General features: G+C 45.5%; 3 protein-coding genes across 5 annotated transcripts in view; 1 reads left to right on the forward strand and 2 right to left on the reverse strand.

The window, feature by feature from the left end:
- Window positions 1–1,024: 1,024 nt before the first annotated feature.
- LOC142578951 (uncharacterized) lies at window positions 1,025–44,342 on the reverse strand. Of its 3 annotated transcripts, none has more exons than XM_075688690.1 (9): window positions 44,199–44,342; window positions 23,101–23,504; window positions 22,216–22,507; window positions 20,652–21,049; window positions 16,717–16,851; window positions 14,546–15,004; window positions 8,420–8,755; window positions 6,339–6,587; window positions 1,025–1,391 (listed from the first exon to the last, which is right to left on the reverse strand). In XM_075688690.1, the coding sequence occupies exons 2-9, from the start codon at window positions 23,488–23,490 to the stop codon at window positions 1,248–1,250; spliced, it is 2,403 nt and encodes an 800-aa protein (XP_075544805.1). In that variant the 5' UTR covers window positions 23,491–23,504; window positions 44,199–44,342; the 3' UTR covers window positions 1,025–1,247. The 3 variants fall into 3 exon arrangements, with proteins under 3 accessions (XP_075544805.1, XP_075544804.1, XP_075544803.1); XM_075688689.1 differs by lacking the exon at window positions 44,199–44,342 and adding an exon at window positions 31,500–31,660 and having other exon boundaries at window positions 22,216–22,504; XM_075688688.1 differs by lacking the exon at window positions 44,199–44,342 and adding an exon at window positions 31,500–31,659.
- A 4,651-nt stretch (window positions 44,343–48,993) lies between these two features.
- Window positions 48,994–55,164, reverse strand: LOC142578185 (methionine adenosyltransferase 2 subunit beta-like). Its single transcript, XM_075687587.1, has 7 exons — window positions 55,114–55,164; window positions 54,321–54,508; window positions 53,917–54,094; window positions 53,719–53,833; window positions 53,487–53,639; window positions 53,211–53,404; window positions 48,994–50,542 (listed from the first exon to the last, which is right to left on the reverse strand). Exons 1-7 carry the CDS (start codon window positions 55,162–55,164, stop codon window positions 50,261–50,263), a joined length of 1,161 nt encoding a protein of 386 aa, XP_075543702.1. The 3' UTR covers window positions 48,994–50,260.
- Window positions 54,385–71,141, forward strand: part of LOC142578952 (tyrosine-protein kinase Btk-like) — a 30,296-nt gene continuing 13,539 nt past the window's right edge. Inside the window, exons 1-14 of the mRNA XM_075688691.1 lie at window positions 54,385–54,649; window positions 55,673–55,848; window positions 56,128–56,217; window positions 56,324–56,405; window positions 57,311–57,466; window positions 59,804–59,849; window positions 60,014–60,104; window positions 60,329–60,393; window positions 62,185–62,244; window positions 62,443–62,571; window positions 63,519–63,721; window positions 66,713–66,777; window positions 67,278–67,384; window positions 68,280–68,368. Of these exons, the coding sequence (XP_075544806.1) occupies window positions 55,693–55,848; window positions 56,128–56,217; window positions 56,324–56,405; window positions 57,311–57,466; window positions 59,804–59,849; window positions 60,014–60,104; window positions 60,329–60,393; window positions 62,185–62,244; window positions 62,443–62,571; window positions 63,519–63,721; window positions 66,713–66,777; window positions 67,278–67,384; window positions 68,280–68,368 (1,339 nt within the window). The 5' untranslated portion in view covers window positions 54,385–54,649; window positions 55,673–55,692. The remainder of the gene's footprint in view (window positions 54,650–55,672; window positions 55,849–56,127; window positions 56,218–56,323; window positions 56,406–57,310; window positions 57,467–59,803; window positions 59,850–60,013; window positions 60,105–60,328; window positions 60,394–62,184; window positions 62,245–62,442; window positions 62,572–63,518; window positions 63,722–66,712; window positions 66,778–67,277; window positions 67,385–68,279; window positions 68,369–71,141) is intronic.

Genomic DNA, 71,141 nt, shown 5'->3' on the forward strand with positions numbered 1-71,141 from the left:
GGTATCTGTACTGAATCAAATGCCTTTTCGTAATCTCTGAAAGCCATATAGAGGTGCCGATTGTACTCTGCGGATTTCTCCATTACCTGATTGATGACATGGATGTGATCCATCCTTCCTGAAACCTACCTGCCTTTTTCCTTGGTTGACTAAAGTTCAGTCTTGCCCTTACTCTATTGGAGATTATTTTGGTGAATATTTTATATTATATTGGAAGTAAGCTAACAGGCCTATAATTTTTCATTTTTTTAATATCTCCCTTTTATGTGGATTAGTATGATGTTGGCATGCTTCAAGTTCTCTGGGAACCTTGAAATCAATAGACAGTTCGTATAAGGGGTCGCTAGTTTTTCAAGCATTATGTCTCCGCCATCTTTGATTAAATCGACTTGTAGTCCATCTTCTCCTGCCACTTTCCCCCTTTCATGTCTGGCAAGGCCCTTCTAACTTCACTGCTAGTTATAGGAGGAGTGTCTATAACCTTCTCATTACTGTTTCTTATGGTGGTATCCCGACTCCTCTGGGTACAGGTCAGTATATGTATAATACTTTCACTGCTTTTACTGTATCTGACATTGCTTATGATGTTACCCTGCCTATCTTTCAGTGCATAAATCTTGATTTGTCCAATGCCTAGTTTCCTTCTGACTGTTTTCAGGCTGCATCCATATTTTACATTATAATTTTGAATATCCCTTATTTTCTCCTTGTTGATTAGTTTTGACAATTCTGTGAATTCTATCTGATTTCTTGAGTTGGACACTTGCATTCTTTGCCATTTCTTTATTAGGTCCCATGTTACTTGGAAGAGCTTACCCACTGGTTGCCTTGGTACCTTACCTCCCACTTCAATTTCTGCTTCTGAAGCCAGCCTAGTTACGGTTTCCTTCATTGCCTCTATGTCATTTTCATCTTTCTGTTCTAATGCTGTGTAATTGTTTGCAAGTGCCAACCTGAATTGGTCATGATATATATACTTGTTCTAATGCTTTCTGACAATGAATACACAATCTGCGACAAAGCATCAAACAATAAGTGATCTCGTTGCTTTTATTGCACAAGACTCTGGCTGTTGAGTCGTAAGTTCCAATTTTCATGGCAGCAATTAGGCAATAGTTTGCCTAGGTTAGAAGCTCTATAACGTGCACACCAGTGTGCCCCTCATTGGCGAACAATCTGCCCACACTGTTGCACCGGGATGTTTCGATATTCTCAAGTTTCTCTTAAAGGAAGTGTGCATGATGGGGCTAGCTGGGATCCAGGAACTTGCACACAGATGTAATCATCGTGCCCGTACGGATATTGGCGAACGGTTGGCGGCCACAGTACTCAAAACCAGCGACTGGGGCTTCGTCGAACACGTCGAACTGGAACCAGCACTGCGTGATTACCTGCACAGAGCCCTATGATTATGGTAGCAGCCTGGCTTGTATTGTCGGGATTTATTATTTTTTTCATTCAAGGACGTTTAGGCACGTGAGCTTTAGCTGCAATGGCACAGTAATCAAAAGCATGTCATACATACAAGCACATGAACCGTAACTTTCCTGCCACTGCAGATTCAAATCATGGCCTGTGCCTGTAATGGAGAACAGTGTAAACTGTAACATGATTGAGCATATATATATAAACACTACTGAATTAGCAAACGCCGTGTTTGTATGTAAGGCGATCAGTTGGTAGATTGTGAAATCAATAGTAATAAACATATCAGAGTATCAAAGCAGATGAAGTGGTGTTTTCTCTCGTGTTAAATAACTATGGCCGTCATGCCAACTGCACTCACTCTGCGTTTCACGGTGCAGGGTTTTCTTCCTTTCTTTAAAAAATCTGGATAATTTCCACAAAAGAACTGCTTCACATATTACAACTATACCTTGAAGACACAACTTTATATCAGATTACACATTTTTTCTGCATCTTTGTGCTTCGAGTGTGTGGCGTACTAATGTTTTGGTTGCGAATTAGAAATGATGAGCTATGACATCTGGTCACAGAAACTTTGGTCACTTTGCTTGTTTGGTAGCAAACAGGCATTTGACTCCATGTGATGAATACGTCATGTTTCACAATGTCGAAATATGAAACTTAATTTTACATAGAATTAGAACACGTGTGTCTATTATCTTTCTTTTATGTGACGCACTAGTTTTTGGTTGCAGGTGCGAACAATGACAGAAATATCTTTAGCCTTCGCAATGTTGCCTGCTACATACGAAACTAAATGAAATAAAACTATTATTTCAGAGTATGCATGTAAGAAATGAAGACGAAAGTGACCGGAGCACGGGCAGCAGCCACAGGCCCTGGCTCACTCTGTTGCTGCCACAGATAAGTAACGGTCAGACATCAATTAACATATATGGCTCTGATCTCAGTCACTTCACTAAAGAGGATTGCAGGGGAAATGGCGTCTGAAAAGCCAGCCCTGGCACAAATTTGCGTTGCCACCTGCCGTCATCTGCAGATAGCAATGTTTCAGGGAGGGCTGCCGTGTGTTGCCCGCTCCTGGATCCACAGAGTTTCTATTGCCTGGAACAGGTGAGTGCCCTCCTTGAAACGCTGCTTTCTGCAGATGACGACAGGTGGCGACACAAGTTTATGGTTGCGCCGTCACGGCAGCAGTTTGCGTCCCCATTGGTGCCGGCAAATTAGCACTTTTTTCTTGGAAGTCAACGCCAAAATGAGATTTTTCTGCAAAATTTGAGCAAGAACAGTACAGCGGTGAGCGCAAAATCTTTTTTTTTTTTTTTTTTAATGCGCGCAGCCAAATATTCTGGATCCTGTACAGCGATGTCTGTGACGTCACACTCACCTCATCGGCACCGCGTTTTGTGCGCGAAATTAAAAACGTGAGTGTTGACAATTTTTTTCGTTAATAGCGCTTTTGCTCTAATTGTAGTGCTGCATTTCTGTAAATGGAAAAGCACAGTTTGCACTACACATCACTATTGCCGTACGTCCGTACGCACGGCCGCTCGTTGGAAAAGCAAGGTCTGTGCCTTTGCATCCAGCGGCCGTGCCGTGCATTTCGTCAGCAGATGCTCACGGCTGCACTACAGAAGTCTTAAGGATTGACCAAGTTGATAGCACTTATTAGAAGACGAACCAGCAACAACAACGCAGAAGAAGATAAATACATCACAGCACGGTACTAATAAAAATGTATACAAGAGGGCAGCACAAGGACGCAGTGAATGAGAAATCCAAGACGTAGCCACATGCACAACGCAATCAAACGTGCACCTACGTTAACCAATTTCGCGCTCCTGTAACAGGGCTACTTTAATTTTTTTTTTTTAGCTACACTGGCTACATGAGTGTAGCTAGTGCAGGAAGTCGCCATTTCTTTTACTTGGTGTAGAAAAGTATAATTCCGCCCACCTACACGAAGCCATTTTTTATAGCTGTAGTGTAGCATGAAAACTACAGCTTCTACACTGGTTTCGGTGAATGCAAGCAGCCGACGACAAGCAGGCTGGCGTTGCAAGCGCGTGGCGCCATTTTGTCGCAGGTGTTAAGAGGAAGTTAGCTCGTGCCCAATTAACTCCGATGCAACCTATTCAAGTACGCAAAAACGTTTTTCTGAGGTAACCCATGAACCTATTTTGATTAAATTTGTTGCATTTGAGAGAGAAAGTTAAGTTCTAGTGACTGTTGGAAGCGGAATTTCGATTCAGCACCTTAATGAAGTTAAAAATATTTTCAAAAATTCGATAGTTGGAAAAAAATAGAAGCACGAAGTTTACAAATTAGTAACTCTGCATCAAGAACAGATATCGCAGTTCTGTAAACGGCATCCACTAGATCATTGAAAGCATACAGATCTGATAGTCATTTTATGTCTTATGCGAGTTTGTTACATTGTGTACAAGGGTTCTGTAAAATTTGTATTTCTATATTACTGAACTTTTTTGAGATTCATGTGTGACGTCAATATTGTGCGCTTTAGATGTAATATTAGATGCAATTCACATAACTTTGATATCATTTTTCATTGCTGAGTTAGAGTTGTAAACTTCATAGTTTCGATTTCTAAAAAATTCGATCTTTGTCATTTAACAAAAAATTGACGACCTAAATCGAAAATTCGAAACCAACAGTCACTAGATCTTAAGTGTTTCTTTTAAATGCAATAAACCTCGCCAAATTTGTTGCAGTGGTTGCCAAGAATTACGAACTCTCCTTTTACATGTATTTAGATAGGAGCACCCGAGCTAAAGCTTCCTCTTAAAGGGGTCCTGAACCACTTTTTATCGAAGTGGAGAAATACATTTAAAGTGAAGATAGGCTATTTCAGCACCACTTTGCCGCAAAAAGTACTTCAATGCGTTCAGCAGCATCGGAGTTATCCGCAATCAAACACGGCCTCAGCTGTGCTCCCCTTCTTCCTCCAATGCCTTGCACTGCGAAGGCTACGGCGGAGACGTCACCGTGGCGCGCAGTTCAAATTTCCGCTTTGGTGCCTATGCCGCGCTAAACGTAAGCCAAACGCGGCTGTCCTCAGAGAGCCGCAGTGTGCTTAGCCATATAGTGTAGGAAACTATGCGCTTGGCCACTGGACTCGTGGCGGCACCTCGCGGCGGCCGCGATGTAGCCGAGCGCAGCGACCGTGGCAGCGACCAATAGCAGTCGCGTATTGGAGTGTGCTTTATGACGAAATAAAGCACACAGAAGAGAGCGAGGATCATGGGGTTTTTGAAACGAGAGCGTGAGAGAAAAAGGTGACTTCGCGCTCCGCTTGCGAGCTCCACGGACCGCGTACGACAGCAGAACTTGGCTGAGATGTTCACAACAGCGTATGCTACCCGCGGATTTCCCCAAGCCCAAGGGGTGGTTCAGGGCCCTTTTAAGCGCTCCCCATACGTAGGCCGATCCTGAAGATAGTACAATACCGGGCCGACACGCGGCGGAAGTGAAGCAAGCGTTAAACACTGTGATTGTCGGCGCTGATACAGTGACGATAGTGAATATTCGCTGCAAGGACGGTAGCGAAGTGCTGGCATGACCATGTATCACACAAGGTGAGCTGTTTTTCCGAAGAGATCAAATTATCTTACTCATGGATCGTGCGGGCTGTTTCAGACTCCGCGCTGTACGTTGTGTACAGCGCGGAGCACTGAGAAGTTGTCTTGGTGCACTGCGCATTCGCGATGTATTTCGCTGCTGTTTGTCTAGATATGTTGATGAAAGGAAACTCTCACATCGACGTGTAGTTTCAGGCAAGGGCATATACGCGGCCAGCGAAGTCAGGCGCTTTTCGTCTACTGATGCAGAGTACGACGTGCTGTCTGCTCTGATTGGCTACGGCCCAGCAATCCAAGTGCATCACACGATGTCATAGCCTTTGTCCGGCACTGAGCTATACTACACTCGGCTACACGAGCCTGCATAAAGTGTAGGTAAAAAAAAAAAAACCAGTGCCCTTCCTCTATGTGAAGAAGGATGACCAGCGAAGCTGTGTATGTGGGCCCCTTAATGGCGAACTGCACCTCCGCCGTGGGTCGGCCCGGCATTTCACTATCTTCGGGATCGGCCCACGTATGGGGAGTGCTTAATTCACGCCTGCTTTACCTCCGCCGCGGGTCGGCCCGATATTGCACTATTTTCGGGATCGGCGCACGTATTAGTGCTTAACATCTGCTTCACCTCCGCCGCGGGTAGGGCCGGTATTGCACTATCTTCGGGATTGGCCCACATATGCGGAGTGCTTAACGCCTGCTTCACCTCCGCCGCGGGTAGGGCCGGTATTGCACTATCTTCGGGATTGGCCCACGTATGCGGAGTGCTTAACGCCTGCTTCACCTCCGCCGCGCGTCAGACCGGCATTGCACTATCTTCGGGTTCGGCCCTCGTATGGGGAGTGCTTAACGCCTACTTCACCTCCGCCACGCGTCGGGCCGGTATTGTACAGTTTTCGGGATCGGCGCATGTATGGGTAGTGCCACGGCCGCTTTCTTTTTTTATCCAGCGGCCCTGGGAGTGCCTAACGCCTGCTTCACCTACGCCGTGCGTCAGGCTGTCATTGCACTATCTTCGGGATCGGCCCTCGTATGGGGAGTGCTTAACGCCTGCTTCACCTCCGCCGCGAGTCGGTCCGGCATTGCACTATCTCCGGGATATCGGCCCACATATGGCGAGTTTTTTGCTTACGACAAGAAAACTTCCTTGGGCGGTAGAGGTATACAACTTAGCTGTTAAAAAAAAAGAATGAAAAAATCCCTAATGCATACTTGCAAAAGTCGAATATAGACTTGCGCTGCAGTGTCTCACCCTCCTCCTCGTCTGACTTTGCCGGTTCGTGTCTCGGTACATGCACAGTCCTGTATTGTACTCACGTTGGTGACCAGGTGGGAGTTGATGCTGCAGACGCCGTGGTAGCGCAGCGCTTTAGCGTCGCGCAGTGTGTTCGCCAATATCAGCAGGACGAGCGCGATGTTGTCAGCGTGGTGGTCGGTGCCGGTGCCCACCATGAACCACAGTAGCAAGCGTCGGCCCAGCGCGTTGACAGCCGCGCGCAGGGGTTGCTCCATCGACTCGTTTAACTCGGCGATGGCCAGGAACGATTCCGCCATGTTGTCGGGCGTCTGTTGGCGGTGGTGTAATATAAGCACCATGTTAGCACCGAACAAGGGCTGCGTGGGCAAGGACAAGCTCCAGAACGTGAAGTCACACAGCAGATGCGGTATCTGCGTCGGGGCAGTAGCTACACATCCCTTTTCCTCTTTAAGACAGGTCAAAAACAAAGCAAGGCCTTGTCCTTCGTACGTGTTGCAGCTTTCCACGCTTTTTGTACAACGTTATATATAATTGAAAATTTTAGTTTTACATCTACCTACAGCGGTTGACATGCGAACAATCACCGATCCTCGGCATACAGCGCCTACGGGATGTCTACCTTGGATCTCGGGTCACAGACTTTGACACTGCTTGAGCAGCTAAAAGAGCTCGCTTATGGCAAGACATCAGTTCCAGTGCAACATACTGTCTGTCTCTTTCAGACTGCGCTTTAGCGCTATGAATATTCCAGACAGTAAAAATATATATAAACCAGCTTGGTGCATTTATGTGATAGCTCAAGGTAATGCTGCAGAACGGGAGCAGCCACGTTATCGTACGTGCTATATACATCTTGTGACTCGTCGTTGAACCAGAATGAGTAACATTGTTGTCTTGCACAATTACACCACCCAACGCCTCCCCACGCAAGGAAAAAAAGGGCACCATTGAATAATTATAGAAATACCGCCGCATGATAATCATGCCGTTTTCGACACGCTCACGCCATTCTTTGCAATGAAATGGCCATTCTTTGCAATGAAGGTGCACTCTTTGGCTCAACACAGTGCCACATGATATAGGCAACTTCGCATGCCTACAGCTCTTTCTGTATTTAGGTATCCATTTACACTAGTACGTCTATGCTATGCTAAAGCATAGTGTTTTCTGAATCTGTCTAGTACCAAGGAGCGCAAAATTCTTATTGCAGTTAGGGTCACATCAGGGCAGTTCATCCCACTTGAAAACCAGTTGTACCACTTGAAAACCAGTAGCAATATTTTCACTTGGGATGGATATACTCCACTTATCTGCCAGCGCAAATGCGTGAGCGAAGCGACATAATCTTCATAATCAAAGGTGCATCTTTATGTCTTCTTGGGCGTCAGTGTCTCTCTCTCTCTCTTATAGGACGCGTGCAGCACAGGAACGTTTCTAATGCACTCAGGTTCAACACTACTGCGCCAAAAGACGTCGCCACCAGCGCGGCTGTTTTCGTCCGTGTCTTCCACGTTATCCTCGTAGCTGCCAGCTGCAATAGTAGATGAATCGTACATTTCGTCGATGCAACGGGAGCGTATGGCTGTTAAAGGGACACTAAAGCGAAACAATAAATCAGTGTAGGTTAATGAAGCATTGTTTGAGAACCCTGCAGGCAGTCATTTCAAAAATATAGTATGATTATTAGATGAGAAAATGAAAGTACAAGTATCAGTATTTGAATTTCGCGTCGAAACCCCAGCGCTGGTACGTCAGCGTGACGTCAGGGATTCCAAATTATGTTTTCGTATTTGGGTCGCGTTGGCTGAATAAAGGTTCCCGAAACTTGCCATGTTTAATATTTGGTTTCTTTAGAACACAAAGTAGTCCATCTGTACCGCTATATATAATTAGTAGGCCCTAGAAGATGCCATCAAAATCCAAGACGTCACAGCCCCCAGGTGCACGAACTTAAGTAGGCGTCGCCACCCGTACTTCATTCTTGCGCTTTTTCTGGCTCAGCAAACGTCTCATCGTTGTATGAGCAGTGTTTACGGTGTTGTTGAACGGTACTTTACTTATGCAGAGGAAATCATTTTTCACTTTAGTGTCCCTTTAAAGAAAGGCTAGCTGTGTCGTTCAAGTGTTTATTACCACCGACCGTTTGCGGGGTGCTGAAGTCGCAGCAGACGCCCACGGCGAGTAGTTTTCCCGTATCTGCGTCGCGCACGAGCCTCGTGGCGGCGTCGGCGATCAGCTGCGGCCACAGGTGTCTCAGGCTTCGCCGGTGCTGCTCCTCGGTGTTGTGCACCGTCAGGTCGAGCCGGTTCTTGGACGTGAAGCTGCGCGCCACCAGGTCGGCCACCTCGTCGAACGACGTGTTCGCGTTCAGGAGCGAGACTCGCAGTCGGCGCGCTCCGGGCAGCACCATCGTGCAAGCCGCGCGCTCCACCAGATGGCGCAGGGGCACCTCTTCGCCCAGCTCGGCCGCGCTCACCTGCGGGTTCGGTCGAGACGCTAGCTGTGCAAGTACAGCGAAGAATCCGCGGGCTTCCCGCGCTCAAGGATTTATTTTGACGATTTACGCAAAGGTTAATTGTGCCCTAGAGATCACAGAGCGACAGAGAGTCATGTGGACTTACACCTCTATTGAAAGATTATGTACGCCCCAAATGACCAGCATCCGTAATCCTACATAATCCAATAGGACCTGCAGGAAAACGTGCGTGTTCCCATGTAAACCCATGTGACCATATACAGGAGTATGGTATATACGGGACTTTTTCCGTATGGGACGGCCTAATATATATGTACTTCCTGCCGACTAATGTCTATAAACTGTCTGTAAACGGCCCATACATGCGTGGGGGATTATGGATCACATGCCAGGTTAAAGGAAATTTAACAGATTTATTAAGGGGCACGTTTGGGCGATGCAGACTAGGGAGAGTATTCTGTGAGTGTCCACTTAGTGGACTGTCCATTTCAATCGCCGCTGATTGGTGCTCTAACAGCGAGAATGAGAATGAATGGGAAGGGATGAGGAGCGAGGAGAATGTTGATATCAAGTGACTGAGGGAGGGGTGCCCTTTATCCCTGCTGCTGCTTATGATGTACATGGTAAGGATGGAAAGGGCGCTTGAGGAAATTAATATCGGGTTTAATTTCTCATGCAAACAGGCGGGTACAGTAGTAGAGCAGCAGGTTCCAGGTTTGTTTTATGCGGGCGACATTGTGTTGCTAGCTCGACCTGCAACGTCTGGCTAATATCTGTGGACAGGAAGGCGAGAATTTAGGTATGAAATTTAGCGTTAAACAATCAGGTGTTATGGTATTCAATGGGAACAGTGAACATAACTGTCAATACAGGGCCAGCAAATACCTCGGGTAAAAGAATATAAATACCTTGGTATATGGATAAACGAAGGCAATGGACATATGGAAGCACAGGAAAAAACCGTAACAGTCAAGGGGAAGAGAAATGCAGCCATAATGGGAAGCACAGAGCGCTATGGGGATACAATAGGTACGAGGTCCTCCGAGGTATGTGGAAAGCTGTAATGGTTCCAGGACTTACTTTTGGAAATGCGGTTGTTGCTTTAAATCAGGGGTACAATCAGGACTCGACGGGAACCAAAGGTCAGTGGGTCGCCTCGCATTGGGCGCTCACGGGAAGACTACAAATGGAGCTGTGCAGGGTGATATGGGCTGGACTAGTTTTGAAGTGATGGAAGCTCACAGTAACATTAATTATGGAGAACGACTGGAATATGGAAGAAAGTAAATGGGCTGGGGTAGTTCAGGTATTTGTACAGGAATAACATTAATTCATAGTGGAGGAAAAGAACTAGGAAACTTACCAGCGAGTATGCGGCCTGTATGGTGAGCAACACGGCAACAAAGATCGTCAAACGGTGAGTCAGAGAGGCTAAGCTGACCTCATGGGTGGCGGCAATGAAAATAAACCTGCCATGAGTAACTACTTAAGAGGAAAAAACGAAATCAGGAAAGAAACAATTTACGATAACTCAAAGGGAAGCTCATTACTTTTTGAAGAGAGATAAGAACCCACCTATAAATGGAGATATAAGAAGGAAAACGAGGCATGGTGCTTGCTGCGATAAAGCTAGAAAAACGATGGAGCATGTTTAGTTAGAATGTGAAGATATCTGCTCAGCGGTCGATTTAGGCACCTCTGGCCTCCTGAAGCCCTTGGGTTCAGCGAGAGCAGGAGGAAAGTAAGCATATGATAGAAATTAGTAAGAGGCGTTCGGAAGATTGGTGGAAGTAGGCAAACGACAAACAACGGAGGCGTAAAAAACAAAGTTCCCAATAGTGGTTGAGAAAGTTTGGTGACTGGAATTCCTCATGGGCTCTTCCCCCCTCCCTATTTTTCTTTCTTTTTAACATCGGTAGGAAATTAGGCAACACAATAACAAGAGCTTGGTGGGGCAACCCACCTCCCCTTTCCAATTGGGACACTCATAGCATCCATCCATGAGGCAGGCGCCCTCTCGAACATACGGAAGCAAATATGCGCAACAAGGTGAGGCGTGTGTATGCTGCAGCAAAAATCCGGAGACCACTCAGCACGTCTATTATGGAATACGAAGGGATTAACCCAGCGAGACCCGTAGGTAAAGGCGCATATACACTATAGCGGGAAAACACGCGCCAGTTGCTTTCTTAAATGGACACTAAAGGCAAATACTAAGTCGAAGTGGACTGTTTAAATACTTTTCAGAAACCTCGCAACGCTAGTTTCGTGCCAAGGAAATACTTGGTTTACGAGAAAATTGTATCTGAAGGGTCCGAATACCTTTTTCGAAATTCAAATCTCCCTCCAGTCAACCGGGGGAGTGGTGACGTTCACCATCACCGCCCTTTGCTGTCATCGGTGAGTAATAAGACAGGGCGGCGGATTCGCCGCTGCAGCTGCTTTTTGGTCAAGTGGCGTGGACCGTTCGGGCATCTCGCGACATCACATAGAAGTTTAATTCTCTGCCACTGGCAGTTTGTGCGAGTTTCGCGAGCCAGTAAAACCAGCGCAGCACTACGTGATCAGGAAATTACTGAAACGCGAAAGCGTGGGCGGCGCAGAGTCGAGTGAAAACTAAACCTTTCGACCGCCCGCGTCGTTGTCAACGGTAATTTCGATGGGTTCTTTTTTCTAAACATGAAATGGAACTAGACAAGTACTATTCTGTTTGATTTTACAATACGAGAATGTTTTTTTGCAATGAGTAGTTGAGTACTAGTGACAGAATTTAACTGAGGAGTGCTTTCGTCATCGGGCAAGTGCTTGAATGTCCCGGAGGAGTCTCTAATCATGTCCTGCATTTACCTCGATTTCTCAATTATTAAGGCTCTGTTCGCGATAATACTGCCGCCTTAGAGGTTCTCGAGTTCCAATCTATCACTTTAGCTTGACTTAATATTTGCCTTTAGTGTCCCCTTAACAAGGCGTCGTTTTATGCACTGAAGCACAAAGGTAAATGGAACGCCAATGCATTTCTCTGCAAAGTTCGGCAATTAATATCCCGAAACTGGTGTCATCCAGAAAATTCGTTCCAAGTGTACCCGCCTTGCGAACTCTATACGGCTAGAATTTGTAAATTCCAGTGTGGGTCATAAGGTAACTAGCTACAGACTTAATTAGTGAGTTTTTGTTGATTAGTAAATTATGTTTTTCAATTCCTTGTGCAAGTAATCTCCGCCTCTTCAAGTAGACCACCTCATGAGTTAGAATTGTGCTACCTGCCACAGGCAACCACCAAATTTTTTGAAAGTGTCGTTAAAGCACCCTGTATGTTGCACCTACGTACGCCGCCAGAACAGTTCAACATTCAATCAAAAGCCCGCGCGCGCTTCTAGAGTCACCACTCGCCCTGCTAGCAGAGATGACGTCACAGTTGTCGCCTTCATGTCACAAGCTCCATCGCACCAATAGCAGCAACGAAAACAACCTGAGAAAACCAAGTGCGCGCGCGTAGTAAAGGAACCGCCTCCGCAGATGCTGCACGATGCGAGAGATCACCATCGTGAAACTGGTACGCTTTAACAGCTTTAAGCCGCACCTTATATAGGTAGTAGGTGCCTCGGTGTTCTCATCCTTCCCCGCTGCGGGGGAGGAGAACACCGAGGAACCTGCTACCTATATAAGGTATGGCTAAGCGCGGCCGCGCGGGCCTTGTTTTGAAAGCGCTCTGCGGTGGGTATCGAATCTATATATGCGCATTGAGGTCTGAGGTCCTACATCTACCCTATATCTAGCCGCGTCATATGCAGCCGCAGCCGGAGAACCCCCCTTCTCCACTTCTGCCTTGCGCGCGATGGAAGACAGCGCGCTTCCTACCCCCCTTCCTCCCTTGAGCGCGCGAGGTCGAGCCACTCGGCTCACCCTCGCACGCTTTCTCTCGCACCCACAGCATATATACGGCGCGCGGCCGCGATGTTATCGCCTCGCTCCGTTAAGAACCTCCTTTATCGAACTTGGGCTTTGTACGGAACATCACGGCGACGGCGGAAATGTGCCCGGAATGTCCATACACTCTAAGAAAAAAAGGACTAAAAGGGGTAAGGAGGTTAGTCCTTTTGGGGACTAACTGATTTGCCACAACCATTAGTCCTTTTGGGGACGAACTGACATGGGATGAACTGTTACTCCCCATGCGCTTACTCCTTCGGGGACTAACAGTTGCCCCTGCCCGATGGTCCTCAAGGGAGTAACTGTAATTCGTTCCGATGCTCCGCAAAGGTTTAAATAATTAAATTAGGCATTTATACCCTAATAAAAAAATTAATGAGCCAAAAAAAAAAACGTGCCCGACAGCAGGATTCGAACTCACTTCCTCTCGCTCACAAGTCAGATACTCTAACCACTTCACCACGCCGCTTGCTTGGCCAGACGGGCTATTTCGACAAGGTTAAGCACGGGAACGCAAGTGCGGCAATATAAATGTGACTGTATTTTGTGCAAGCTATGCAGTCAGAGTCTAACGTTGAGTGTACTTGCAACCATAAGCGACTGCGAAAAGAAATCAGCCCGAGTATTTTAGGGTGATTTAAACTGAGGCACTACGCCATGTATACGTGTAGCGAGCTCAAACGGGGCACCGAAGACGACAGAGAAGGGCAATTTCTCTGTCGCTTAGCGCGTGCCGTTTGAGCTACACATCGCTTCAGTTCGCAACCTCCTTGGAACGGAAGGAACTTAGGTACTATAGACCAAGAAAATCTAGCCGTCTATGAGTGACTTGCGCGTTTAATGTGTATCGCTCACTTATGGGGTGCGCACGAAGGGCATGCCTCTTCACATTTCAGTTTTAAGTTTCACGTAATTTTCTCACGAAGAGGCAAGGCTTTGCATGTAGTTCAATAGACAATGCACGAACTTCGAACCATTCACGATGTATAGACAATACCGTTTTCGCCGCATCGCTCCATGACACGGACGAAAACAGCGAAGTGCCTGGGGAGTAACTGTTGCCGTTCGTCCTCCCATTGCTCTCTTTCCGAGCAGGGCCTAAACACTTACTCTCCGAAATTTGCACATGGCCCGCACATTCATGCAGTTAGTCCTTTGAGGGACGAAAGCGCCCTTTTTAGGACTAACGGCGCAGTTACTCCCGTTTTCCCCGGGATTTTTCTTAGAGTGTATAATTGCTCTCGCAACAAAAGTGGAGCAGGTCGTTACGTAAACGCACGTGGGCCCACGGTACCGATATGGGAGAACGCGCAGTACGAACATCGCGAGCGCCGGTCGAAGCAACGGCAGCGAGCCTCTGCTTTGTGTGATCAGCTCAAATATGGCGTCGTCGGGTGAGGAGCCCGCCAGTCACTCCTCAAGTGTTGCAGGCGTGCACGGATGGACGTCAGTTTGGTCATGCTCGCCTGGATGTCGCGGAGTGTAACCGGCCCCCTCTCATAATCGCCTCACAAAATTTCATTTTCATTTATATCCGGTAATAATATAAGCTTCTTTAAAAAATGCTTGTGGCAGAACGCTTACTGCACCGCGCTTTACAACTTTCAGTGCATAACCCAAAGTTCCCGTCGCGACCTGCGTAAGGTCATGTAGATCTTTAGAATCATATATAGGCCTGTAAAAAACGCAACATGCCGTCGTTTAGCCTTCGCTCGAGACGCTTTTGAAGAAGCCATACGAAACTCTCTTGGTTAAATGTGGAACATTTTCTTGGGCCGTCGTTCAAGACACCGTTGTAGATGTCACGGCGGACTAAGCGCAGAAATGGCCAAATAAACCACGCCTCCGCACCGCCTTTACCTCGTATCCGATGTGTTCCAGGAGGGCGGCAGCTTCAGATGCAGAGCTGGCGTCCTGTCCGGCCTCGTGGCTGACGTAGCTCGCGTCCAGCTTCAGCTGGCCAACGGGCACGCCGAGCGATCGGGCCAGAGCCACGAGGACGGGCGCGGCGCGCGTCACGTTCACCTCGCCGCAGCGCTGCAGCTTGACGATGGCGTCGGCGTAGTCCTTGAGCAACTGCCGCTTGTCCGGCCGCTTGCCGGTCGGCGGACCGAGCGGGCAGAGCAGCGGCATCCACTGCCAGCTCGGCAGCTTAGAGCTGAGCGGCCGGAAGAGTTCGCCCGACGTGTCGCCCGGCGTGTTGCTCCAATAGAAGGCGACCAGCGAGACCTTGGGCGAGCTGAGCCGCTGCCAACTCACCTCGCCGTCGCTCACCACCGGTATGTCCGTAAGGCACTTGGTGATCAGGGCAATGTCGGCCTGCGGTATACAAGCAAGCGCCGCGTCGCAGGTGAACACGCTGTTGCGACTGGAGGATCCGAAGATGTGGGATGTACTTTGCTCGTGGAGGAGTAAGGGAACGTGGGGCTGGGCCCGATATCCAGGACGTTTTACAAACACGTTTATACTTACACAACTACAAGAAAATTCAAAGTAGTACAGAAAAAGTTCATGAAGAAATTGTAGCAGCCGATCACTCCCGCCAACCGTCGCTCCTTTTATGCCCTGCGTGGTCATCGATCAGTCACTTCCCACAATCCGGCGTCAGGAGACCGATGCCACCAGGCCCCGCCAATCCGGAGGTCTGTTTCCCTTTCCCTCCGAAGGGGGCTTTATCGGAAACGCCCGCACATCACTGGGCACAAACAGGAGAAGGGGCATCGCACACTGACTCCCATCGTACACCGAGTCCGTCCCCGGCGTGGACGTGCCAATTTGGGCGACTGACAGGTGATGGACCGTATCCTTGCACTATTTGCCCAAACATCTCCTGACCGAGGTAATTCCGCGTTGGCCATAAAATCATCCCTTTTGAGGACCATTTTGACGAGGCCGTCGGCCCGTTACCCATAATCGCGCTAGCCGTGACCGGAGGTTGTCGGGGGTGAATGGCCGATCACAACAACGCTTGCTACGTAATCCGAGGCTGACCTGCAGCGTACGTAGGCGCATTAGCTGCGGCGTTTTATACCGACAGTCGAAAACTATCAACTTCGCGGCTTCGATTCCGCCCGATGCATCCCAGATTTTTGAGGATGCGAGAACGCTCGGGAATGCTGGGGTTTCAGAATGCGTCCAATGTGCCTGTGTGTTCTCAAGTTGTATGGAGCTGTGCCCACAAAAGGTGCACTGATATATAAGCTCACGCCTACTAGTTTCGGAAGCGAGAACCCCAGCATTCAATTATTTCGCTGCTTCAAATGAAACGCTCAAAATGAAACAAGTTTCATGAAAGGTAACGTTGGCATCAGCCAAGAAGTGGCACAGCAAGCTAAAAGGGAAAACGATACGGGTTTCTCAGGCAGTAATGTCTGCAGCTTCGCGCCATTTCCTGGTATGAGGTTCCGGTCGCACTATACCCTCCTTGCCAGTACACGTCATGTGCACGTCATGTGAAAGTGAGCTCATATGTGCGCGTGCGCGCGCCTCACATATTGTAAATCGTTTAGATCACAGTTTTTCTTTCTTCTTTTTTTATCACGTCCAGGAATTCTGGACACTGCCTCCTCGGCCATGTCAAATATCTCCTCAATGTACCAACATATTCAAAACTGTATTTCGAAAGTTCGGCCGAATTTCAGAAACTTTCAGTTGGCAACGTCGTGAGGCAACGCCGCCTAACGTAACGTTGCTTCTAACAACGTACGCATTTACGGTGCTTTGTCATAACTCCAAAACACTGCTATTTCATAACGCGTAGCAGGGAAGTTACGACTAAGCGCCGTAAATGCCTATGTCAATGTAAATGTAAATGTCAATGTAAATGCCAATTGAAAGAATTCTGCCGATGTTGTGAAATACCATTTTTTGAAAATGCTACTCACTGAGTTACGCCGGTGCTTTACGGTGAAGTTTGGCATATGGCCGAAGGGGCATTGAGCATTGCCAGAAGAATCCACGGGTTGCTCGTTTCTTTGCAGCTGCCGTCGTTTCGATGGCATACCCTTGGGACCAAACCCTAGCGAACGTACCTTGCGACCTTCGATCCTGGGCGCAGACCGCTCGGTAAGATAAATGTAGCCATCGGAATCCACGAAGCCTTTGTCTCCTGTTGGCAGCAGCTGAGTGTCTTGGGCACCACCGGTACAGATGGTGCCTACCTTGCCCTGAGGAGGAAAGTTGGCGACTTCATGTGAGTGTTTCTCTCTCTTTTTTTTTTACGATGGACTTGTTCAATGTTTCTAGAAATATGTTCCGCGCATTAAAAAGAAGAGAGAGACCTGGTGCGCGCTAAACAGAGAGAGAGAGGATGAGAGGGAGGGTTTTTGATAGCAAAAGAACTAGAAATTGCATTTTGCAGGAATGGCGAGGAACATCGCATATAATTTGCAGGGGAGATAATAAAGTTAAGCAAGGGAATGAAGATTTCCGGTGGACACTGTGCACGAATACGGGAACCATATTCACACAGAAAAGAAACAAATCTATTACGCTAGAACTGTTCGCAAGAGCGAATGGCAGCGAATCCTAATGCTGGACATAATATTAGCGAAAGTGCCGCCAATAGCAAAGAGCACTTACGAACGAAAAGTGTGGCGAATATGCTTACAGTTTATTCATTTATTTATTTATTTTGATTACTCTCAGGGTCAACGACATTATTAAGATGAGTACGTACAGTGTAGAAAAATGAATACTATACAGACATTGTTAGGTTCCTGCAAATACAATGTTAACTAAAGCGCCGCTAGAATGGGCGTGGTCCACACGTGGTGGAATGGGCGTGGTTCACTAGAATGGGCGCCATGAATGGGCGTGGTTCACACTCGAGCCGGTTGGTCTGGAAAGGCGATTACAGTTTTGAGAGGTCCGGTTAATCAATAGAAGATTGTGAATATGTATGCGTCTTGCGTAACAATATTCCGACTTTTTGTGCATGACCAGTGCGGGAAGAAATGCGAGAGGGAGGAAGAATAACGCTGTGCAAATCAGGATTTTAACATATTTGTGAAATGAACAAGACGAGCGAATTTATTATGACGCCAGGCTATGATAGTAAGTTGTTACGAATCATTTATTGCAGTTATGCTGGAAGTACGGCTGTAGTTACGGAAAATACAAAGCGAACGGAATTATTTTGATGAAACCCAAGCACAGTAGTTCGTGTATCAGTGTTATAGGGCCGGAATTGGCGAAATCATTGTTGAAATTTTCTGGCTGCAAATTTCTATAAAAATGTCCTTGCTGCAAAAGCGGCAGGTGGCTAAGTATGACACTTCCTTTCAAAGGAACGTGTAGCGCATAAAAAGAAACACTGAGCTAGTACATGATTTGGGCCGTACACAATCTTTCTGTGCCCTCTTCATATAAAACTCTCTAATGGCTAGCGGCGACGAGCAGCAAGGTCGACTTGCAGCGTTTCTTGGCGCAGTAATGTGGTTAATTTTGCAGTGCTTCGCATATGATGGCAGAATAAGCTTGCATGCTCACTTGTGCTCACTTGTGCTCACTCACCGATATTTTTGTAAGCTATACGTATACTGACTCGCACTCATGTGGACTGCCACTCACCGGAACTAACTACCTATGATACTCATGTCCGCTCAAACCTTTCGATACTTCCTAACGCTCAGTCTCATGCCTCGGAAATACGTGGAAAGAGCATGAGCCAGTGTACTCGGGAATCAGCATGCCGACCTACAACTCCAACTTCTGCTGCTCTACCCCTCCCGGCCCCCCCCCTTTTTTTAATCTTTCTCTCTTCCTCCAACAAACTTAAGCACTCTAACAGGAATATTTAGAAGCACTCTAACAGGAGTATTTAGCTCGTGAACAACTTCAATTTTCCTATTCGAATACATGCGAAACGCAGAAATGCTTTTGTTAGACAACGACTAGCTAGATCGAATTTGAGTGAAATTTGCTGCACTTAGAAAGTGAAGTTCCGGCGACTCTTTAGGAAGCATAATATTGATTTAGAACACCCGCATTTATTTTTGCAATAAATTGCCGAAAATCGGTCGTTTCAATAAAATCGAACGACGAAGTTTGCAAATCCGCAACTCTGCACCAGAAACATATATAGTAGTTCTTTAAGATAACTGTATTTGTTATAGGGCACCTCAAGCGAACGAATTCACACAGTCGAGCGCTTCTACAATGAAATGACCTGTATAACGAATGAATGATTCTGTCCTGGTTCTATTGTGAGCTGTGCGGTGCGCGACCTTTACAACGAAATGACCTGTATAACGAATGACTTAGGACGCCGCAAGCACTACGTTATAAAGGCGTTCGATTGTACATGAATTAGCAAGCTTACGTGAAACTACTACAATATTTACGACGGTTTGGCAACAATCCTACTCACAAAGTAATGGTATATTGCAGAGCGCCCTATACTTTGTCGGCTTTAGATATTTTATAAGGTATAGCATGGAACTGTGATATCGTTTTCAATTGCTGACGTACGAAGCTGTACGAAAATTTTGCAATTTTCAAATTTTTTTCTAAGGTAATTGATGGCATAAATTGAATATTCATTTATTGTAGCTACTAGATTTAAACTATTTCTTTTAAATGCCGCAAACGCTATCAAAATAGGTGCAGTGGTTCTTGAGAAAAAAGTCGCACTTTCGCCCTAAAGGTGAAGCCTCGATTGCGATAGCAAATTAGTAGAGTGCTAATTGTACTAGTTTCCACCACCAGATCCACCACTACCAGACATCCACCCAATCGTAGCAATTGCTACGATTGGGTGGATGTCTCATTTTCTCTTCATTATTAATTTCTGCCCTCCGCCCTGCGGGTTTCCGCAGAACTATTACGTCAAACTCATGCCTTTGCTTCAGAGTTCTTGTTGAGATCGACTTCGCCCTGTACCATCTGCTAGCCGCTCGGCTAGCTCAGATGGTATACCGCGGCTGCCCCTGAAAGGCGGTGGTCTCGGGTTTGAGTCCCGGACCAGGACGAATTTTTCTTCAACTGCGAAGCTTTTCTTTCGAGGAACCCGTATTGTTTTCCTTTGTAGCAATTGCTACGATTGGGGTAGATGTCTTATTTTCTCTTTATTAATGCTATACGAAGTAACGATAGTAGTTTTATCGGCCGTATGAACTTGTAAACGTTCGCTTACTAACCAAATTAACAAGCATGGTACCACGCGCGCAGAGGCAAACATGAACACATTTCACTCGATGACCGCGGAAACCCGCTGTCAACACGTTAGAGTGAGGAGGCGCGGTACCGGCGGCGAGCGAATTGACCTTCGCGCTGCCCCTCGGTTCAACGCGTACTAAGCGGCGAAAACAGCGCACACGAAGCTATCAGCACTCGGCGCACTGTCCCCATCGCTTTCAAGATGTAGGCACGTGCAGCAGCAGCCGGAGTAGAACGTCTCGCCCCCTGCTCTCCCCGGATGCTTTGCGTGCGACGGAAGACGGCGCGCTGGCTCCCCGCTTTCCTCCATTCTGCGCGCGAGATTGAGCCGCCATCGTCTGCTCACCCTCGCACGCTTTCACTCGCACATAGAGCGACGATGTTATCGACCTTGAACTTTATAAGAACATCATGGTGACAGCGACGCCGACGGCAAAAATGTGCCTGGAGTGTCCATATAATTGCTAACGCAATAAAACGATTTCTCAGTTACCATGTATATGTAGAGAGGAGATCTCGGGTCCAGAACTTAAAAAAAAAAATGAATTCCGGGGTGTTACGTGCCAGAAACACATTATGATAATGAGGCACGCCGTAGTGAAGGACACCTGATTAAGTTTGACCGCCCGGGTTTCCTTAACGTGCACCTAAATCTAAGTACACGAGCACTTTTGCATTTCGCTCTCGCCGAAATGCGGCCGCCGGGATCGAACCGCTAACCTCTAGATCAGCAACGCAGTGTCATATACCCACTGGGCGACGGCGGGTCACAGTTTAGTTCTCGGGCGAAGCGAGTGTTCGGACGCACCTGCGGGCACTCGGTCAGGAGGTCGGCCTCGCACACGGCCGCGCGGCAGTCGCCGACGGGCTTGCCGATCGTCACCAGGTCTCCGTGGTCGGTGGCGTGGTGGCGCAGCTCGCCGCCGGCCGCTAACGGGTGACACACGTAGGAGCAGCAGTGACCCGCCTTCTCGTAGACGCGCACCAGGCTCGCGCCGGGCAGGAGTCGCTGGAAGAGGCGCACCAGCTGCGTGGTCACCAGACCCCGCGAACACTTGACCAGACGCAGTTCGGGCAGCAGCACCGGCCCGGGATCCAGCGCGGCGCGCCTCAGCAGCGCCCACAGCAAGTCCGGCGTCATCTCGACGCGCGTAGCCGACGTGTTTCGCAGGAACCAGAGCATCGCGCTCGGCGAGCGCTTGTCCTCTGCAATGCCCGAGAAGATAGGACGTTCTATTGAAAATTTCGGACGTTTCGGACTAAATATCGGAATTTCTGACGTTTTTTGGAGGGCTGCAGTGCTGACATTGTACGTATTAGAGAAAACTAATATGAGACGTATTAGTAAATTACCCTTCATAAGTATCAACTTCAGACATACTTGTCATAACCGAAGCAACTCTCACGTCCATGAGCTGTTAGAATTTACTCCATTCTTTTGGATGACTTCGCGAAAAATTGTGCCGTGATTTCTAAGTGAGAGCATCTGAAGGTATTGTAACAAGCAGGTTCAACAACTACTGAACAATGTCAGCTTTTGCTGACCCAAAAATGTAATAAAGTATGTTTAATGGAAGCTCTATTTAGATGTAATCTTAAAGGCCCGCTAAAGAGAAAATAACTTGAGCTGTATGTGTAAATTATCCTGCTACAATAGCAAACAAAAATTTTTTATACAATAAAAAGTGCATACGCTGCCTTGAAGTTTTCGCACTTGCTCACTGTGACGTCACGAATTTTTACGACGTCTGCTCCGGCCTACAATTAATTGTATTTTCGGTAAAATTCAACTACATAATATATTAAACGAACCGAAAGCTGTATTTAGCAAGTTTCAAGTACTTTTACTAGAGCCTCTACGGCCCAAACACGAAAAAAGAAAGAACTGAAATATCTGACGTCACCATGACGTACCGGCGCTGGACCCCCTTACAGATCCGCCAGGGGCTACACTAAATGTAGAATTGAAAGCGGGCACGCTGGTTCTATTCTTTCATTCGAAACCGTAACGAGAAGAAAATGGCAACGAAAGTACAAACAGCGAGTCCAGCGTGCAGGCCTCGACAACAGGTCTGGCACACTCAAGGAAGTGACGCTTATAGAAATTTGACAAAATACTGCGCGGTTTGTCGTAGCCAAGATCGTTATGGGACCATCGGAAGAACCACAAAATGATCGCTCTGGAACGCTACATTTTGAACACCGTCTAAACCCGCCGCGTCTGCACGTTCAGCCAATCGGAGAAGGCGTAGCCGCCTTGTGAGCCAATCAGAGCTGACAAGATGGCGAATTGTACACTATAGCGGAATGCGACATTTTCCAGCGTGTTGGCGTCCAGAATGTATAGCATCCCAAGGTGCAGGCTTGCTTGCCTTCTGTAGGCAGCGCCACCGTGGCGCCCGCACAAAGTGCGCTGAGTGCGTCCTCCCAGAACCGCGCCGTGTCCACGCAGTCCAGCACGGCCACGGTCTCGCGGTCGGCCGGGTGGTCGCTCCATTCCCACTGGTTGCGGCCCAGGCAGCGCTCGGCGTCCAGAGCGCAGCGTCCGTCCGCGTCTTCGCCCAGGATCTGCAGCAGCGGCCGTTGGGACACATGTCTGCTCGAGGGCGATGGGGGCCGCTTCAGCAACGGACGATCCCAGCAGCTGGAACCGTCGTCCCGCTGCTACGTGCGCGCCAACAGTTGGCAGTATGGACCAAACAGCGAGGAGTACAAGAAATAGTGAAAGGACGCGCAGCAAATAGCTCAACATGTAAGAAACAAACTGCGATAGATCCGTGGGCGATGATGCTAATAATAATAATAATAATAATAATAATAATAATAATAATAATAATAATAATAATAATAATAATAATAATAATCGCCACGCCCACCACCACCACCGCTAAAAACGTTTAAAAGTGTCTTAGTTGAGCGGAATGGACAGTCATCTATTGGGATGTAAGATAGACAAGTGTACTGCTTCACCAAGATCTTCATTCACCATAAGGCTACGGATTGGGCAGACTATTTTTGTTATGCTCTAATTTGACTGAAATCATTGATTTCAAAACAGCTTTCGAAATAAAAGGAAATCGAAAGAACAGAGAGTTGGACGAGTTCATGCTGATTTATGATTACGGCCAAAGCGAAACATCATGCACTCGGTCCTGCTTGGATTCTACTCGGACCTCGTTTCGCGCTAACCATATTTATGAGCGGCAGCCATTTGTCCACACACGAGGAGACCGCCGAGCAATCGGCTTCACCCTGACCTGCAGAGCGACGCTGATGTTGAGCGTCCTGTCACTCTGCGCCTGCGCAAAGCGGCCGGCCGTGTCGTTGTCCACTACGGTGCAAGCGGGCGGCAGCTCCTCCATGATGGACGCGAGCAGGGCACTGGAGGCGGACGGCCGGATGGGCGTGCAGCAGGCCGACAGCCGCAGGCAGGCGAGGAACGCGACCAGCGTGTCGTCGGGCGCCGCCGTGCACGCCGCCACGTCCGCGGGCTCGGCGAAGTTCGGCGGCGCGCGCAGGGCCTCGGCCAACCGCGCCGAACACCGGTCTACCTCGGCGAACGTTCGCCGTCGGCTCCGGTACAGGGTGGCAGCTTGCATCGGTCGCCGCTGGACCTGCTCTTGCAGTGCGGCCAGCATCCCGCACATGGTTGGCCCAAACTCTGCAAGGGAAACAAAAAATTTTTTTATCGGAAGACGATTCATCCTCTAGTCGACGTCGATGAAAGCTAATCTTCCTGAACGAGTTGAGGGTGAAAATGGGGTGCGTGAACCAGATAATTTATTCCTAGGCCCGCAGCGTTTCAAACGACAGCGTTTGCGTCGCAGCGTCTCTGCGACAGCGTATCGAAACGCTGGTTGCTACTAGGGAAGAATATGAGAGCAACGCCGATGCCACGGCACCATAGAGAACTTTTTTTCTTTCTCTATGCCGGCACAACCAGTAGTGTAGCCTGTCGGTCCGTGGGTACAACCGGTACCGCAAGGTGGCGGGGCAAGGCACCGTTATCGTTCGGGTTTCGGCGTTTGGATTTTGTGGCGAATGGACGTGCCTTTCGGGGCTCCGTGGCGGCGACGAAATCATAAGGCTTTGTGCATGCTTTGAGCTTGCTTCTGTTTTTTTTTATTTGCTGATTTTTTGCCTTTACATAGTAATTGGGTGGTTCTCTTTTTCTTTCCTTTTTTGCCTCTCGTATTTCGGGTACGCGGGTGTGCTTCCTGTAAATTTGTTTTGCACGATGGTTAGAGCGTCCTTTCGTGCCACGTGCTCCAACACGTGCAGCCGGGTGGGACGTTGAGTGTTTGTAGTCTTTAAATGGTAGCTTGGAAGTGGCAAGACAAATAGCTATTAGTGGTTTTACTGTGCGTGTTTTGGTAGGAAAGTGAGAGCGTGGCCGCGTGGTTGAGCGCGTGCGAGAGCGTTTCATGCCTTTGGTCTCCGCGGCATTGATTGTTTTTGAAACAGTGGTGAGAGTTGCTTTGCGACATTTTGAGGATTTGGATCCTGTGCGTATCGGTCTTTGCTGAAAGGCACGCGCTCTGCATTGATATAGCATTATAGTATTTGCCTGAGTAGTAGCATTATTATAGTATTGTAGTATTTGCAAGAAGCCGTGCAATACATGGCGAGAAAGACGGGAAAGCAAGCAGTGCGCGGGTGGTCCCTCGAGGCATATGAGGAGACGGATGAGAATAGAGAGGGCATCGAATCAACCGGCTCACAATGTGATGTCGATACGAGGCTGCAGAAAATCGAGGCTTTCCAGGAGGAGCTTCTCAAACAGGTGCAAGAGCTCAAAAATGAGCTAAACAGGGAGCGTGATGCACGGAAGGTAGTTGAAAAGAGACTTGAAGCAGCCGAGGAAAAGCTGAACAGGGCCGCCATTGTGAACGAGAATGTGCGTGACAATGGAACGCAGACCCCCTACGCGACAGGCGAGGAAGGGTCAGCGAAATACGTGGAATCCACGCAGGGTGATGAAGGGTTAGCTGGAAAGAGCGGCACCTACCTTGTACAACAATACAACAACATATCATAGACGAACATGAAAACAGACTGCAAGGGGAAGCGGCAATAAATTACATCCGAAAAGTAACAGCCGAATCTTTCAAAGGCAATGACGAGGTTGTATTTGAAGAAAAAAAGAGCATGAAAGAGACCCAAGTAGAAAAGGAGCTGGTGCTGACAAATTTCAACTGGAAGAAAGCAGAAGAGAAAATTCCTAAGCGCACAGCCACAGGGCTAGACGAGGTTCCCGTTAGGCTGATAAACGAACTAGGACCGAAAAGTAAGGAAGCTCTGGTGAAAGCAGTGGGAAAAACTTTAAATGATGGACGAATACCGTACAGTTGGCGACGAAGTAGAACGAATTTAATTTATAAAGGTAAGGGAGAGAAAGACAGAATTCACTCGTATAGGCCGTTGACCATTACATTGGTAATATACAGGCTAGCAATGCAGGAAATCAAATTAAAGCTTCAAGCATGGCCAGATAATAATGGGATTTTGGGAGAGCTTCAGAATGGCCTCAGAATAGGTAGGCGTTTGGATGGTAACTTGTTTGTTCTATACTCAGTGTATTGAAATATCAAAAGCAGAAAGCAGACCGTTGTATGTGGCCTTTTTAGACATTACAGGAGCCTACGACAACGTAGACCGCAACATTTTGTGGGATATTCTGGAAGGGGAAGGCTTAGGTAACGATTGTCTACAGCTTTTGAGAGAGATTTACCTAGAAAATACCGTTTGCGTTGAATGGGAAGGGATGAGGAGCGAAGAGAAAGTTCATATCAATAAGGGACTGAGGCAGCGGTGCCCTTTATCCTCGCTGCTGTTTATGATGTACATGGTGAGGATGGAGAGGGTGCTAGAAGGAAGTGATATCGGGTTCAATCTCTCATCCATACAGGCTGGTACAATGTTAGAACAGCAACTCCCAGGTTTATTTTATGCGGACGACATTGTGTTGCTAGCTAACAAGCAAAGTGATTTGCAACGTCTGGCTAATATCTGTGGACAGGAAGGCAACAATTTAGGTTTGAAATTTAGTGTTAGAAAATCAGGTGTTATCGTATTCAATAAAAACAGTGAACAGACAGTGGAAATACAGGGCCAAGAAATACGTCAGGTAACAGAATATAAATACCTTGGTATATGGATAAACGAAGGCAATAGATATATGGAAACACAGGAAAAAACCATAACAGTAAAAGGGAAGAGAAATGCAGCCATAATGAAGCACAGAGCGCTATGGGGATACAATAGGTACGAGGTCCTCCGAGGTATGTGGAAAGGTGTAATGGTTCCAGGACTTACTTTTGGAAATGCGGTTGTTTGCTTTAAATCAGGGGTACTATCAGGACTCGACGGGAACCAAAGGGCAGTGGGTCGCCTCGCATTGGGCGCTCACGGGAAGACTACAAATGAAGCTGTGCAGGGTGATATGGGCTGGACTAGTTTTGAAGTGAGGGAAGCTCGCAGTAAAATTGAGTATGAAGAACGGCTGAGGAATATGGAAGAAAGTAAATGGGCTGGGAGTGTGTTCAGGTGTCTGTACAGGAAAAACATTGATTCACAGTGGAGGAAAAGAACTAGGAAGCTTACCAGCAAGTATGCGGCCTGTAGTGTGGGCAACACAGCAACAAAGAAGGTCAAGCGGAAAGTCAGAAAGGCTCATGGGTGGCGGCAATGGAAAAGAAACCTGCCATGAGTAACTACTTAAGAGGAAAAAAAACAAATCAGGAAAGAAACCATTTATAATAACTCAAAGGGAAGCTCATTACTTTTCGAAGCGACATCGGGATGCCTTAGAACACGCACCTATAAAGCGAGATGTAAGAAGGAAGAGGAAGCATGTGCTTGCTGCGGTAAAGCTAGGGAAACGACGGAGATGTTTTATTAGAATGTGAAGACGTCTACCCAGCGGTCGATTTAGGCACCACTGGCCTCCTTGAAGCCCTTGGGTTCAGCGGGAGCAGTGGTAAAGCAAACATGTCCGCAATAGGCATTAGTAAGAGGCGATTGGAGGATTGGTGGAAGAAAAGTAGGGAAACGACAAAAGTCGGAGACGTTCAAAAGCACAGTTCGCAATAGGGGATCAAAAATTTTGGGCGTGGTAGTTAGTAGTATTTGGTTCATTGTATTTTTTTTACTTTTTTCATTGTTTAACCTAGGTAGGACATTAGGCAGTATAATAGCAAGAGCTTGGTGGCGCAACCCACCGCCCCATTCCAAAGGGGACGCTCATAACATCCATCCATACATCCCGGGATGGAAAAAGAGCAACACATTGCGCTTGTTGAAGCTGGCTTCTCCTCAGTAAAGATATTTGTGTGGAGAAGCCGCCTTCTCCAATCGTTTGTCTCGCGAGAGCTCTGATGTCGAAGTATGCACATGTGTTCGTAACCGAGAATGTCGATCGGACAGTGTTAATTTTCGTCATAAGTGAATAAACAAAACAAAACAGGCACATCAGCGGCGATCGGACCTAGGTCCTACTATCCTGTGACCAATTATCTACCAATGGCACCATGTGGGTGTCTACTACTTGCATGTGCTAACAGGATATAATGCATATTCAAGTTCCACGTGGCGCGTGCCTCGCACGCTGAACACTTATGTCTTGCATTATCGTGGTTTTTTTTTGTTGCTCTAAGCGCATATCACGTCTGTAATAAAATTCCGGGTGTTCTAAGAAACATGGAAGGCTGTGTCTCGCATGGGAACTGGATGCCAGTGGTTCCAGACAGACTTCAGAAAAATTTGGTCGAACTTCGGGTCGAGTTTGTTTCGTCGGATCGGAGGCTGGTGTCGGGTTCACTTGTAAACATTTTAAAGGTTCAGGGCGGGCCACCTAACGCACATCTAGGGCGCGGGTTCAAATGTCAAAATAGTTTCGAGGATGTCTGCTCGTGCGCAACAATTTGCGGTGGCTGGAGCTGACTTCTCCACAATAAAATTGTTTAAGCCTCCTTCGCCAATCATTTACCCGCAGCGCTCCGTTCCTCAGGTTCCCAGCAATGGACGAGGCCATAGGGGAGCCACAGCATAAAAAGATAATCGTGGATTCTCTTCTGGAGTACATCTTTGAGGCGTAACTGTTCGCGCAATCGTAACTTGCCCCTCTCTAAGTTCATCTTCCCTCTCTCCTTCCTCCCTTGGTGGCCATCATCAATAAGGGAAGTCATACCCGTTTGTTAAAAATAAAACGTTTCCAACAACATGGGACACGAAGGACGCCGTTGTGAAGGGTCCCGAATTAATTTTAACCAACTACGATTTATGTGAACCGAATTCACAAGACCTACGTTAAAGTGCCACCAGCATTTTTGCATTTTATCTCTATCGCAATCCCGGAAGCTTAGGCCACGATTAGATCTCTCAACCTCGTAATCAGCAGCAGGACCCCATAGCCGCTAAGCCGCAACAGTGGACTCTGCTACTGAAAGCTTTTGGCGAACGTTATCGTACTCAAAATTTCGCGCTTCCGTAAGCATTTCTTGTGTGCACAGGGAGTGTTTCGCTGTCGGGAGTGAGCTTCCGGCTGCTATACTAGGCGGTCCTCAGTAGCTTTCCAGCCAATCATAGGACTCATACACACGTTACTAACTCTTATCAATGCAAATTTCTTGCGCCATGTCCCAGGCGACACGTCAGCTCGTGCCAGCGTTCGATACGCATTGGCAGTTCCTGGCCCAATGATGACCTAAAGGTTAACAACAGCGTTCCATTATGGGCTGTGCCATTCTGATTCCTTGCCAAATGATGGCCTAAGATAAACAGCGTGAATCGAATATCGGCTGGACCACTGTGATATTGATCCAACACTGGCCCTGTTTGCACATGCAACAAACAATATTTGCACCGCCGTTCAAAAAGGCGGGAGTTATTGGACCGACATTCATGTGGATTTGCCAACATGGGTTAGTAAACTGGCTTTCTTGTAACAACACAGGGCTTGAAGTAAGCAAGTGGGTTGTTCCTGACTTTTTAAATGTATTTTTGTACGACTTTTGTACGAACTGATGTTTAAAAAAAGTCAATACAAACTTAAAATCTGGTGTTCTGCGTGCCTAAAATACAATGTGATTATGAGGCGCGTCGTGAAGGGGGAGGGGGGGGGATTAGGATTTATTCTAACCACCTGTGGTCTTTCCACGTGAACCCCGTGCATGGTACACGGGTGTTTTTGCACTTCGCCCTCACCGAAATGCGCCCCTAAGGAGAAAAGCCGATGCACAACGTAGCAAGCAGGGGAAGTCGTATATGGGGAAAACTAGTCGCTGCTTTATTGATCGCGCAAGGGGACATGAGCTTTCCATGAGAAACAACGGTAATGGGCATTTGCCTGAACAATGTACATTTTACACGTGAGCTCCGCAGCTTTGGAGGATGAAGATTCTGGAGAGAATCGAAAATTGCAGTGCCACAGAGCTGATGGAACCGTTTTATATTGCCTCGAGGTAGAGCGCATATGTCTTAGTGAAACTTCTACTTTTCTGTTTAGCAGCGAAGAAAGGTTCATGCATGGCATGTTGCGGCGACGTAATCATCACACTCTATTCAAATAGATTTGCTTGTTTGTGCATGTGTAGTACGCTCCTTGTATGGACGCCTCCGACAGGAAGAAAATTTAGTTGAAAGCTTGCGCTTGTCCATCACGCAGAATTATACATAGAAAAGTACGATACAACGATGAGGGTGATGTGCTAGGACCATTCATTTTGGATGGCAGATACAACACTTCGCGGTGAGCATGAGCGAATAGACCCAGGTAAGGAATTTCAGTCTTCTATAGAACGAGGGAAACGCTGAATTTAAATATAGTGCGTACAAAGTAGGGCATCAAGTTCAAGTTGTGATGTCCTCTCGTCGATGACTCTGGCGCGAGGTTAGTATAGTTTTTTGGAAGTCTAACGGAAGAATTGACGATGCTGTGCAAGAAATCTAACGATGCTATGTGGCGATGTGAATAGAGCGAAGTTAAATTCAAGGAACGAAGTGTAGAAGAGGGTGAAAAATCACGATCATAACGGTGACATAGAAATCTTACAGCTTTGTTTCTGAATTGCTTCTAGCCTGTCAATCTCACACTGCTCACAAGGGTTCCAAACGACAGATGCGTAGTCAACAACAGGACGGATTAGCGATTTATATAACAGTAGCTTAGTATATTTTGGAGAGTTGATAGTGTACGACGTAGGTAACCCAATTTTTTTAGTGCTTTCTACAAATGTAATCAATGCGATTAGACCATGACATGTTATGCGTAAAAAATGACTCCGAGATACTTATTCTGAGATACCCTACACACAGCGCGGTTATTGAACGAGTAATGAAAAAAAGAAGGAGAATATTTTTTACAGAAGGACATAAGGACGGTTTTATCAAAGTTAATGTTCATTTGCCAGGTATTGCACCAACTGCAAAACCTAGCAAATGACTCTTTGAGGCGGAAATGATAATCAGAAGAGTTAATAACTTCATATAAAACACAATCGGCATTAAGACGAATGTTAAAAGAGATGTTAACAGGCAGGTCATTTATGTACATAAAAAAGAAGCAGTGGCCCAAGAACGGAGCCTTGGGGCACCCCAGATGTCACATCAATAGCAGTAGAGTCGGTCGAGCTGTGAGAGACGATCTGGGAACGAAATGAAAGAAAGCTTGAAATCCTAGTTAACTAGTTCAGGATTTTTTAGTACAGCGTTAAGTTTAGCAAGGAGGCTAGAGTGTAATACTGTGTCAAATGCTTTAGAGAAGTCTATAAAGATAGCGTCAACCTGGTTGCCAACATCAAGGTTAAGGAAAATGTCATGCGTAGACTCAACTAAGTGCGTTGTAGTACTAAAACGCGCCTAAACCCATGCTGTATGTCAGATAGCAGATCACGTGATTCCAGGAAAAGCACTATGTGTTTATGAATGATATGTTGTAAGATTTTTCATGACTATAATGCTATTGAAATCAGTCTGTAGTTCGATAAAGACTACTAAACGGATTTATAAAGGGGAAGCACTTTAGCTAACTTCCATGAGGAAGGAACAGTGGCAGATGATAGAGATGTGTTATATATGACCGTGAGGTGTCGTGGGTCTCAGTACTTCTCGTGATTTACGAGGTTGTGCCTCACGGGAAGGATACTGTAACCTGAGAACGCCGAGTGCATCCTCTTCAGACTTGAAGACAGATTAGCGACGTAATTGCTGTTCGAGTCGGTACTACAAGCTTGTACGTCCTGAACGTAATAAAAACCCATTTTACGGCAACTACCATGTGTAGTTGCGTAAACGCCGAAGGGAGCATATCTATGCACGCGGGCATAGTAACTATATACCTCGTCACGTTTGTTGCGGTAAACGCAACTTTTCTTTGTCTAAACGCAGATATGAGGGTGTTACATCGTGCGGTGGGTCGGTATGTTGACGCTACATCCCGAGATTTTCACGTCACATCGCGCGGTATTCGCGTTCCGGGCAACGCGAATTATCGCGCACAAGGGTTCTCACGACAGCACATCCGTCTGCGACGGAATAGGTCAAATGTCCCCCTATCGCGAATCAGTCACGGTGTCCTCAACTGAGGTCGCCTCCCGTCCACAATTTAGGCAACCGCTTTCCCACCCTCACAGCCAGCCAGAGATGGAAGCGTGCTCACCCATCCATGAAGCACGTTGTTGTACTGGCCGTTCCGTATCGCTCGCGGAGGCGTCGCTTTCGCCTTCGCTGGTCGTCGAAGACCGGAGCTCGGAAGTCTCCATCGCGTGACCGATGTTCCTGTTGCCACGAAAGGACAGGACGCGTTCCAAAGAGGAAGTGGCCGCGCCTCGAACTAGGCTGCGCGTGGCCCCCGCCGCGGCTGAGATCGGCACGAGGAAGGAGCCGCCGCGCACGAAGGGCGCGCGCTCGGCTCACGCGACGGTGCCTCGAAGGAGCAGAAAACACTGCTTCGCGCACGTGTACGGACCATTTTGTTCGTTTACAAACAGAGGCCCTGGCATCCGCCGCAACAGTTCGCTAAGTTTAGCGGGTGAGAAAGACAGTGCGAAGAATAGCAGTTGGTGCGCCAATACAGAAGCCAGCCGCGGTTTTACGACGCTTTTCGTTTGTAGCTCCGAGTCTCCATTTTGTAAATAAAGTCTGCAGTAAACGATACTTGAAATTATACACACGAGTGCCTGAGGCATGATGCGCGTAGACTCAACTCGGGGTAATTTTCTGCTCCATCCCTTCATCCTTCCGGTTTCGTGTCCCGAAAATAGCGCCGTCAAGGCTTGAATAAATGAAGTTCAGTATAATGGGGAAACTTGGGCTAGTTGGCGATTAATCATCATACCTTGACGGTGAAGCAGCGCACTTGACACGGACGCAGTGAAGACGCACAAGAAAAGACGACACTCGCTGCACTCGCAACTATTTTATTTCAGAACACATACTTCATATTTATGTATATATACCTGTGCACCCTCAGGCGTCAAGGAAAATCAAGGCAAGATTAAAGGCATTTTTAAAAATAATTTGCCCGCGCGTACTCGGGCGTCAAAGATGTGGCACCTATCTACTGTTATGTTTCGCCTACGACGCGCGGTTTAGCCGGCGCGATTGCAACAAAGCGGCAGACATTTTGGCCCGTTCGGCGTCGCCGCTACGCTCCCCGCCAGGCGTTTCCAGGCGTTTCCAGGCGTTTCCAGGCATGTTCCGATGCCACGTGTCTTCATGTGCGTGTGTGAGTGTATGTGCCATTGTGCCCGACCGGCGGCGATGCGACAGCAGGGGGTCACCTTCTCCTCTCAGTCATTGTGCCCGACCAGAGGCGCTACGAGAGCAGGGAGTCACCTTCTCCTCCCAGTCATTGTGCCCGACCAGAGGCGCTACGAGAGCAGAAGTTACCTTCTCCTTCCAGTCATTGTGCCTGACCAGAGGCGCTACGAGAGCCGAGGTTACCTTCTCCTCCCAGTCTTTGTGCCCGACCGGCGGCGCTACGACAGTGTGCGTCACCTTAGCCCATTGTACAATCACGTGCTCGTCTATTGAGGGGTTCCTTCTTGCCCTCAACTGCGAGAGTATAAAAACAGCTGCCCCCGGACGCCAAAAGGAGGGCTCCGATTTCTTCTGTTAAGTAAAGTGCTCTCCCGTCTCTCTACTTCGGTCAACCTGACCGCCAACTCTTTGCGATGTTAAAATAAACAAGTTGTTTTGTTGTTACCAGTCGACTCATGCTTTGCCGGGACCTTCGGATGCTTCCAGTTGTACCCCAGGCCGCCAGGCCAACGCTACCCTTGGGGCTTGCGACCCAGGTACAACCACGGGCGTCAGCGCCGAGTTCCCAACAACCGTTGCCATCGGTGGGATTCAAACAACTGGTGGCAGCGGTGGGATTCAAACACTACCATGGTGTGCAATCCTATCGTATTTGTTGCACCCCTAACGAACACTTTTATTACACAATTTTTTTCTTCCTTTAGTGTACGGCAACCTCACCATGGCTTAGATGTACAGATGGCTGACTGATACAACCCTCTCCCCTCTTGTGAATGTGAAAGGCTTCGATTATTTCCCTGGTCAGCTGATCCTTATGGTGCGATAAAACTGTAGTGTCATTGTAAAGCGGCCAGCATCCATATGAATATGAAGTATATGTGTTCTGAAATAAAATAGTTGCGAGTGCAGCGGGTGTCGTCTTTTCTTGTGTGTCTTCACTGTGTCCGTGTCAAGTGCGCTGCTTCACCAGCAAGGTATGATGGCTGAATAAATGAATTGCGTACACAAGCATCTGTGCAATTTCCGCCACCTACTTGTGGGTCCAGGAGCCTGCGACGCGATATTTTGTCAAAAAGCCGCCCCGGTGCTGAAACGCATCCGCCCAAGGAGGCCCAAAGCATAACGTTTCATGCCATAATTACTGGAGGGGATCAACTCTAGAGGCGCTACAGTCTACAGGAACTGCAGGTACAGCCAGCGTTGGAATGATCGTTAGTACATATATTTGCCTAAACTTCGTCTTTCTGGCAAACTCATCATTTTGAACAAAGTGCTGTTTTATAAATATTTAAATAAACACCATTAAAATTATCCGACGGCACGATTCGAACACACGACGTCTAGTACAGAAGCCCGATATTCAAACCATTACGCGACGGGCGCATGCAGCGACAAGTGGGATAGAACACCCATATGGTGGTGAGTTACAGGCCGAAAGCACCCTTAAAGGAGTAAATCGGTGTACAATGTGCTTTGAAGAAAGATAAAGCCAACTCTGTGCTGTTAACAACGGTACCGAGACGTCTCCAGTATTTCTGTCGTCTATACATAAGTGACATTAGCTGTACTCTCATTTTATGACATTTGCCCGCACACCACTCAGCTATCCCACTTGGCAAAAACGAATGTGTGCCTGGGCGCTGTGAACGCAAAGATGTTCGCTCGTGCAGGTATGCAGTTCTTATGAACTCGCGTGACATTGTTTTCCACCAAAGCGGCGAGAGCGCGAGATCTAATAAAAAAAGTTTGATGTGGAGTCCTTGTGAACGTACTGTCCTTCCGGTAAAAGAAGACCTAGAAAGGCATGCCATAAGAGCACAGCGCTCTGCCCCGTGTTCTTTACTCGCTCGTCCTATATTGCGCTGTTCCTGTTTTTATTCTAAAGATGAACCAACCAGCCCAATTGAACACACTGCTAGAAAGGCGAACATGTCTAAATCACTCCGCATTTAAAACTTATGCGGAACTATATCGAGCTATCTATTTTGACGGAAACAAACTTGCTAAAGATATATTGCTGTAAATATCGCTGTTCTGTTCACGTCAGCTGGTCTACTTGCTACCAAATGTCAGAATGATGGTAGATTTTCAGTACTTATTAGCTCTGTGGAAATTGAGGCGCTGATAAGGGTTAACTGGAACATGAAGATATTTCGCCACAGGTTTCGAAGACGTATTTCTCGAAACTTTTGCCAAGCGCGAATTTCCTGCTATAAATTAATATAACTTCATTACGGCTCCGGATCAATTCCGAGATTGAGACATGTGCTCTAATTAATTCATTACAGAAATAATTAACGAAAGTTTGTTACTTACCAAACACCACTGCATATTTATCTTGCAAGCTGTGCTCGCCTATTCAAGTAATCCAGCTGACGTGACAGAAATTGAGATCTTTAGCAGAGGAGACCTTTAGTAAGCATGCTTCCAATAAAATTGACAACTTGATCGGTATAAGCGCCTGATTTAACGAATAAAAAATTTGGAGGACGCTTAAGCTTCGCCTTTAAGAGTGGCGCGCGATATCATTCACACCTGACTGCTTGGCACACTTCCCGGCAACTGCAGGTTATACGTAACCGTAATGCTTACCATGGCGGCGAACGCTATGCGCGAAAGCGAGCTTTCTGCAGGTAGAAACGCGGCCCATTATGTGGGCCGATCCCGTAGGTCGTGCACAGCCGCGCTAGAAAAATTACATTATTTTCAGGCTTCTGTTATTGTTTCGTCTTTTAATGTTTAAGCCTGAGAAGATTTAACATAAAAGATGTGCGCTATCGGTGTTTCGTTTCATGATATTTGTTTGTGGGCTGTCAATATCAAAATTTCGAGGAATAACTATGTCAAGAATGCAGGACAAGATATGAGCAACTTTAGCGACATGGCATGGCATGACAATATAACCCGCATGTACCGCATGTCAAATAGCAAGGTGTGGCATATACATATATACCTAAATATATCCGAAAATTTTCGCTCACGAACACCGCCAACGTCGACACCGGGTTTTCTGTGACGCGCGGCCTTTAACGCTGTCGCGTTAATATTTTAATTCACAATTCGTCACTGTGCGGACCCACCGCTGTAGATTAGCGGCTGTGGCATTGCGTTTCTGAGCTCGAGGCTGCGGCTTCGACCCGGCCGCAGCGGCCGCATTTCGATATGGGCGAAATGTTCAAGAAAAAGAAACGCTCGTGTTTTTACATTTATGCGCACGCGTAGACCGGCCGACTCACTCAGACTCTCAGACCCCGAGTAAAATTTCGGTGAGCTTTAGCCCGCGTGAGCCCCGCTGAGTAGGATTTTCGACACACACACACACACACACACACACACACACACACACACACACACACACACACACACACACACACACACACACACACACACACACACACACACACACACACACACACACACACACACACACACACACACACACACACACACACACACACACACACACACACACACACACACACACACACACACACACACACACACACACACAAGCGCGCGCGTGTGTGTGTGCACGTCAAAGAACTCCAGGTGGCCAAAATTAACCGGGTTCCGTTATTTGGAATGTATGTGTTGCAGAGCATTCTAAAAGAGAAAGTTTTCTAAATCTAATCGTGATGATATAAGCAGAAGTCGGCAGAACATACGTGCCTGGTCCATCCAGAGATGTACGCGCAATTGTGCCGGCCATTTCATTAAAAAAAAAAGAAGGAACGACGGTGACTTAGTACCCATATCAAGCGCACCAGACGTAAGTTCGAAGGGATTAATGTTTCTAGCACATTCAAAACTGTATTTGTCTGTGGATAAGGTGAGTGTGCTGTGCACACCGACAAGGAATCGGTCAGTATTACAGCTGTCGAAGGATTTAGAGGAAGTTTTCGATGAGATAAAGTAATTGCTATAATAATTATGCCTCAAATACGGGTGTAAAGTCGGGAAGTCGCAGTGAATAAGACCAGGATAGCGCCTCGGAAAAAAAATGTACACACCCGCTTTCTCTTCGCACGTTGGTGCATCCGTCGCTATTACATTAGTAATCTTCAATTCCGCTTAATGATTTTGTAATGGACCGCTTAAATATCTAGTGGGCAAAAGCTCAGCATTGGAAGGAAATATATCACCAAATTCAATATTAATATCATTTACGGGCTTGTTTTGGGTAATGATCTCGCGTATCATAACTTTTAATGGTTCTAGTTGCGGCCACGCAAAAAGAACCTGCGGACTGGCACACAATCAGAAATAGTAATAATAGCGATTTTCTACATTAAGAAAAATGGTACAAAACAGAAATATCAGAAGAAAATATTTAGCAAGGTAATTGATTGGTTTCAGTAAGACAATTCAGGACAGCGGAGTAAACATCCTTTTGACTGAAACGAAGAATAGAGGCTGTAAAAGACAGTATCACAGAAAGGCATAAATCGGCACCAAGATTGCTTGAGAAGGGGACTTTCATCTTGCAGTAGACGCAAATGATGATGATGATGATGATGATGATGACGACGACGACGACGACGACGACGACGACGACGACGACGACGACGACGCTCCATGGGTATGAAGGCAAGGAAAAGTATATCATTCAATTCATTTAAATTTGGTTACTCAGTGACAACATTCGCTCCCCATAATCTCCAGCTCTATACAGATGAACTCAGCTTGCGCCAACAACTCTCTGATTCTCTAAGAACAAGATGAGTAATAACAATTCTTTTTGTGGGAGTAATTTCTCATCAAGTATAATTTTAGGGAATCATTTTACTCCCCTGGCGGAGTACGTTTGCTCACGGTGTACATTCACTCTTCTCTCGTAGAGTGAAAGTACTATATAATAAAAATTTACATGCTTTCGGACTTACCTAGTCTCCCTCTAATAATTCAGTGTCACCTATTTTGAATGCATTTCCTTTCTCTAACGATGCGATCCCGGTACTTTAAGTTCACGAACTGCACACTCTTAGACAAAGGTACACCCTTTGGGCTGTATATCTGTCACACAACAATAATCGTCATCTGCCTTGCTTGCGTTTCCTTTCTTGAAAACGTCGCGCCCGCTACTTTCCTGTCGGGAATGCTATGTCATGCTGATAACGCGCATGCCGTTCATTACTGGGAAGTACCGGGGTCGCAGCGTTATAGAAAAGTAAATGCGGGAAAGACAGATGACGACTATTGTTGTGTAGCAATAGGGTGTAATTTTGTAATAAGAGTGCGGTGTACGTCATTAGGAAGTGCACTCTTAAAACAGCTGCACCCTTCGGGGTGTATACTTGTCCCACAAGAATAATCGGCATCTGCCTTGTTTGCGTTTCGTTTCTTGAAAACTCGGCGCTCGCTACGTTCCTGTTGAGAATGCTCTGTCACGCTGATAACGCGCAAGCCGTTCATGACTTGGAAGTACCGGGCTCGCAGTGTTAAAGAAAGGAAATGCGGACAAAAGAGATGACGATTATCGTTGTGGGACAAGATAAGCCCCAAATGGTGTAGATTTGTAAGAGTGCAATGGAACACTAAAGGAATGTGGTTTAATAAGGAACAAACAGGTACTCCCCAAAAGTAGTTCTCAACATTCCCACTTTGCTTAAGGGAAACACCCCTTCGAGCGTGTCATTTAAGTCAAAATACTAGAGAACGTATCTAAATCGAAGCGCCGTCGGACGTACGAACATTCAGAGTACTTTTTTTATTGGTTTAGATACTGCACCAAAAAGAAAGAGAGAAAATTTTGGAGCATTGGAAAAGTGCGCTGGTATTTCATTGAAGATGATGTCATCAAAAAGAACGTAAGGATGGCCATATCGCGGGCGATGCGTTAACAACCACCCACTGTGTGGCTGAGAAGGTTTCCAGACTAAATTAGCTGATAAATACAAAAAGTAAGCGTGCGAAGTTGACCAGAGTCAGGAGGAAATCGAAGAAAAATAAAGGAAAGAAAAGAAAATGATGGGGTGCGCGCTGCCCCTTGGTCAACGACCCCTGGTCGATCTCCCTGCGCGAGGTATAACAGGGAGCTTGGCAACCAGCTCTCCGAATGGAGCTGCGTCCGATACACCGCTTCTTAGTAATTTATCTCCACTTGTCTTGTTTCTTTTATTCACTTTTTCTTGGTTTCGTTCATACTTCTATATGTATAACCTACATAGCTATATGGGCTTGTTGTTGGTCCGTAAGAGCAATAAACGTAGCGCGTCATTTACCAGAACAAATAAAGAATAGGAGAACACACTTGCCGCAATGTATCCTGTGTGCGCCGTGTGTCCAAGAGTGTCCTGTCACTTCGTTTGTCTTCGTCCGCAACTCGCTACGTTTACTGCTCGTTAAACATTATGGTCCTTTTTTTCGGCTACCATTTTCCGTAACCACAAGCCGTATATATGAAGGCACTGAACCGCTCAATTAAGCACGAGAAAAAGCAGCAATACCTTTTGTAGTCAGTCCTTATTGTCAAGCGGTTTCTTACTAACCTGAAAAGCTCATTGTTTGACCCAATAGTATCTATATATACCACTCGGTAGCAGCGTCATCTCCTCGTTCGCGGACACCTCGTTTAATTAAGTTAGTTCAGCTGAATACCTCTTCTGCTTATCTAAAGAACGCTAATGTAAAGGCATAAGTAGAGCCTTCTGTTGTAGTAGCTCACACCCACTCCTCGGGTAGTGGACAACGATCGGCCAACCCAATATAAAAATTACCTACGGAAAATTCTGATTCTTACGAAAGCGTAAGCATTGTTTGACTCGGCTGTGGCTTCGTTTTTGCTTAGTGTTGCTTGCTTATAGCTTACGCACGTCTACCCATGATCCTTCCGGCGGCAAAGAATGCTTAGCCTTTAGTAGACAATCCACAGATTTTCTCGCCGCATCCAACCGCTTCAATGCAATTGTGCCAATTGAGCCGGAACGCCACGGGCACGAGGCCGCCTCGACGGAGAAGAACGGTCCAAAGCGAACGCCAGCTGCCGCAGTAGCGCGTGAGGCCTTGCGTGAGGGGCGAGTGCATCGCCGCCATGCCACGTCACCCTCGATGTCGCCCACACGAGCATGCGTTATGTGCGCATACGCAAGCGCTCGCCTGCGTTCTGACTGCGCCTCGGCCCAATGAAAACGCGCCAAGCGTCTCAACGCGCTCGCTTGCCCGCGCGAGGTATTTGTACCTCGAAGGGCGCCCAGCAGCGTTCAATTGAACATTGGCCCACCCGCAAATTTAAGTTGGCCTACCCCAAATTTAGGTTGACCCACTCGCAAATTTAAGTTGGCCTACCCCAAATTTAGGTTGGCCCACACCAAATTTAAGCTGGCCTACCCCAAAATGTAACTTGGCCTACCCACAGATTTCAAGTTGGCCCACCCCCAAATTTTCGCGCCACTGCTCGCGCGTTCGTCGTCGTCATCTTCCACAACTGGCTCGTTCTATCTTGAAAGCGAGTGTCTTGCGCGAAGTAAGGACGGACGGACAGTTTTCTCGTTGGGTAACCATGGAAATGCCTACGCATTTAATAAATTAGAATATATAAAATGTTCAAGTTGAAGCTTATTATCGCGTCCTAAACAGACAGTATATATAAAAGTTACAGGAGGGGGTCCCAAAATAGAAACTGTTAGGGGGACCTCCTATCGGTAGGACATCGGTTGATTCGAGTGCAGGTGAGTGTAAAAGCAGATGGCGTGCAAGCGATTAAAAAAGCGCAGTGAAACAAGCAATATGAAAAAGAAATAGTACAGTAAGCATGGGTTATAACATGTAAAACAATGTAAAAGAAATCGGCCAGTAGTTTGAAAAGGTAGATTATAATAAAAAGAAACCAGACTTTGAGATTTATTAAAGATTAATAAAAAAAAAACAAGAACATGAACAAACATAACACATGTGAAACTAACTTCGGCAAAAAAAGTAAGGGTAGAAATTAGTGATCAAGTTTTATTTAACCTGAAAGAAAGTGTTGCGTGGCAGAGAAAACTTCGCTGCCGCTGTGCCTAAGAGAATGTCTTCCTTCGTGGCCTAAGAGTCGAGGCACCAAAGGATAGCAAATCCCGAACAGTTAAATCCAATCCAAGAGTGCGGAGTGATGTTTCTAAGCTTCTTTTTCGCATACAAAAAATTGTTGACAAGAAATGAAATAAATAGTCTGTGCGGTCTCACTTTCCCCACAAAAGTAAAACCTCCGTGAGGTCGGGCTAGGTTTACTTAAGATGGCATTCGACAACGGTAGTTTAGTAATGATGACTTGAAGTATGGCGTCTATGGAGAGGTTCATTTTTGTATGTCTATTTTTAATCCTAGATTGCTGCATCATCTCGCGGCGATTGAAATGTGCTGCACGGGCATTCTTTTTCTTTATTTATTTCTATTTTTCGTCGACGGCGGTGTTACAACGGTGTCACACAAATTAATAATAATTTCCGCGAAAGCCGGTTGCAACAAGAAGATTAAACAGAGCAGATCTTTCTTTTTCTCTTGTCGCTTCTGGTTTATTTCGAAAAGTATGAGAGGTCATGTCCACCTGGGCGGACACGGGTTCTCTGGAGGTTAAGAGGAATGAACACATGAACTTAATACAATGCCTGTTGCTGTTGCTCGCTCTACGCTTCTCTACGTTGCTCGCTCTCGCTCTGTACTGTTGCTCGCTCTACGAATCGTGCAGTAAATTTACTGGCGAGTTCATCGGGTTTAACGTTCCAGAGCAACACAAGGGCTAACAGAGGCGTCGCCTCTGGGCTAATCTTGATCATCTGTGGCTCTTGACTCGTCTTGATCATCTATGTCTATCTCGTCCCTGTTGCGACAAGGCACGGAATCGAAACCGTGGCTTCGTGCAAAGTGTAAATCAAAATTCAAAAGAAAGTTTATTGGAGGCGACATAAATTCAGTAGGGAATCCACAGAAGGTCAACATTAATTGTTGTAAGCGGCCAGAATGTGTTCACTATATACACTGTGAGCTGCTTTCAAGAAATTAGGGATGGTCGCTATCATTAGCGCACCCAGTATTTACTTCTGCAAGGAGTGAAGGGGGGCTTGAATTTGGGCAAGAAGTGCATATATATATATATATATATATATATATATATATATATACGTTAATTGACTGAAATATGCCAAATAACTTTTTAATTACTGCCTTTAGGGCATATGTTATAACAGAATGCTAATGCTAACTTGGGTCGGTTGGTGCCTCCGTCCGTTTGCTTCTGCCTGTCCTGTTTCTTGCGCTGTTACTCGTTTTAACTTCCACGTGTCGTAATTGCGAAATTGAAGCCGAGGAGCGTTGAATTGTCATGTCCGCGTAGCACAAATTCCAAGACTGGCGTCACTGTAGAGCTACCCGTCCCCAATATCTGCTAGAAAGCTGGGATCAGATTCTTGTCGTCGTTGTGGTGTTCTATAGGCTGTCCCCAAATTCGCGCACGAGAGCGGCCTCGATTTAAAATATTGAAGTCTTTGCTGTTCAAGTTCACTCGCCATCATTATCCTCATCACCAACGCTCCCTCTATCGAGTGGCGTAGCCAGGAATTGTTTTCGTGTGCGTGTTTGGTTCCTATCTGGAGGGGGAAAAACAGGAGCCTATATTTGACAGACTTTTTTTGTAGTAAGTCTTCCGCGTAAAAAGGAACACCCGGCCACCTGGTATATATGCAGTCCTGACAGCTGAACCCAAAAATAACACAACTTCCAGGAAAGGAGTGAGGGGAGGTGGGTCAGCGGGCATTTGGGGTGTGTTTGAACCCCCTCGGAGCACCACTGGTCCATAAACTATGGCGGCTGACGCCGTTATTTTCACAACATTCAGCATCATGATGTTTGTCGCTTGGCGCGCGCCAGTCCCTTGTAAAAATTCTACTTTATATTTTACTTTCATTTCCACAGCCTGCACGTTAAACGAAACAGAAAGACGGCACAATTTCAATAACGACTTTTTGTAAGTGTTTATATCTGTTTCGCTATAGTTACGAGGGCGCAATAGATAGATAGATAGATAGATAGATAGATAGATAGATAGATAGATAGATAGATAGATAGATAGATAGATAGATAGATAGATAGATAGATAGATAGATAGATAGATAGATAGATAGATAGATAGATAGATAGATAGATAGATAGATAGATAGATAGATAGATAGATAGATAGATAGATAGACGAATCCTTCCCGACGGGATATACTGTATGCAGCTCCGATCAAGCAACGCAGAGCGCTAACGGCACTTGAAAGATAGCGGACCCAATCGACCTGGACTGCCAGCGCGCATATCGAAAACATTTGGCTCTCCACGCTGGCGCACGCAAGCCATAAATCGTGCAGCGCCAAAGTCAAGTTTCTTTATTTTTTTATTTTTTAAGCACCAAAGTGAAGCTGGGTTGCGCAGTGCAAGGCCACCGCAGGACCAGCTGTTTATTGTTCCTGCCTGCGTTTCGTCTGTTCATCGCTAAACGCTTGTCATTTAGTGAAGGCAAACTAGGTCAGCAACGAGTTCTTATGAAGTAAATTTCTCATGCAGCAGGCGCTTCTTCTTCTGTTTCTCTCCCTGTTACCCTGACTAAAAAAAAAAAAAAGACATGCTATAGTCGTTTACACCATGGTTACAACATTTCGTGCGAGATACACCGGCTTCTGCTTCAAGAAAAGTCCGATCCCTCCAAAAGTGAGCGCGCTGTTTGGGCACGTGTTTCCGTCGTGGGGACGCGACAAACGCTTGCGCAAAATTCCTCCTTCCGAACTGCGGCAGCAATAATTTCGCCTGTTGAACGATTTGCTTCGCATCGCACATTTCTCAAAGGTTCAGAGTTACCGTCCGCGTCGCCGTCTTTGTTTAGTCTGTTTAGCAGTATACACATTCCCTTTAGTAAACACCAACTTATAGGTCCAGGACAAGTTCTCTTATAGAGAAAGGCTCGCGTCGGCGACGCTCATCTCCATGGGCGAATTCGTTCGTCGTGGCATTCGCCCACCTTAACCCGAACCGTTAACACTCCCCTCCTGTATTCACAGGTGCTGGTCTTTCACGGAACGGTGATTTGTCTGTCAGCACAATATACATCAGCGACACCGCTGCGACGGGCTCTCCTTGTTCCAGCTGCGCGTATATGCGTTTCCTCGTCCCTTCGACAACTGCCGTCATACGCTATTTCGCGCATCGACGCTTGGTGTTGCGTCGTCGCGTCAACGCACGTACGCGAAGCAATCAAGCGTCAAAAGATCCCGAGAAACGCGCGAGCGCACTTGACCGGCCGGATAAATATGCGCCGGGGAAAAATTCTCTCGCGTGACGACTCTTTTTCTTCGCGATTCCTTTCCAACCTTGGCGAGCGAACCGCTTAGCAGTGAAAGCGCGTAATACGCAATCGCGAAGACGCGCGAGGCAGCGTACGCGCCACGCAATCGGCCAAACGCGAGGAAAAAACTCGACGTGCGAGGAGAGGAAAGACCTCCTCCACTGCAATGGTAGAGGCGGCGTCGGCCAGAGGAAAGAAGAACGCCGGCTGCACGCGCTCGGATGTCGTGAGGCGCGCGCGCACTGCGAAAGCCGCTAGCAAAACGCGCGTGCCACTTGCGTGAGGCAAGCACGCGCTCACCTTTGCCGGTGCACGGCTCGGTGGCACACGCCTCCGTCGCGGCCCTCCGCGTCCGACGACCACGAGAATCCGCCGCCGCCTGCCCCGCCGTACACCGGCGCTAAAGCGTGCGCGCCCCGGCTCTCGCCCTCGCTTTTCCTCTTGCCCCCCTCGTCGTCTCGCCCTTTTCGTTAGCCTTCCGCGTGTAGCAGCCGCTCGTTTCTCCCTTTCCGTCCGGGCCGCCTATTTATTTTTCGCGGTCTTTTTCCGTTTCTCTTTCCCTCTTCCTTTCTTCTCCTTCTTTCGCTTTTTCGTTTCCTTTTTTTGTTCCTTTATTTTTTTTATTTTTATACGTAACGAGACGCTTCCCCCGGGGCGAGCCTTCCGGCCCGGCAGATAGAGCTCTCCACTTGAGCGTCGTGCGGCCGCCCGAATTGAAGCGAGCGCGCGCGAAGAAAGGAAACAGGCGCTAGAAGCGCCGAAGCAAAAAAGATCGAAGGCACCGAGGGAGCGCCCTCCTGGCAACGATGAACCCCCCTCTCGCTTTCAGCCGCCACGTTCTCGCTGCCGCATCGCCGCGCCGGTACCTTGAGCGCTACCGGTGAGAAAGTTTTCGCTGCCGAGCACGCGCGGAGAAAGAAGCTGCGAGGCAATCGTTCTTGGGACAGCCGCCGGCTTCATCCCTCTTCTCCCCCACCCGGGAAGCGACATGTTACGATCGATCCACGCCCCTCGCCCCCTTCTCCTTCTCCTCCCATACCGGCCGTGTTCTTATCCGCGGAACTGTTTCCGATGGGCTGACCACGGTGCAGTAATGACGCGCCGTCGGCGGCAAGGATTAGCCGACATGATTGAGCCGCAGCCGAGTACGCGGCCTTGCCTCTCTGTATTTTCTGTCTCTCTCTCGCTCCTTTTTATCTTGCTCGCTTCCCGTTCATTCCTGCGCCCTGTTCGGCCGCATTGGCGCCGGGTAGCGCGCATTTTATTTACGAGGCCATAGCTGCTACCCAGGTGCTGAGCTTAGCAAGGCACGAATAGCAAGTCTCTTACGTAGACCGGACATCAACTAAGCCCTTCATTTATAAGGCACGCTAAAGAGACGCACTAAACCAACCTGGAGCAGCAGATTACTCCTTCAGAACTTTATCTGCGGGGGGAAAAGCGTCGCTGATTGAGGAAATGAAAGACGAAATTTCCTGGTTATAATTTCGCGCGAAAAGAACGGCAACTATGGCGTCATGGTGACGTCGCGGACTTTGCTGTCTTGTCGCGTCTTCGGGTTCTTTTCATTGGCTATAGCCTCAGCCACAGCCATGACAGTGATGAGCTCTCTCACGGGCATATAGTATACGACAATGCAAAGTGGCGTCGACATCCGACTATGCTGGTGTCTACGCACTCTGGCATGTCAATCCTACGTTCACGGTAGGTTCACGTTTCACGTTTGCATTCTCGATTTCATACCTTTACACAAATCTGACCTAACTTAAAATATTTTATAGTGTAACTTTGAGGCCCGAAAAGGCGGTCAAACCCTTACGAGATTGCACCCAATAGTCGTTGCTGTATGACCAGAATAAGTATTGTGCAACGGCTATCGCTGTGCAACCTTCAGAAAAAAATGTTTAGCAGCTCTGTGCAACTTTCCGAAAAAAAAATGTGCAAATTCTGTCGTTGTGCAAGCTTCAGGAACAATATGCACCAGCTGTCGCTGTGCAGTCTTGGGAAACAAGATGAAACAGCTATCGAACTTCTAAAGAAATCGAACAAGCAGGTTCTCATGATGATGGAGACGAAGTGATCAATTAAGTGCGGTAGAAAAGAAAACAATAATGGCTCTAGCTTGAGTCATTCCTTAATTGACTACTGCTCATCAGTTCAGGAACGATGTGCGAAAGCTATCACTGTACAACTTTTAGACACCAGCGCAACCAACGTTGAGCGCAACGACAAACCTGCGCAACCCGTAACTATGTGCAAGACTTAGCTCTGTGCAGTCTTCTGAAACCTTTGCAACATCCAGTAACAATTGGCTACCGCCATCGCTGCACAGCCTCCCGAAACATGTTACAACAGCTCTCGCTGATTAATTTCCAGAACCATATGCAACAGATATCCCTGTTCAATGTACATGGAGAAACAATGTGCGACATATCTCACTGTTCAATTTCCATAAACAATGTGCAACAGATATCACTGTTTAATGGATGGATGGATGGAAAAACTTTATTGAGAGTCCTGAGATACGCGATTATCGCGCAACGAGCAACCGCTCTCGCTGCTCTCTCTCCAGAAACAATGTGCAAGCGCTCTTGCTATTCAATTAAAAAAAAACAACGCACAACCGCTTTCACTGTTCAGTATCCAGAAACAATGTGCAATGGATATCGCTGTTTAATCTCCAGAAACAATGTGCAACAGCTATCGCTGTTTATCATCGGAAACAATGTGCAAGAGCTATCGCTGCGCAACCGGCCGAAACAGAAGTGCACGAAGCCGAACTATCCGGCGTACTAGATAAAGTGGGCTTGACGGCCTCATCTCGTCTTCTGTTCCGCTTGTATAACGTTTCAGAAATAATGCGCCAAGTGCATTGGAATTCCTTACGACCTGGACGATTAAAGTCTGAACCATTTTCAACGAGCATCTCGTGAAAAGAAAGAGCGAAGCAGCGTGCACCAGAGTGCCTATACTGCACGAGCTGATATACGATGTAAAGTAACAGAGGGGCGCGCGGGCAGATGGGCTTCGTCGGCGCACTCTCTCCACCGAAAAGCGTCGCGACAGTTGGGGTCGTCGAGCCAAGGACGTGTCGGAAGGGTCGCGCGCCTCGTCGGCGCGGGATGCGCGTTCTGCGTGGGGCTGGCTCTGCTCTGTCGAAATCGGGACAATCGTCGTGGAACCGAACGCTCGGGGCTTACTGCCGAGTACGCGCGCGCCCGGCTGCGCTTATTTTCTTTTTCTGTCTTCCTAACGAAGCTCGATTATCGTCGCGTTTCTTCCTCTATAGCCAAGTATTATCATAATCTTGGCGGAGGGCACCCAAATTTACGGTTATGTATGTATGTGCTATGTACTAAATCGTACGATAATTTTGTAAGAGTGGTTAGACGGTAAAAACGGTCATCGCAAAAATATATATTCTGTTCGTTTGTGCAATGTAAGCATGTACTCTAAGGCGAATAATGAAAAAAAAATACTTGATAACTCTATTACCAAGCTGAACATTGCTGTTTGTCGAAAAAGTAATGTCTGCCTCTTCTCGTAATTCACACGAGAAGGTGTAATTGCATCATCTGCCATAGACGATAAAAAAAAAAAATACGCTCAAAAAAAAAAAAGTCGATATAGCTGCTGAAGTACTAATCTTGTTCTCTAATTGATGTTTAAACTAAAAAGCTTAATTTTCCGCCTACCCGATTGCTCGTGTAGCAAGGCATTAGAATAGTGTGATGACCACTGATTAATTCATACATTAACCAAGTTTACCAACTCTAGGGCTCGTGCTGCGGTTTCAGAATTGACGCTGGTCAGTGCTTGACGCCACGTTCACTTAACAGGAGTCCTGAGACAACCAGTATACCGAGATATTCGTCCCACAAATCTACCACGCAATGCTTCGGTGTCCTACATAGTTTTGTCCCACAAATAAGCCTTTCCGGGAGACTAACAAGTGGAACATCAATATATTCCGCCCCAAGCTTACAGACGGATATATCCAAACTGTCGGTTGTAGTTAGTAAGAGGTCCAGAACGTAACGGCAGGTTCTCTTCAAGGGGAGCGTATATGGATAAGCCCGACAATCAACTCATCCTACAGTCCTTTTATTCGGATCCTTTGCATCCTCACAGTATCCTCGCTCAGGCGCTTCCAGTTGCCGTGCACAGTCCCATCTTGCCGTCCCTGCATACACGCGTACCGTTCGTCAAAGTTGGCTTCTCCACAACAAGTGTGGCGGCGAGAAGCCCGCCTATTTTTTCATGCCACTTGCTATCCGCGCTATATAACCGTCGTCCTCTCCCCCCCCCCCTCTCTTCTTTTCTTAACGAGGAAAGGGGAGTGTTGTCGGGGTGGTCCTTTGAACGGGAAATCAGGAAAGCTTCTTCCCTTGTCCGCTATGCAAACGACCCCATTGTGCCGTGTTCTTCGTCTCAGCACTAGCACCTACTGTTTAATCGATGGCCAAGGCGTCAATTATAAAGCCGTATTATGCTGGCGAGAACAAGGTTGCGGGTGCAATTACAGGCCACTGCGGCCGCGTTCAGATGAAGCCGGAATGCAAAAACGCTCGTGCTTTGCATGCGCGTTAGAGAGACCCCCGGGTGCTCGAAATTGATCCGGAGCCCCAACCTCGGCTTCTTGAATAGCCCGCCAGTTGTCTTAAGACGTAAAACGTCGCACTTGTTGAGCAAATTGTGCAGGAGCATGGAGAAGTACCTGCATGAATTATCTCTAGGGAGCTAACTCTGCCGAAGTTTGTGCTTCAAATCAATAAGATCAGCGCACGAATTAGAGATGCCTTCTCTGCCCATTTCCTTGAGTCGTCTCTCTAGTTCCAGAAGTCTTGCTGCGCCATGGAGGAGTGCGCTAAGTGCTCAGCTCGTCTGAGATGAGATAGAGCGCCATTCTGGACGACACAAAATGTTTTATGTTTGTTTTAAATGTTTGAAATACTCTCAATGCCAAAATATATAATGCGCCGACCTGCTTTGCTATGAGACAGAATACCATATCGGATGTCGTAAAAGGCTTTATTTTATAACACACAGACAACGTGAATTCAATATTTCTTTATCAAACAAACAAACAAACAAACAAACAAAAACATTTACAAGCTCTCGATTTCTAGCACTTCCTTGCAAGCAAATGCTGTGCGGGAAAGGTGGGAAAAAAGAAAAACGCGCACGAATCCACACCAGCGATACCTGCTTTGAACTCGTGCACTTGGTCGACGCTACGCTTGGTTTATGTTTGTACATTTCTGTCACACTGCCACCAAACGCTCAGAAATTAAGGCACAGATGCTTAAAAGGTAGGCTTCTATATATCGTGAAAAAGTATATATACTTGCGGAATGACTGCGGAGTTGGCTCAATGAGAGCGTCAAAGTTTCGACATCGTTACACACGTCCTACGCGTACAACGCACGAGTAGTAGCAGACTACAAATCCCGTAAGCGACACGAATGCGGCGCTACTGCGCATGCGTACACCAGAGGCCAGGCTGTTACCATGCGCTAGTGCCAATTTCTGTTGCAGCGCTTTGTATAGTCCAATAAGCAATTCCACTGTACTTTGCACTATGTTATTACAGGCTTCATGATTACTCCGCGTAATTCTCGTGTGAACATAGAGGACAACTCCAACCTATTCAACTGCATATATGGTCAATTTTAACGGAGATGTAGCGCTCGCTGCGTGACGCCGGGTCCGTGTTACCACTCTACGCCCAAAAGCAACATCAAGGCTACACAGGAATCGATGAACCTATGTTTTCTTCAGCAATGTACAGGTTCGTAATTTTCATAATTACACAGACCAAAACGTTCCATGTGCAGTCAAATAATTCAATTTGTTTTCTGCGCAATACTTACAGAAAGGTGGAATTTATGCGCGATGCATATCACTTCTGTCACTTGCATATAAGAGCGCAGTACACAAAAATCGCACAAAGAACATTATTCGACTGCATATGAAAACGTATCGATATAAAGAGTCTAAGAGGGAGAGGGAAAAAGGGACGGAATGACAGGGAGGTTAGCCATGGTAAGTACCAGCTGGCTACCCTGAGCTGGGGAAAGGGAATAAAAGGTGACAGAATAAAGAGTAGATATTACACCGCAGGAACAGACGAGACAGCACGTTTAGTGATACACACGCCCGACATCCGCAACGATGTGTAGGCCGTGGCAGAAGTCAGCACGCATGATAACAGCCTGCACTCTCGTAGCCAGATGCACTGAAGGTGTCGACGTCTCACACACCATTTCCCCGCGAACGCACAAAAGTGCATTGCGTCCCCATTCCTCTAATACTGCACAAGTGATACAAAAACAGGCCGGCGAGGTCAAGAACAGTATGCTTCACGCGTGGTGCTGTCCGGCGGCGGCGGCGGCGGGTTGGAGGAACTTGGCAAACCCGGCGACGCCCTGGGCGAACGGCGTGTGGCGGGCGATGCCCAACTGCTGCAGCCTGGAGTGCTCGAGGCGGCAGTCCCGGGGCCTCGGGGCGCCGCTGCTCGGCTCGGCATCCGGCGACACGTGGTCGGTGCTGAGCCCGTGAGCACGGCCGATGGCGCGCACCATGGCGTACTTGGTGAGTGGCTCCAGGCCGCACCACTGGTACACGCCGCTCACGCTCCGGTCCTGCAAATGAGCGCACGCAGCGATAACGTGAAGGGAACTCCTGCGGATGCTTCTACTATAAGGTGACTGCAGTAAATGCGAGTGGAAAAAAGAAAGGGAACTGCAGCCTGAGTCGGCAAGATGCACGACGATGAACATGACGGCGGAAACACCGAAGACGGTCAGTATAGGGTTCCGCTGTGGCTACGACATCGTTCTGTTTACTGCGCTATACTGTTACACAAAGGTCAGAAAATTAAACTGGTACGTGTACGCAAACTTTTAGCTGTTAATTATTCGCTAGGGCACGTCAAATATATGCAAATATACAATATACAGGGTGCCCCAGCTAACTTTAGCCATAGTTTAAAGATATGAAAATCCCACGTAGCTGGACAGAACAAAGGTAATGTTTGCCGTCGCTTTTTGATGTCGCTCTACAATTTTCTCTTTGACACTTTTAATCTGATTATAAATGAGATGTTGATTAATTAATCAGACTAATTATCTAATTATGCGGAATTAAGAAAGTTTGAGTATCTTCAAGCGACAACAAACAACATTACCCTTGTTCTGTCCAGCTACGTTGCATTTGCGTATCTTCAACTCTAGCTAAAGTTAGCTGGGACACCCTGAATACATCGAATGAAAGACGAAAATGTAAGCAATCTGCGCACATCCATCTCACAATGACAAGTATATGGCTTGATCTAACGCTCGTCTATGAATTTAAATGCTGTTTCTCTGTTTCTCCCAGTGCCATAGATGTGCTAACGACTCGGGAAACCACGTAGCACACTTTCTGTGGCATTGGGAGAAACAACCTTTAAATTCATAGACGAACGTTAGATCAATAGTTAGATACTTGTCATTGTGTGATCGAATGTCCGTAGATTACTTCCATTTCAGTCTTTCATTTCATGCTTTCTATTCATTTTCAGTCGCCCTATCTTGTTTATATTTGACGCGCGCTAGCGAAAAACAAACAGTTGAAAGTATTCGCATGTGTGTCAGCTTTTTTTTTTTTTGTCCTTTGTGTAACAGTATAACGCAGCAAACAGAACGACGGAAAACGGCATAACGGCTCGAATACAGAGTGGAGAGCATGGTGACGTCACAGTTCCCTTCTCTGGCGACTTCTATACCAGCAAAACATGTTTATACCAACGACAGACGCCACAAAAGGAGGATGTCGCTACAGGCAGCTTCCCCGTATTGCACGGCTGCAGCTGTTACGTACTCTTTGTTCGAAATGGTACCCAGGGTGTAGGTCTTCACCAAAATCAGGCTCGCAGTGAACAAACACGATGAAAATAAAAACCTTTCACGTAGTTCTTCGGGATTCTATCCGCTACCCGCCGTTGTCCGAAAAAGCTGCACTGCCGTTGACACGCTACACGTCGATACGCAGTTGGCGATGCATCGCATCCGCGACCGATGGTGGCGGATTATTAGAACGTGTTAAGTTAATACAAATCTAAGTTACTGCTATATCATCCATGTCACCGTCTGCGCTGATCAGCTAGTCCGCACAGGTAGCACGGATTAAATTGGCGAAGTGGGCTCCTCCGCACAGATTGTAGTATTGTGGAAAAGTCAACTTCGACGAATGCTTTCTGGTCAATGCAGGAGCAGCTTTTGAATCATGCCGACAGTACGGCATATATATGAAGTAGTAGTAATAAAAATTTCGTCGCGGATACTTTCAGGATTTCGGTTTTTTCAACGGGAAATCTCATACGTACAGCACCTTATAATAATAATAATAATAATAATAATAATAATAATAATAATAATAATAATAATAATAATAATAATAATAATAATAATCTTTAATCTTTATTTCCATCGGGATCATGGAGGAGGTTGTGGGTAAAAGCTGCTCGTAAACGGCAGCTTGACAAAGGCCCACCAGCCCCCTTCTACAGGGCAACAACAGCAAAGCAGGGAAAGACACACACAAGTATACATATAATCTCTTCGCAATTTAGCAGAGCCAAAAATACTTTACTTACTTTAGATCGACACGATTCAAAAGCTACCTTTGCGTACGTCCTTAGCTTGCCGCAGAGCGTTCGCCGAAACTGGCTTCCCCACAACAAGGAGGCTTGTGAGGAGAAGCCTGTGTCGCTCATTAAATTCCGTTCGATTTAATGACGACAGTCTGGGCATATTGAAAGCTTTTACGTGTGCGCACTGCACAAAAAGTCAAATTATGACAACGGTACGCATCGCTATAACAAATAACCAATCAAACAAGAGCGCAAGAGCCATTATCAAAACGAGACCCTCTCAATTTTGACATATGCACCCAAACAACTGTACCGTAATGAAGCTGTGTATCTACATGCGTCGAGACGATCAATACTCCGTTTAGGTGTCGCTATAGAATAGAAGCTAAGGCAGACCTCAATTAATCTGAGGAGGGAGCACTTGCGAATGGACGCGTCTGTGTCTATGTGCCTACCACCACAGACAAATACAAACAAGACTGCGCTCGCCTTGTACGTGTTTGACTGGCGCAGTGGTCTAGTTCTTTGTGAAAGGTTATGAATGACATTTCTTGGGAACGTTTTCAATGAAAGACGGCGCAGCACTTATGCCGATGCTCCTGATCGTGCCTTCAATGCACGGAAAGCCGGAGATGCCCAGATCCCCCTTCTCTGCCTCCGTGCGTGCAGTATAATACCTTAAGTCGACGCTCGGCAAGCTGGACAACGATGAACGCAATGTCCTCAGTGTGGGAAGGGTAGCGGATCTCGTAGTCCGACGCCTTCACGTGCTTCGAGCGGTCGTTCAGCAGCTCGCACAAGACCGACACGGCGCTCTCGGCGACGTACTCCTCCCCCCCGTACAGCACGGGCACACGTAGCACGACTGCGTCTGCACGTTGAATGGAAATTGCGAATACACTCTTTTGTAGCGTGCTAGACTTAAGTTTTATGTGCACGGCACAGGAACCGACCTGGTTTCGCAGAGAGCACTGCTCGCTCAGCCTCTGCTTTCGTTGTGCCGTACTTGTTCAAAGGGTTGGGCTTGGCGCTTTCGGAGTAGGGCGGGTCCCGTCCATCAAATACATAATCTGTACTTATAAAGATGAACGCTGCTCCTACGGCATCTGTAAGTCAAATGTACCCGCTGCATCGACTTTCCGTCTTTTTGTTTACAACACGCGCGCGCGTGCACCGCTAACTTACCGGCTAAAGCTGCTAGATTTTTGGATGCAGTGACGTTAAGTGCGTAGCTGCCGTCGTAATCCTTCTCAACTTTGTCAGGAAACCGCTGGGCAGCTGAATGAACGATGACATTCGGCTGGAAGTGAATGCAATCGCTCCAATTGATTTTACGAAAGCAACTATAGCGTGGTGAGGCACGTGATGCGACAACACTGTTACCCTTTTCTCCGTCACGATTTTTTCCGTCAGCTGAGCGTCAGTGAGGTCCACGCTAAGCAATTCTCCAGATGCTCTGCTGTGGGCGAGACCAGTGACGTTCCAAGACGCGGCCTGGAAAGCTCTAACCAGGGGTCTTCCGAGCAGACCTGAGGCTCCTGTGATAAGAACAGTCTTCATACTGGAGAAGAATAAAACAAGTGCATAAGTAAATTTTCTTTCAGAATTTGGAAAAGCTGCCGAAGAGATAACAACAACGGGTGGACTCGAAACCAGCAGCACGACCCGTCACGTCGTGTTCGGCCAGACCCAGCCCCGCTATCTCCCTACGTGCCCTACGTAAGTACTTGCGCCACAAAGAAAGCACACCGGCACAAAGTAAATGACCGGAAACAACATCGTACTACCTGCAGTCGCCAAACAAATGAGCACCTTGAACACCACCGCCGGCTCCCAGAAAGTGTAACAGGAAGTTGTTACGTTTACTTCGAGGAATTTCCGTTTTCTGAGAGAGTGCAAGGAGGCCAGCGTCTCCTCCGTCTCCTCCACCAGTCAGACGGGCTAAGCTAGCTAGCCGCAGACAGCGTGATGGCTGCTACTGCAAGTTCCTTGTAGCAATCTGCGGACTCGGAATATGTGCCCAGTGCTTCTTGTGCAGGGTATCGTGTGTCATTGTGCGAGTGCGTCCGCTATGCAAGGCGTGGGATTTACATCGGCACTAGCGCACGAAACAGCGGTGAGTAGCGGCTTTTAGCGTCGCTTCGCTATTCAAGTGATGGGGGCATCCTTCACTCGTGATTTCGTATATTTGTTTTGACTGATTTTGTCATGTCAGTGGGCCAAAATCACCGTTTCTACGTTTTCCGTTCGCATAGTTGATGGCCAGCAAATATGTAAAAACGGCGACTCATTTTATTTAGAAATTAGGGTAATCGGATTTGTTTTGGTCTGTCGCGATGTCGTGACATCACCGACGGTTTCGGTAACGTTGACTGGAGGGCTCTGGCACACTGGAATTACCTGTCGTGCTGGGAGAACGCGAAATTGTAGCATTCACGAAGCCTTGTGTCGTCTTGCCTGGCGCTGTGTCTCTTGTGTAGGAGGCCTCGGTGAAAACCGAACTTCACGACTACTGAAAGGACTGCTCGAGCGCGCGCCTGTACACCGTGCTTCCGGTTATTCTGCTGTTTTTTCGCTTGCTGTCTGGCGTGGCATCTGCCGCACCACGTAGCGGCTGTTCTGCCGGACCATAGCCGGACGTACCGGCGTCGAAACTTGCAGCGAAAGTGGAAGACAAAGCGCATTCCACGAGGCGGGCGAAATCCAGAAACGCCCATGAACCGCTTGTCGTGCAGGGACGAGCATCTAGCTCAGAAGAAAGAGGGCGTTCTTATGCGGACGGGGGATAAGCGTCAGGGAACAAAAACCAACTGGCCGAAGAACCGGTCATAATCTCACAGTCGCAGATTAAACGCACCACCTGAGAAATATATGCTATGCAATTGGAGGTTTGTCAGCTATTATCAAAAACAGGGAAGTCTCAGCTTTCTTTGGTATTGCAATACTAGCTGGATTTATAAACTTCGGTGTTCTTATATAATGCTGCGGTACTTTCGCACAACTAGCGAGCACCTTAGCTTAACTTTGGGAACACATGCTCATCGTAGAAAGTTGTTAATGTTGTGTGCTTAACGAAGTCCGAGAGGGCAATAACGAAGTCCCCCTCAAATGCTTAACCGCATGCTACTATTGCTTCCAGTTTGCAGGACCTTTATACTTATGATGAAAATGGCATCCATAAACGAAGAAGCAGTGCTGCAGGCACCTATGCTCAAGCGTTCCCAAAGCAATAATCGCCTCAAATCTGTCAACTACAAGTCACGTTGGTTTGTGCTCACCAAGGCCTGCCTGCGGTATCACGATGGAAAGCCAGATGCAAGTAGTTTTTGCTTCTTTACATTCCTTAACCTTTGACTCTGTCTGTCTTGTTGAGTTTTTATGCATATGCTGCATAATTATATTTATCGTATTCATTATGGCACACATGTGAAAAGGGCAGTAGATGACCACGAACTATAGGGCTTCCTCTAAGCTTTCCACATAGGACATGTATTGTTAGCATTACTGGTCTGCAGTTTGCCGCATTGCTGTGCCAAACAAGTCAAAGAAGCACTGTTTCTAAGCCATGTCATGGTTTCCTTTGTTATGCGGCAGGGCAAAGAAAAAGGACGCCTGGATCTGCGTACAGTGCGACTTGTTGAGCGTGTTGATGATGGAGCGCTTGAACGCGAGAAAGCATTTCAGGCATGTCTCCTGCTTCTATCAAAGCTTTGTTACTCATGAATTTACAGAATGTCTATTATCCGAAATAATGACCCAATTTATTTTTGCTCCTTTATCTCCTGCTTAGATCGGCTACAAAGATCGTCTTATGTACATTGTGGCATCATCAGAAGCACAACGAGAAGAATGGATAATTGCTTTAAGAAAATGTAAGAATGTTGTTTCGCCACTTGTATGTAAGAACTACTTTTTGTTTCATCAGTATGTGCTTGTGCCTAAATTCATGCATCAAAAAGGTCAGCACCAACCAGACAAAGGAAAAGAACAAAAAAATGTATCAAGCTTACATGGTGACTTGTTGCAGTCTTTATATCCTCATAGTTTACAAGTCAAAGCAAAGTATGTGCTTACCCTCATAGGAAAAGAAAAAGCCTGCGAGAAATTCAGTACTGGATTGAATATGTTGGACACCTGTACTGTTTCCATTATTTCATTTTCTCCATTTCTTCAAGGCCTCATTTTGAGTGCGGTTAATGTTACACACCACACCAAGCAATTCTGTTCACACTTTAAAATAAGCTAGCTGGTGGCAGCGGACTGCCAACATCTGCGTTTGCTTATCTTTCGATAAATTCTTTATGCAGTCCTGCACTAATACCAGGTGCTGTACAAGTGCTCTGAAAAAACAAAATATGTATGTAAACGACATTTGGCTGTTCTATTCATATCTTTAATTTTCTTATAAATTTTTTTCAGTGTTACTGTTACTAAAGTTGATTCTTGCGGAGTGTGACTGACCTTACTTGATTGGATGCATCGCAGGCTGAAATGGTATTATGTAATGCATCAACAATGGTGGCGTACTGATCTGTTAGGTGTGGGCATTGCAGAATTAGTATCTCTTGATTGCAGTCCATTTGTGAATCAACCCTGTAGCTTCCAACCTTGCTTGATTCTCTGACATGTTTCATTTGTTATATTTCATCGGTGACTTATCTTGTTGACACATACATTAGTAGTATGAGTTCTTGTTTGTGTTGTATGGAAAATGTATTCCAGGCGTTTTAATGTAGTTGCACGGTACTGAGTCTCTGACTTACTGCTACATTTTCAGTGTGTGTAAACAATGAGCAGCTGGCTGACAAATTCCACTCGGGTGTCTGGTCTGGTGGTCGCTGGGGCTGCTGTGGCCGCGGATCTCGTGGTGCCCCAGGATGCCGAAGCACTTTGGTCACCGCCCCACACAGTGCGGAGTCCCTTAACTCCAGGGGTGAGCTTTGCATGTAATCATTTGTTGATTGCATTAATTCATTAATTTGCATTACCAACCTGTCACTGTGGTGATATCGTCGCCTGACTTCGACATAACCCTTAGCATGGTTCTTCGTGGTTGCTATGGTTGTTAATTCTTTCCGTGCCAAAGATGAGCCTCACTCATCCAGGCATTGCCTCCAAAATATGCCAGTGACAATCTCATTTGTCCAGGGATTTCCTGGACAAGTGCTGCTCTATTAAATGCCACCATCCTCTCAAAAAACTAAATTTTTTGAGGGCACAGTTAGCAAAAACGAAGTGAAAGTCTGGATCCCCTGTGTTTTAAAAGTGGCGGTGTGAAGTAAGGTGGCTTCAGTGATGATGGCCACCTTTTCAATGCTGGATTCATGGTATTTCTAGACGTTTCTTCACTTCAAATAAATAAAACTAGGATAGCTCTAGTAAGTTGTCCTTTAAGCTTCAGCTTAGTACTAACAATTGCAAGGAAGGCTTTAGAGCCTCTGGCAACCTTTTTTGCATGCACATGGCACGACAAAAATGCTTTGCCGCCGGCTCCTGCTATTTCCTTTCCACACCATGCCACCAATAATGCATCGCATGGAGGATAACAAAAATACACTGGACTTCTGTTCTAAAATATAATCATGCTTCTCATATATACAGACTGTTTTTGTGGCCTTGCCTATGCAACTCAAAAACATTAACTAACTATTGACAGTAAAGGTGCAACAGAAAGTCACAAATGAACTGCCGGTATTGCAATATTAAATCTACTCATAATGAATCGGTCATAAAAAATTTTAGTGGTTTCCTGAAAAAGATAAAAATAGTTGGCACAGAAAGGATTGAATGCAACTGCCAGCACCTGTGCCACTTATTGACATCATATTGTTTCTGTTGAGCTTCTACTTCCCCTTCACTAGGCAATGGTGTGACATGAAAATAATGACCATAGGAAGTGTACACAGTCACAATTTGGTATTTATCAGGTCTCCTTCCACTTAGCTAGCTAAGTAGCATGCTTGGAGGGCGATAGCCTCGGAAGTGATGGGCCCTTTGCATTAAGCAAATGGACAGCAATATCTTCCATGCGAAATAAAACTACTAATTTGCAATGCTTTATTCTTAAGTCATTTAAATTACTGCTGTCTAGTATGGGGCACGGAATCTAAACCTAATATACACTGTCTCACTATCTTGCAGAAAAAATATAATTCGCATGATATATAATAAGCCGTTCGATGCTCCTACTCAGCCACAGTTTACAACACTTAAACTACTTAGATTTCAAAATCTCTTTTAATACCGAGTGGCATTGACATGTCACAAGGAGCTCAAGCACAAAGTAAATGGTATTTGAAGTATAGCTTGTCTACATAAGCATGTTGCAGCCTATGACACAAGGACACCTTAAAAATGGAACATTCCACACTCAAGAACGAATTATGGTCTACAAATGCTTCGACACACACTTCAGACTTTACTCAAGAACGTTGCCTTAAGAAAAATAGATTTTCTGTCCTTATGGAGCTTGCAAAACTAATTCCACTCCAACTAATTCTTTTTATTTTCTATTGCTCTTGTGCATATTCTGTGCTTTATATGACCGTTTTTTTTCAAGTTTGTGCTGTACTGACTATAGTGCTATGTTACGATTCAATTTTTAAAATTATTTTTTGTTTTTGCATAATAGCAATGCTTTAAATAATCTATACTGCTCATTTGTAAATTCTATATTTCCTTGTGCACGCAGTCTACTTGTAATCTCATTATTCAAATGTGCTACTTCCTGTTTGTATGTACATTTTTGCAAATTGACTCATACATACCTGTATACTCGCATGTGAGTGCTTGCTGCCTTCTGTTGCCTTTGATAGGCTTTTGGGCTGGTCAAGTTGCCTATGCACAACTTTTTACTCAGAACCCCCATCATAGAATTATTTTTATTGGAAATAAAGTAATTCATTCAAAGTGGGGTGAGGGGGTGGGCTGGGCAAGTTCATGGACCAGGCATTCTGTGGGCATGTATTACACACGCATGCCTGATTTCAGGGAACACCAGTTCACGTAAATTACTTAATGCTTTCCTACATTATTGTTTACCATTAAGGCAACTTGTATACTTCCACCTGCTCCACTGCTTTGAATGACATGAAATTTGCATTTCTGTTCTTGTAGACTAATTGTACAAATTACTCTTGGAAGCAGTCTTTGCACTGCGAACTGGCGTGCATTGTCAAAAGATTTTCATGAGTACGGGTTGATTTCTAGCGTATCTGCAAATTGCATTGTTTGTAGTTTTTAATAATAGCTTTTCTGCATGTTTGTGCAGGTAGCATCACGTGTGGGGACCCTGTACCTGCAAGGACCAAGGACATATTACCTATCAAGGTTTGGATGCTGTGCTGTTTGCACGCATGTTGCAGATTGCTTTGACCATTGTGTTACCTTTGTGAAATTGCTTGTGTGTGTTTCTAGTTTCTTTTCTTTAAGAGATGGTGCATCATGAACAAGTACTCTGTAATTATTTAATGCTGTTCTCTCCCCTTTTGTCAGGGTACTGTTGCTACGAAATTGTGACAGCACTGTATTCATTCCAAGCCATCGAAAAAGGAGATCTTTCATTAGAAGCTGTAAGTGACCAGTTAATTCTTTCAACTATTATGTATCTAGATTACGTAGTCTTGTTCTTAAAAGAAGAAAGAAAGAAAGACAGGTTCAACATCTGTTGTAACCTTAAATGACTTGTTGAGACACTTTTTAAATGATAGAATGGACACATTTCATATACATAAATATACTGCAATCATTTTTTGTGGTGCAATCTTTGCCTGAACTAACCAAAAATGTCTTCCAGGGCAAAGAATACATTGTGCTAGACGATACTGGAGAGCATTGGTGGCAGGTTAAAGACAAGAATGGGTAAGATGGCCTTCTTTTCCCCTGTGCTTTCTTGTGATGCTTAGCATCTTTTATTTTTATGATTGCTTGCTTCTCATGTGCCTGCTTTTGCTCTCTTTCTGATTTTTTTTTCCTCTGCTCCATGCAGAAAAAGGATCCGTAAGTGTGAGGCTGAATTCTATTGTTCTTGGTAGAAAACATTTTTTAGTAAAGCTTGCTTAATGCAGGTTGGGGAGTAAAAACAAGAGAGAATCAAGCGCGAGAGGGTGACTATTGTTGTGATTTATTGTAGTAGGCGATACAACTTCCTTTAATATATTAGTTACATATGATAAAACTATAAACAATTGTGATGAGGGCATGAAAATTCATTTGCATGCTTTATTGTCCTTTAGATTATAACTTAATGTTGCCCTTCTTAAAAAAAATACTTGATTGATTCATGTATATGTGGTCTATTCAGGGGAGAAAAGCTACTAAAACTCTCACCATTGTTTCTGCTGTTAAGCAAATCTGCATTACTGAAGCCAAGCAAGAAGTCAGCTTCTCTATGCTCTTTTTAAATCTATAGTGCATTTTTTATAGCTTTTATACTTTTGTTTTACATGGCGTGTAAGCACGAATTTTAAATATATGGAAACACACTTTGAGTTCCTAACTTTCTTGCAGAAGGCAGCATGAAATAGCTTTTGTTTTTTTAGCACTGCAGAGTGTAATAAAGAAAAGACTATGTAAGTTTTTTGGTTAAAATTTTTAGAACAGTTGATAATGCTGATTGCTTCTGTTTCAGACATGCTGTGCAGGATGTGTTCATGTTTTAGCATAAATACTAAATGCTTTGAAAATTGCAAACCTGAGTTAGTAGTGATTGCATTGCATGTGCTTACTTAAAAGAGTGTCAATGCAAACTTTCGTAATGGCACCAGAATTTTAAGTAGACTAAGACTGCAAGAAACTTAAATCATCAGAAAAAATTATGAAGTTAGAAAAATGCACCAGGAGTTAGTTTAGGACACTCAGATGGCATGACAAGTGTATATTGGCTGTTTTGTGCTAAGATATGAAACTGATACATGCTCCATGCTTGAGTATTAGGATTCATTTCCTTCTTTAAAGTTGGCCATAGGCATTCATGGATACTCGCATGTGGCCAAGTATGTAGATTTTGGAGTTACTTCATCACTTCATTAGTTATTTTTCACTGTCTTTTTCTGTCAGAAATATTGTGATAAATTTTTTGCTTGTGTAAATGTAATAGTATTCAACCATTGTTCTTCAAGCAAATATTCGGAAACAATATTCCTGAAAGAAGAAAATTGATCTGAACCATGAAAGAAGGAACAAAAATCTGAGAAGAGGCCCTATCATCGCTCTCTGCGAAACCTCTCTGCATTGGCATCTCCAACTTATGAGGCAGCTTCACCTTCTTTATCTGTGCCTTTCCGTCATCATCTTGGAGCTGAGTGCACTTTCTGTGCACTTTGCTCTGTGTCAGCCAGGATCATGCCAGCTGCAGAGAGCAACCAGCCTCCCCTAGCAATCGTTGCTGTGTGATCCATATACGAGATTGAAGCCTAAATTTACACGTAGTGACTTCTGCCACACTTTTTTTGCAATGCGTCTGAGATTGTTGGGACCTATCCTCAGTTTTTTTTCTTTCTTTCTCCACAATCTCAACTGCATCTCTCATTAGCAGTTGTCTGTTTCTTTTATTTTTGCTTTCTTTCTTTTTTTTTTATGTGTAAGCATTTTCCCCCACTCTGTTAATGAAACATATGCTGTTCTGCCTGGCTTGTCACTTTTAACATACAGGGCTGTGGGCTTTATTCCAAGCAACTATGTGGAAGAGAAGGCCGGCCTGTGGCAGCACGAGTGAGTGGTGCAACCCTGCCTTTATTTTGCATGACATAACTTCAAAAGAGATCTGTTTCTTTCTGGTTATTTAAGGTGTCAGTTCTTGTAATGAATTGATAAGGCCTTCAATTGTCAAGACAGGCTGAATGCAGTAACTCAAGTTGCAGCCGTTCCCCCCTTTTTTTTTTTTGAGTAAATTCATCTCGCCTGTGGCAGGTGGTACGCGGGAGACATGTCCAGACAACGGGCCGAACAAATCTTGCGCCAGGAAACTAAGGAAGGAGCCTTTGTGATTCGCAATTCGTCCACCCACGGCCTTTTCACACTGTCACTCCTAGCAAACAGGTAAGCTGAAATAATTAAAAATACTAGTAAAGATAGATTCTTCATTTGACATGCAGTAACTATTGGCATTCTAAAAGCAACACTTTTGGTGAGATTGAAATACTGAATATTTTTCAGTTTCTGGAAGGGAAAATAAGAGGAACAACAGGGTTAACAAGACTGTGTAGTTATACTGTCGTTAGAATACTGCCATCTACAAGTGAAATTTTGGTCATCTGCCCAGCTTGTGAATCAACGAGTGAATGTTCACCACAGTGTGTTCACCACAATCACGACAGTGACAGTAATTCTCTAGTGGGGATGTGCATTACTGGGTATATGTATCTGGAAAGTTTGGTTTGGTTAGATTATCACGTTGCAGCGGTGGTAAAGAATTAAACACTGCCAAAAGTGTGAGCTGAGTATTTAGCTCTTTGTTGGGCTGACTTGTGTCCAGAAAAAGAAGCAACATTCAAATCACAATGATAATGGCAGTCAGTCGTTGAATCAGAAATCTATGGGTCAAGTTCGTCTGTTATTTATACTTGTCTTGCCATACATTCCAGAGTAATCGCTGCTACTTGCATACTTTCAAGAATGTACAGCACTATGCATTTTGCACTTGAAACCTGATTAGACAAGACTCTTTCGCTATAAAATAGGCAACAACATTAAAGAAATTTCAGATACATTATGTGTTTCTTGTGCTGAGTGTTAACTTCACATTCTGGTGAAAAATGGTCACTGTCAATAAAATAAAACAATCTACGTGTGGCAATATATCAATGTAACACTGAAAATGACTTCACATTGCTCAAAAAAGGCACTAATTTCTATAACCCTTGACACCTGACATGTTTATGGTTCAGAGGTGTCAAATATGCTACAAAGAAAACTAAGATTAACCTTGCATTAATTGAGCCTATAAATCTCTTAAGACAATTGCGCCACGCTCTCTGCTCATGCAGTCCCAACGGCGTGTTCCAAGTTAAGCACTACCACATCAAGAGCAGGGCTGGTGGCCACCTATACCTCTCCGAACGACGCAGTTTTCCCTCCCTTGAGGATCTGGTGCGATACCATCGCCATGACAGCGGAGGTCTGGCCACTAGGTTGCGCCACTGGCCCGCGCAGCTGCGCCGCACAGCTCCCACTGCTGGCCTCGGCCATGGTTGGTCATCCTTTCTTATTTGTTGCCTGTTTCAGACACACGTTCTTGACATCTGCATTGCTGTATAGAAACGGCTATCCAGGCGATATGTGCACCCTTGCTAATGTCATTGAAAAGTATTTGGCACCCTGCAGCTCAAAGGAGTGACGAATACATTTTTCAGGAAGTGCAGTAACAGGAAGTGGACCTGGAGAAGCACTAATGGAGAAACATAAAGTGAAATAAATTTTGTACGCTCTGCAGATCCCATCATAGTGCGTAAAAGCGTTAGGTAGAGTAAAGGGCAGTGATCACAGGTTATTGGGGTCTAGATTGCTCTCAATTTTAAGAGGGAAAGAGCAAAATGAATAAAGAAATAAACAGGCCAACCTAGACGTAGAAGAACTTCACTTTGGCCTAGTTGGTATTTACTGCATATCATATTGACCGCAAAAAAGACTGGGACAGAGGGAGAGAACACATAAACAGCCCGTGCTGTTTATGTGTTCTCTCCCTCTGTCCCCGTCTTTCTTGCGGTCAATATGATATGCAACCTAGACGTAGTAAGTGCAAAAGCAGACAAATTCAGACAGCTGCTTGCAAACAAATATGGAGCTTTAGAACAGGGAGGTCAAGATAACATAGAGGTAATGAATCAAACTGTAACTATGCTGAATTCAGAAGGAGCAGCTGACGTGTGAGGTAAGGCACCAAGGTGACCAGTGAGTGAGCTCTTACAAGTAACAAAGGACCTACTAAAGAAACAACAATGCATGAAAGTGTCAAACTCAAGAGATCAGATAGTTTGCTGAGCTATCAAAGCTGAAAAACAAGAAGTAAGCAATATTTGAAATCATAACGTCGCAAAAATTGAGAAAGTAGTAAAATATGACCGCAGCATGAAATCAGTGAGAAGAAAACTTAGCATAGAACAGGGAAACACGTATGCAGTGGTAGGTGAGCAGGGTAATGTCAACATCAATTTTGATGATATAGTAAAAGAACCAGAAAAATTCTATACTGACCTGTGCAGCACCCAGAGCAGCCACGCTACCTCCATTCGAACTAGTAATGAACAGGGTACAGAGGCTCCTTCTATAAATAACGATGATGTCAGAAGGGCCTCGCAAGACACGAAACAGGGAAAAGCAGCAGGAGAAGATGGAATAACAGTTGATTTAATCAAAGATGGAGGAGATATCGTGCTTGAAAAGCTTGTGGTCCTTTATATGAAATGTCTCTTGACTTTAAGGGTTTCAGAAAACTGGAAGAATGCCAACATTATACTACTCCACAAAAAGGAGATGTTAAAGAACTGAAAAATTATAGGCTCGTTAGCTTACTTTCAGTATTGTATAAAATATTCACTAAGATAAATTCCAATAGAACAAGGGCAACACTTGACTTCAGTCAACCAAGAGAACAGGCTGGCTTCAAGAAGGGATGCTCTACAATGGATCACATTCATGTCATTAATGAGGTAATCAAGAAACCTGCAGAGTACAATCAACCTCTCTATATAGATTTTATAATTATGAAATGGGCATTTGATTCAGTAGAGATACCAGCAGTCGTAGCGGCATTACATAATCAAGGAGTACAGCAAGCATATGTGAATATCTTTGAAAATATCTTCAAAGATTTCACAGCTACCTTGCTTCTCCACAAGAAAAGTAGAAATATACCTATCAAGAGAGGGGTCAGGCAAGGAGATGCAATCTCTGCATTGCTATTCACCATGTGCTTGGAAGAAGTATCCAAGCTATTAAACTTGGAAGGCTTAGGGGTGAGGGTCAACGGCGAATATCTCGGCAACCTTCAGTTTGCAGATGATATTGTCATCTTGTTCGACAACACTGGGGACAAATTGCAACAAATCATTGAGGACCTTAACAGAGAGAGTGTAAAAGTGAGGTTGAACATTAATATACAGAAGACAAAGATAATGATCAATAGCCTGGCAAAGAAACAAGAGTTAAAGATAACCAGCTAGCCTCAAGGATCTATGAAGGCGTATGTTTATTTAGGTAAATTACTCACTGGGGACCCTGATCATGAGAATAAAATTTACAGAAGATTAAAAATAGGTTGGAGTGCGTACGGCAGACATTGTCAGGTCCTGACTGGAAGCTTACCACTATCACTGAAAAGACAGGACAGGTGTGCAATCAATACATTCTACTGGTGCTAACATATGGGGTAGAAACTTGAAGGTTGACAAGGACGCTCGAGAACAAGTTAAGGACCACACAAAGAGCAATGGAACGAAGAATGTTAGGCATGATGTTATGAGACGGAACGAGAGCAGCGTGAATCGGAGAGCAAACGGGGATATCCGATATTCTAATTGACATTAAGAGGAAAAAATGGAGCTGGGCAGGCCATGTAATGTGTAGGATAGATAACTGGTAAACTGTTTTCAGCTGGCACTATTCTCTGCACTGTGAATTGCAGTGCTCAAGCACTGTTCGCACATTCTGTCTTATAGGGACATGAGAAGTGCATTGCCATCACATTGGGAGGGTTTTGAACTGGGAAGATAGTTCAAAAGTGGGTGCGAATAATTACCTGTCAAACAGTGCACTACTTTTACAGCATGTGTACAGGAGAGATTGCTTTTAAAAAATGCAACTGCCGCAACCTACCAGAAGTGCATTAACAAAAATTACAAAATCGGAACCTTTTATTCTTATGCTTCTTTCTTTGCTTCTTTCTAAGCTTCCTTTCTCTTTCTTCCTTTCTTTCCTTCTTTCTTTCTTTCTTATGCTTTATTCTTATGCTTATGCCTTTATTCTCTTGCTTTCATTGGCAATTGTTAACGTTTTTTTGTTTGTCCAATATATGGTACCCTTGATTATGTTGTGCTCTTCATATGAAGCATGAGAATCACACTGTGAATTGATTTAGCGTGTGGTTTGTAACACCAGTGTTGTGGGAGTCAAGTTCAAGAAAACTTGTTGGAGTTGTGTGTGGAACTAGTGGTGGAAAACTTGTGTTTATTGTTGTCTGCAGACAAATGGGAAATCGATCCGTCCGAGCTGACTCTTCTGGAAGAACTTGGAAGTGGGCAGTTTGGTGTAAGAAGCCCCTTCATTTATTTTTTAATGCATGCTTTCGAGGATGGGTATGTACTATATACATAGTTATCACTGAAAGCCTAAAAACTATGTAAGCTAGGCTGTTTTACTGCTGTGTAAAAAACATCTACTGCTAGACTCTTCTCTGGTTCTCTAGCTTTCCTACGCCCATGCACATTTTATGTTATGATATTAATTGACCAAGTACTGAGTAGACGCACTAATTTTGAAAAAAGAAATAAAGATTGCTTAACGTAGCATGTACTGCTTTGAGACATGGCTGCTAGTGCAATGGTTCATTCTTCGGTGTGCTCTCGTAGTGAAATGATTCATCTTATATTTTGAGTTCTGGGACAACTTGAAATCTTGACTTTGTTGCACAACTTAGCCAGGCAGACATGCGTTTCTTAATTGTGTATGGCATAGATGAAAAAAAAAAGAACTTACGGTTGGCCAAATTACCATGTTAAGTATTTATATACTCGTGTTCGCGCAAACAGGTGGTGCGTCGAGGCAAGTGGAGGGGATGTCGGGATGTGGCTGTGAAAATGATGAAGGAAGGTACCATGTCTGAGGATGACTTTATCGAAGAGGCAAAGCTTATGACGTAAGTACCTAGTGGCATGTGCTTAGGTCAAGATTAGCAGCTAGTAGTCGGCCTCTGTCCTGGTAAATTGAAAGCGTGTGCTTCTGGCACGAAGATACAGATTTAAACTTCTGTAATTGGACCCCCCCTGTTAAAGCTGTGACTTTAGGATGTTTCGTATGAAGTGTTTGAAGACAGCTTTAAGTTGTGCATGTGGTACACAGACATGAATGATTTCATGGAAATCAATGTAACTGCAGCGACGTGTGTTGTAATAATTTCAGGGAGAAATTGTTATCTGCCTGAGAGTAGGGTGAAGCTACAAAGGAAACCTGTGTAGGTTTTTTGGAAAAAAAGATTTGCACTTGAAAAAAAAAATAACTTGTCCTGATCTGGGTATCAAACCATTGATCGACGCCTTTCCAGGGTAAATCTGAGTTAACCAGGAGGTTAGCAAATGACCAGGACGAGATAGAATTAATTGAAAACTCATAGTACAGTAACAATCAATGAGCGGGTCAGTTTATGAAAACATGCGAGATGAGGAAGCTTTGCTTATTAGGTGTGCATAGGTTGCATGCAGGCCACTTATTATTAGTTGGTCTTGTCCATCTCAGCCCTTTCAGTGCGCTTGTGAAGTTAAAAGCTAAAAGCTCTCTTAACTGGTGATCATGGTAGCTTTTTATGAATACGTACCTTTCAGGAAAATAAATCTATAGCCTATGCTTTTATCTGTGTATAGCGGCACCACAACCTTCTAGAAAAAAATATCTTTACTATAAGTCTGTAATGTTTAGTAATCGGACAACTTTTGTAACTGAACTTTAGACTTGGCTGCAGTAAACTTGCATCACACACTGCTTGCTTGGTGTTCCAGTTATCTGTTTTCATCGCACCACTGTTTTTGTAATTTCAGAAAGCTACAACACCCCAATTTGGTTCAGCTGTATGGTGTCTGCAGCAAGCACCGTCCTATATTTATTGTAGCGGAGTATATGAAACATGGTACGTCTGTTTGCTCAAACGTTGTCTTTGATTATCTTTGATTTAATTATGCAGTTAAAATGTTTTGATCCTAAAAAATGAAGAGCGTAAGCACTGTGTAGAGCTTCTTGCTTGAAACATATTACTCACATTTTAGTGGTGATGGTTTTCTTCTGCAAAGTATGATGTTACGAGCTTGATTCCATCTACAGTGGCTGCGCGCTGATGGGGATGGAATGCAAACGGTTCTTCTATATTTGTGGATATTAAAGAACCCTACGTGGCCAAAATAAATCTAGAGCCACTCGCTATGGCATCTATCACAGCTTGGGCATTGTTTTGCAACTTTACCACCTTTCAATACTCAGTATGCTTGAGAAAATTTTGCAAGTCTTTAATGTTCACTGTAATGTGTCCTGGGAAGTGCCCCTTTTTACAAAGTATTGTGCACATGTAGCTTTGAAATAGGTGCTCAGGGTTTCTTGTAAGTGCAGGCCCGGATCATAGACATATACTCGGGGGAGGGGGGTCACTTGCCCTCCATCTTCCCACTGTCAGAAGTGGGGTGACAAAATAGGCCATTTGCCTCTCTCCCTCCCCCACACTTTTTGAAATCTAACATAACAGCTGAGGCCACGTCTAACATAACCACCGCTGAAAACACAAAATAAGCATTGGTTTCAATAATTTACAGGTCTGTAATAATCAGTGTTGCCATCTTAGCAATTTTGTCGCTAGATTTAGCTACTTTCTTTTCTGTTTAGCGGCAGTTTTCTACTTTGCAACGGCAATTTTTAGCAGCTAGAATGAACAATTGGCGACATTTTAGTGACTTCAAAGGTGGGAAATTTGCTTCAAGAATGTTCTTCTAGTACAAACTTTATTATTCAAAAACTACATGTAAGTGGCTGTGACATGCTGCACGACGCATGGGCTCCATGCATGATGAAGCAATGCTTGCCTTCACTGTGGTAGTCTTTGCATTGTTTTGATTCTCGACACATAGCACTCACAAAATTCATGTTGTTTCCATTCTTTAAAAAACTGAGTTAAATTGGCGTAAACACTTAGGGTTCTGCAGTATTACTAAACGCAGTCAGTTGGTGGACGTTCGCAAGCATAGGAGTAAGTTAATTGACAAAAACCAATTGGATCAAATTGTATGTTCATATTTAGAACACAGGAGGTGGATAAGACCGATCGGCTGTATAGAAAGGTGTAGATATCGAAGTAGCTGAGTTTGTTGACGTAAATCTGAACACATCACTTCCGTTTCTTGTGGCTTTCTGACCAATCAGTACGTCACTGCGGCTTCCAGGTAGATCAAGGGCGGAAGCATAGTATTTAACCTGTACAAATCTCAGGTAATTGTCATCGCCGTGTTAACAAGTGGCCAAGCACGTTCCGCAGACTTTAGTTCTGCCATGAATGTTCATGAACAAGAAAAAAAAAGGAATAATGTCAACTAAGTGCGTTTTTGTGCTGGAAAAGCTAGGTTAATTTGTGTTCTCCTGAATCGTGTTGTATTTCTAATCTTCCAATCTGAAGGAAAACGCTGAATTTAAGTGGTCATCATCTATTATCAAAATATATTAGCATATTAGTAAGGTAAGAGCCCTCTACAACCTGCTGTTAGATTCACTGTTTTATCATCACCTGCATACACAGTAGGCAAACATGAAGCTATTAGGTAAATGATCCAGGTCATGTTAGCCTATAATATGGTGCTGCAAAATGCCTACATTAAAAAAAAATCCTCTTGACAGTCTTAGCAAGAATTTTAGCAACATTTCTGTCTCATTTTTTCTTCATAGTTTGGTATTGCTTATTTTTGCACAAAATCAGAACATACAAGTGTCTACCCATATCCACAAGGCTAGTGAGGGATTCGTGGCAAAATAGGCATACAAAACAATGAAAGGGCGGGGATAGACATCCCATGCATATAAAATATGTGGACATCCTGTGAGGAAAACACAAACTCAGACATCGCACTAAAACAGAAATGTTCAAGATATACGCTAAGTAAATGAAAAATCCTAATTTTTATTTTGTTAAGTAGTTTTCTAGTTTTTTAGAGGTCTAATAAATAACGCCTAGATGATCACTCAAAATCCTTACTGAACTTGATATTGCTGGGAACTTCATTCCACACGAGAGCACCACAAAATTCAAGTGGCCTTTTATTTGTAAGTATTTTGGCATCTAAGTGGGTTAAACATTAGTTGTTGCAGCCCTTGTGTTCCTTTTGAGTGTGATGAAGACACTATTCGATATAGGGTAATTAAACTCCTCTTCATGGTGAATTATGCGAACTACTCCTTGTAACTAATGTGCAAAGGGGATGAAGACACGAAAACATGCATTAATTCTTCTTGTAGTGTGTTGACAGATCTGACAGTTAAAAGTATGCTCAGGTCTGTGTACTTCAAGTGCATCATAATTCTAGGAGCTTGTTTCTGTAGTTGTACTAATAGCTGCAAAAACGTGGGATATGTATTATTCCAGAAATCGATACAGCTAACAGCGTCACGCTTTAAGAAAGTTTGTCGACACTGTCTGTAAGCATTCCTCATATATGATTGATAATCAGACCTCTCAATGACAAAGATAAATCTCACTGACACATTTTCTCAATATTTTAATACAACAGTAATCCGCAAGTTTCATACATATATAGGATGTCCCACGTAACTTGATCCAAACGTTAAAAATGTGTAAATGCCACGGAGCTGGAGTGAACCAAGGTAATGTTGTTTGCCGTCGCTTGGAGATACTCAGATTATTTCTTGCA

Source organism: Dermacentor variabilis, chromosome 4 (assembly GCF_050947875.1).
Source record: "Dermacentor variabilis isolate Ectoservices chromosome 4, ASM5094787v1, whole genome shotgun sequence".
Taxonomy (NCBI): Eukaryota; Metazoa; Arthropoda; class Arachnida; order Ixodida; family Ixodidae; genus Dermacentor; species Dermacentor variabilis.

Coding starts and splice junctions, on each gene's coding strand:
- LOC142578951 (XM_075688688.1), bottom strand. CDS start 31,602: ATGGAGACTTCCGAGCTCCGGTCTTCGACGACCAGCGAAGGCGAAAGC. Junction 15,005..16,716: donor CCAGGATCGAAGGTCGCAAG/GTACGTTCGCTA, acceptor TGTATACCGCAG/GCCGACATTGCCCTGATCAC. Junction 8,756..14,545: donor TGGAACACATCGGATACGAG/GTAAAGGCGGTG, acceptor CCGAACCCGCAG/GTGAGCGCGGCCGAGCTGGG.
- LOC142578185 (XM_075687587.1), bottom strand. CDS start 55,164: ATGGTCCGGCAGAACAGCCGCTACGTGGTGCGGCAGATGCCACGCCAG. Junction 53,640..53,718: donor AAATCTAGCAGCTTTAGCCG/GTAAGTTAGCGG, acceptor TTTGACTTACAG/ATGCCGTAGGAGCAGCGTTC. Junction 50,543..53,210: donor TTGCCGAGCGTCGACTTAAG/GTATTATACTGC, acceptor GCTCATTTGCAG/GACCGGAGCGTGAGCGGCGT.